We start from the raw sequence: 72,089 nt of genomic DNA, 5'->3' as shown, positions 1-72,089 counted from the left end.
TAAATTCAGGTTGGCAATGTCCATTAGGACTCCTCCCTGGTTTTTATTTTCAGTTCCTTGACACAGAAATAGATGTTTATTAAACTGAGGTACCAAGAGGTTAAGGGACAGGCTGTGGTCATGAGATAATTGCAAGGCAGAGCTGGAAATAGAATTCAGGTCTCCGGACTCCTGGTATGTCTGACCTCTAGAGGAAGCTTCTTACAAGCACCAGAGGATGTACAATAAGAACCAAACCCAGCCATTTGAGTCTTGTGTCTATAATCTCTGTGAGTAGATGATATAGGCATTATCATCCAGAGCCTCAAGTTGTAATATCTATGCCACATCACAAGCAAGTAGACCACATTTGCATTAAACGATTGAGTTAAATGAGAATACTATCTTTAGAAAGGCATTAACAATTGTGTTGTAATCTCTCTCCATCTCTTCTTCAAACAGGGCAGTAGGTTAACTATCTTTCTGATTAATGGATGGAATAGCCAGCACTGAGGCTTCATCCATAGAAATCTGCAAAGACCCATCTGTGTTGATCAATGATCTTGCATTTATCATGGCTACATCCTCCATACTGCAGCTGGGTGCTCTATGCTCTAAGAGAATTCTGCCATCTGGTAAGGTGGCACTATGGCCACAGTCCATCCAGATTTCTGCCAAGAAAGTGACCTTAGATTTGGCCCCAGGATGACAGAAGTCAGGGGAGACACTGTAGGAGCAGAGCATCTGGTGCTGTGCTACCGTCCAATTCCCTCTAGCTCATATACTCCATCTTGGACAAGGCGGATGTATACCTGAGCCACTGCAGGCATATTAGTTCAAAAAGATGAGCAAATGTTTCAAACAGGGATGGGGCATTTAACAATTCCAATTCTTGCCTGTTTGTGAGGAACATGCCCCAGGAGCGTAGCTAGATGTTTAGGGTCCTGGCAAAATTTCACTCAAGGAGTCATAGGGCTAAATACACCAAGGGTATGTCTACACAGCAAAGTTATTTTGAAATAACAGTCGTTATTTTGAAATAACTTTACCTGAGTCTACACAGCCAAACCGCTATTTTGAAATTAAATCAAAATAACGGAGTGCTTATTTCAAAATTGGTAAACCTCATTCCATGAGGAATAGCGCCCATTTCGAAATTGCTATTTCAAAATAAGAGCGGTGTAGACACATTTTGAAATAGGGGGTCTCCAGCCCTTCCCAGGGTGCCCTGGTGGCCACTCTGGGCACAACCAAAACTCCTCTCCCTCCCCACATCCCCGGAGCCCTTAAAGGGGTAGACTCTGGCCACAGTGCCTGTGCCAGCTCCAAGCCTACCAGCCCAGAGTCAGAACTTGCTGCACCTGACCCAGTGGCCCCAACATGAGCCAGGCAGCCAGTGCTAGCCAGCCCTCCACTGCTCCCCAGGACCAGTCTGCCAGCTCCCAGAAGCCTGCCTGGTCCAGTGCAGAGATCAGGGACCTAATTCAGGTTTGGGGGATGCCTCCAATGTCCATGATCTCCACACTAAACAGAGGAACACAACCGTCTACAGGTGGATGGCTGCCAGCCTGGTGACCAAAGGCCACATACGAACCCAGGAGCAGTTTCGCATGAAAATAAAGGAGCTGCAGCAGGCGTATGCCAGAGCCAGAGGGGGCAGCTCCCAACCAGGGGCAGACCCAGACCCCTGCCCCTATTTTGATGCCGTGGACCGTATCCTAGGTGGCAGGACAGTTTGTGCCCCCCAAGTGGTCATCAACCCTGGGGCACAGCTTGCTGCCTCCTGCTGCTCCAGCCCCTGCTGCCTCCCTAGCTACCGCTCCTCCTCCCACTCCTTCTCCCCCTCCCGCTTCTTCCTCCCCACCCTTTCCACACCCCCAAGGATGCCGAGGCCCCTGCACCCGCAGTGCTGGGAGACAGTCCAGCAAGACCCCCAACCCTGATCCCTGAGCTTCTCCTCCCCCTTCCTCCCCTGGCCTCCCCCTGCCAGCTCCCTCCTCCCAGGTTTCTCCCTCCCCTCCCCCACCTTCTTTCCCCAGTCTCACCTCAGTTTCATTCCCTCCACCACCCCAGTTTTGTTCAATAAAGAGGCTTTGTTGTAATGAACACGTGTATTTTATTGTACAGCAGGAAGGGGGGTAAGGGAGGAGTAAGTGGAAGGATGTGAGGGAGGAATGCGGCACAAGCCCCCAGTGGGGCACACCAGGGAGACTGTTATTGCCTGGAGAACGTGCTGCCAGGCTCGCAGCAACATGTCCAGGAGCAGCACCAGAGTGCCCAGGGTTGGCTCCGGCTCCATGCTGCAGAGTGCTGTGATGTTCTGAGTGAGGGCAAGCAGAGAAAAAATGCTTTGCTGTCCCTCAGTAAGGGTATGTCTACACTACCCCGCTAGTTCGAACTAGCGGGGTAATGTATGCATACCGCACTTGCTAATGAAGCCCGGGATTTGAATTTCCCGGGCTTCATTAGCATAAGCGGGGAGCCGCCATTTTTAAATCCCCGCTGCTTCGAACCCCGTGTAGCGCGGCTACACGGGGCTCGAACTAGGTAGTTCGGACTAGGGTCCTATTCCGAACTACTGTTACTCCTCGTGAAACGAGGTGTACCGGTAGTTCGGAATAGGCACCCTAGTCCGAACTACCTAGTTCGAGCCCCGTGTAGCCGCGCTACACGGGGTTCGAAGCAGCGGGGATTTAAAAATGGCGGCTCCCCGCTTATGCTAATGAAGCCCGGGAAATTCAAATCCCGGGCTTCATTAGCAAGTGCGGTATGCATACATTACCCTCCTAGTTCGAACTAGGAGGGTAGTGTAGACATACCCTAAGATAGGCAAGCAAGCCGGGAAACCTTAGAACAGGCTGTCCAGGGGGGTCCCTTTAAGCACAGGTCTCAGATACCTTGTGTGACTTCTGCCTGAGGTTAACTCCTGACCCAATGCCCTGCCAGAACCGGTTCCGGCCGGCCTTAAATGCGATTCAGCATCCTATCAGTGTGGAGGTGCTATTTCAAAATAGAAAAATGCTATTTCGAAATGCATTTTGTGTCTAGATGCGTTATTTCAAAATAAGCTATTTCGAAATAATGCTGTAGTGTAGACATACCCAAAAGGAGCTACAGACCTAACTTATATTATAAAAGCTAAACTACAAAACTACTGAGGTGCCACTGACATTCAGAAAATTCCTGTTCAGATGCTCCCTAAGTCTGTAGATGCTTGGACTCCCAGAATGTCTAGATGTTTGTTGTTAAAGTTACAAGTACAGGCAGTCCCCGACTTACATGGATCCGACTTACGTCGGATCCCTAGATACGAACTTCGCACATGCGCAGCAGCATTCCCGGGCTCGCTCACCTGGGTCCTAGGATCCTCCTCCTCCTCGGGCACACTCAACAGTTTGGGCTTCGCACGGTAGGCATTTCCCTGCCTATTTTACCTTTGCCAATCCAATAGACATGCTCTGAACATGCCTAAACCTATATAACATGGAAGGAGAAGATGGAATGGTGCCAGTTTATAACCTTAAGTCCCATGGTTAGGGCATTCATCTGCAATGTGCGAGACCAGGATTAAAATCCTTCCACCTGATCCAAAGAACGGTTGTGGGATATTCTGGAACAGGTCTCTCTCAATCTCTTGTATTGAAGCTAATTAAATATTCCCTGGGCCAGAGAGAGTGTCAGGATGACCTAGGAGACTCAGGTTCCTGTTCTCCTGCTCCAATGTGGCATGCACAGTATGTCCAGATTCCAGATAGGGGACTTCATAAACTGTTTGAGTCTGCCCTTGTCTTTGGTCTTCAGTGGACAGACTCAACACAACTCCCTAGCCCTGCAAGAAACACACCTAACACTGAAGGCTGAATTCCAACCCCAGTTCCAGCTCCCAACATTTCATTCCAGCAGAAGAGTATTAATGGATAGCCTTGTTTCACTGATTTCATTGTGAAAAGCCAGCTGGAGTTCAGATGGAATGGGACGATTAGTAAAACAATGATTAAATGATTCAGTGATCCACAATGGATTTGGAATTTACGCTTTTCTCAGTTCTGAGCTGTTTCATTTCAAAAGTGGCATTAAAAAGAGATAATTAGTCCACACGATCTCCCAGATTCATGAGGTGAGCTTCAAGCCACATGACTGAAACATAGATACTTTTCCTTCTGCTAGTCTTAGCTTTGACTCTCCTTCATTTTACCAACCTTGGGTTCTTTTATTTCATCATCACCCTGTCCCTTTCATTGCATGGATCAATTAGTTGCTCTCAGTGGGTGGTCTGTTATTTCTCTGTCTCCTTTTAAAGGGTAAGTATTACAACTTCCTAAAAAATCCAGATACAGAATAATTCTCAGGCTTTACTTCATAGCTAGAATCCAGAGCTCTATTACCCCAACTCTCTATGGCTGTTCTTTACCATTAATCAATAGATCATATGTCATGATTTTAGTTTTCAAGTGAGTCTAGCAATGCTGAAAGGTCCTGGATTGACAGTGTCACTCTTGAATACATAAGAAAGGCAAAGGCAGTGTAAACATCCTTCTTCATATTGCATTGGTAGGCTTTAACACAACCTGGAGGGAGTACCCAGGATAAGGCCTTGAGTTTATTATTATTTATTTGTATACTGTTCGTGCCTACAGGCTCCAACTAAGAGAGGGACCCTATTTCACCAGATGCTGGACAAATACACAGTAAGAACTACTATCTGTTCTAAAGAACGTACGCTGAAAATAGACAAGATAGAGAAAGGATGGGAGAGGAAACAGGGAGGTCATCCTCACCTCACCTCACTGCGTCCCCAGGGAGAACTGACCACTTCTCTTCTTTCTCTACAGCCTCACCAGCTGCACGTGCAGGGTGCACTACCCTGCCTGGGACATGCTCCTGCACCCAAGGGCTCCACAGGACGACCGCAACATGTCAGGTGTACCAAAGCAGCACCTGGCGGCCCGGCGAGCCCTCCTCCCCATCCCTCCGGGGATGCCAAGGCCCTCGCACTCATCATGCTGGGAGGCAGTTGGCCCGGCGAGACCTCCACCCCTGAGCCCTGAGCTTCCCCTTCCCCTTGTTCCCCGTGCTTCCCCCTTCCAGCTCCCTCCTCCCAGTTTTCCCCCTTCCCTCTCCCATCCTCTCTTCTCCCCTCTCCCACCTACTTTCTCCAGTCTCCCCAGAGTTTCATCCCCCCCTCCAGTTTTGTTAAATAAAGAGAGTTTATATTTTTGAAAATACGTGTATTTTATTTGACAGCAGGAAGGGGGGTTAGGGAGGGGTAAGTGGAAGCCAGGCAAGCAAGCAGGGACACCTGAGAACTGGCTGCCCGAGGAGGGGGGTGTCCCTTTAAGCACAGGCCTCAGATAGCTTCAGGCAACAGCCACACAAAGACACTCCTTACCTGATGCCTTAACCCTGACCTGGTTTCGGACGGCCTTAATTCCGAATCAGTGTCCATTCAGTGTGGACGTGGTATTTTGAAATAGCAAAATGCTATTTTGAAATACATTTTGTGTGTAGACGCGTTATTTCGAAATAACTTATTTCCAATTAACTATTTCAAAATAATATATTTCGAAATAACACTGTAGTGTAGACATACCCTAATTCATAATGTTAAGAAACATTAGTGACTGCTAATAGGAATACAGCATCTGCTCCAGTTGTTCAAAGGAATCCACCTGATTTTATACACACTGTGCCCAGAATACTAATAACTTGGTATAAATGTGAGTTCTTAACTGCTGTGATGACCCTGTTTGACTTGTTTGCTAATGGATGAGTTGATAATCTGCATTGTGACAGCTTTCCTTAGGATTTAACTGTCTCTATAGAAATAATCACAAAATCGCAGGACCTCCAGCTGAAAGTCTGTAAAGACATTCTATCATAGCAACAAAGGTGTTCTATCTTCTTTATGAAGTCTGAACTTATTTATGATATGTAGGGACCTACCAAATTCACGGTCCATTTTAGTCAATTTCATAATATTAGGATTTTAAAAATCTCAAATGTTATGATTTGAGTGATTTAAATTTGAAATGTCATGTTGTTGTAATTTTAGGGATTCTGACCCAAAAATGAGTTGTGGGGTAATCGCAAGATTATTTTTTGGGAGGCGGGTTTACCGCACTGATACACTTACATCTGTTCTGCTTCTGGCAGCAGCGCTGCCTTCAGAGCTGGGCAGCCGGAGAGCAGTGGCTGCTGGCCAGGAGCCCTGCTCTGAAGGCAGAGACACTGTCAATAGCCACTCTGTAGGATGCCACCCTTAATTCTGTGCTGTTGCTTGCAGAGGAGGGCTCTTACTCGGCAGCCACCACTCTCTGGCCACCCAGCTCTGAAAGCAGTGCAGAGGCAAGCTAGAAATGCTATGTTCCCATCAACACAACCTTGTGACCCTCTGTAACTGCCTTTTGGCTATGTACCCCCAATTTTAAAAATGCTGATCTTCTCGATGAAATCTATATAGCAGAGGATAAAAGTAACTAGTAGGATGGTTACAGCTGTGACTGGGTTTACACCTGACTATTAGGAACAGAACAACACATACAGGGAGTGGCACAAAGCAAGGTGTGGTACAAAATAGGGTGTGGTACACAGCTTTTAGGAGACATTCTGCCTGATGTCATCACAGTGGCTCCTGGCTCTTCCATGGACACAATGGAAATGTATCTGCTGCTATGCCCCTTGAAGAACTGCAGCATACAACTGCCATCTGAGGATGGCCACCTCTTCTGGCTGGTGTGATAGCAAATGTGCCTCACCTCAAAATGTTCCTCTCAGACACTTCACTTGCTTGCATACTCTAAGGGTCATGTGACAGATATCAGAAAATGCCCCACAATTACAGCGTGGGCACAGATTCTACAGGGTATGGATACCCCTCACATTGTGCCCATTTTCACCCAGGCTCCATAACAAGGCTTGTTCTAAGAATACGGGAAAGCCGTCAGAATGAGCACACTTGCCCACACCTTCCTTGCCTGTAGCAAAGAACATTTTGAGGAATGTTTGTGGGAAGGGAATTTCCTCACGTTTTTTTCCAAATCTCATAAGAGATTCTGTGCTGAAATGGTTTTGTAGAGTTTACAATCTGAAGTGACCATCAGGTCTTCTAGTCTAGCCTTCTGTATAACACAAGCCATTAATTTTCACCCAGGTGTATTGATAGTAAACCTAAATTTTGACTAAAGGTTTTAATTGGGTCTTGTAAAAATGCTGCACTTCTACAGGACCCTCATTTAGCAATCTTAACTTGTTTCACAAATATTCCTCATTTAAGCCTTTCAGTCTCTCTGTGGTATGGATCATTATCCCCAGTGTATAGATGGGGAAATGGAGGTACAAGGAAAATCAGGGATTTTCCCTATCACAGAGGGTGATAGAAATGTGAATGGAACAAGGTGTCCTTGTTCCTAGTCTCATTCCTTATCCATTTGACCTACTGCTCTCAGAGTTTGGGAAACATTCCTGCTTTGCTCTGGTGGAAATAGTGATGTTGTCTGATTTCTATTGTTTGGGTTGGAAAAGCAAACTTTTTATTGGCTTCAATTACTTTTGTTTTTTCATTCAAAATGTTCTGAAAACCATTTTATGTAGTTTCTTTTGCCATTTCATTTGTGCTGATTGGTCGCACCACCTTCAGAAATCTAATGGAGTCCAATGCATTTCAATGGGCTAATTTCCCACATGCCACCATTAATTGCTTTCAGATGCTAGCACCTCTGATATTTAAAGGGACATTGACAAACTGCCTGAGTTAGTGTGTCAGATTGCAAACTAAATAGCTCTCCAGTCCATTTGCAGTGGGACATGCAACAGGTTGCTTGTGTTAGCATCCCTTTAGGGTTCCCTCATTTTCTCATTCACCCAAACTCCTAGATAGTCAGAATCTCATTCTTCCCTTTGATGACTGCAAAGGGAGTTGAGGACTTTGTAGGATCAGGTGTTCCCTCCTTTCCCCCTCATATTAAACATTTGTAAAGTATCCTCAAAAACAGAGCTCATAAGGTGTCTTGTTGTGAGTGTGGGTCTGCAAGATCTTGACAAAATATTGTGGGAAGAAATGAATTTCAACCATGCAAAAGTTTTCGTTGAAACACTCCATAGATAGATGGTACTTCTTATCTGAGATGTTTCTCCCAATGAATGCCACATTTTTATACATGGATGCGCTAGTAAAACCAAAGCTGTGAATGCCCAAATTCTGGTCATTATATGCATAGAATGGCAGATACATGCAACATGGTGCCTTTGATCAACAGTTCAGGCCAATGGAGCTACTGTGGCAGAAATAATTCAGAGAAAGCACAGAGTATTTGATAGTAGCAAACAGTTATCAGAAAGAAAAAAAAAGCATGGACCTGATTCTCTTCTCAAGCATCTTAATGTAAATTAGGGGTGATTCCACTGAAGTTATTGGCCCTGATAGGTTTAAAAGCAGCACATAGGATTGATTCTTCAAAGTGCTAAGTGCCTCCTAAGTGATTAGAGATAAGCGTTCTCTACTCCCCTTCATTTTCAGTGGGAGCTGAGCCCACTCTGCACCTTTCAATAGGTGCTCAGTACCTTGTAGGATCAGACCCAAAGGGCAAAGAAGCATCTTTATCATCCAAGCAAAGACAACATCCAAAAGCAGCCTACCAAGCTGCTTGTAGGAGGAATTCCTTCAAGGTCTGTGAGGGTATGTCTACTCTACAGTGTTATTTTGAAATATCCTATTTTGAAATAGTTATTTTGAAATAGCTTATTTCGAAATAACGTGTCTACACAAAAATAGCGTATCCACACTGAGTGGACTCTGAATCACATTTAAGGCTGGATGGAACCAGTTCCGGCAGGGCACCAGGTCAGGACATACTGTGTGGGCCTGCTGCCCGAGGCTATCTGAGGTCTGTACTTAAAGGGACCCCCCCAGAACAGCCAGTTCTCAGGTTTCCCTGCTTGCTTGTCTACCTCGGTGAGGGACAGCAAAGCATTTTGTCTCTGCGTGCTCTGGCTGTCCTCACTTGGGACACCACAGCACTTGGCAACATGGAGCCAGAGCTGCCCCGGGCACTCTGGTGCTTCTCTTGGACGCGTTGCTGGGAGCCTGGCTGCACTTTCTGCAGGCTGCCGTCCATGAGGTCCATCGGGGGGCTGTCAGTATCCAGGAGGCCCTGCGGGAGAGCTTCCATCCTGAGGAGCACTAAGAGCCTTCCTGGTCTGCCCCACTGGGGGCTTGTGCCTCATTCCTCCCTCATGTCCTTCCACTTACCCCTCCCTAGCCCCCCTTCCTGATGTCAAATAAAATATATGTATTTTCATGAACACAAACTCTCTTTATTTAACAAAACTGGGGGTGAGGGAATGAAACTCTGGCGAGACTGGGGAAAGGAGGTGGGAGAGGGGAGAAGAGAGGATGGGAGAGGGGAGGAGGAAACCTGGGAGGAGGGAGCTGGAACGGGGAAGCAAGGGGAAAAAGGGGGAGGGGAAGCGTAGGTCTCAGGTGTGGAGGCCTCGCCGGACCAACTTGATTTTCATGCGAACCTGCTCCTGGGTTCGCATGTGGCCTTTGGTGGCCAGGCTGGCAGCTATCCTGCCATAGACTGCCACATTCCTCCATCTAGTGCAGAGATCATGGACGTTGGGGGCATCTCCTCCAAACCTGAATAAAGTCCATGATCTCCACCCTGGACCAGGAAGGCGCCCACCTTCTCCGTGCCCTGGCAGGCTCCTGGGAGCTGGCAGACTGCTCCTGGGGAGTGGTGGAGGGCTGGCTGCCAGTGGCTTGCTGGCTCATATTTTGGGGCCACTGGGTATGGGGCAGTGACTGCTGGCTCTGGGCTGGCAGGCTTGGAGCTGGCACAAGCACTGTGGCCAGAGTCTACCCCTTTATGGGCTCTGGGGAGGGAGAAGGGATAAGAGTGTTCTTGGTTGAGGCTGGAGTGGCCACCAGGGCTCCCTGGGAAGGCCGGAGGCCCCCTATTTCGAATTAAGTGTCTACACAGCACTTATTTCAATTTAGCTCATTCGAATTTGTCATTATTCCTCGTAGAATGAGGTTTACCAAATTTGAAATAAGCGCACCGCTATTTTGAATTTATTTTGAAATAGAGGTTTGGCTGTGTAGGTGCTAGGAAAGTTATTTCAAACTAAGGGCTGTTATTTCGAAATAACTCTGCTGTGTAGACATATCCTGAGTAATCTAGGAAAGAACAGGGTGACTGATCTAGCCATGAGAGGGGACGAAAGAGTTGATTTAATTTAACTCCTGTGATTCAAAGTCGTTGGGAGGGATATAAGGTGCCGTAGAAAGTATTATTATGCCAAATATCAAAAGACATTTTGAGCAACTGAAGCTCGCACTGAATTCCACATTTTAGCAACTCTCAGGATGTGGCCCATTAGTAATGATCTGATTTGCATACACAAGTGTCCATTTGTGAGCATAGAGGCAGGTTTTTGTTTTTAATGATAGCACAGGTTGTGTGTGACATTTAGCTGTATTAATGGTGTTTCAGGTGAGACTGAAACAGATGAATAACCCAGTGAGGAGAAATGTGGTGAGGGGAGAGTAATTAAATTGTGTAATTCCAGTTAAGAATTTGCCTGAGTTACCAGGCTACACGGCTGCCAAGGATTCTGAAGATATATTTCCTACCACTTATGACCAACTCCTCCCCTCCCCCCAAGAAACCAGCCTAACCATTGAACAGCTGCCAGTTTTGAGGTGTTGGCCCCTGCATTTGGCTTGGAGAAAGGAACAGCTGGAGCAAAGCAAAAGGAAAACCCCCAAAGAACACATATCCTATGTTTGCTCAGGAGCTTTGAGCTTTAATTAACTTCATTATCCTCTTATTAAAATTAACCTCCTCTAAGGGGGCTTTTTTCCTTTCACTCTTTTTGTTCACACTGTATTGAACCCACAGAACATCTTTTTTGGAAAAATCAGTGGAGGCTGAGGTTTCCTGGATACCTCTCAAATTGGTTCCCCTGCCATTCAGCATGAATTAAGCTCTAGAAAAGCCAGAGCAAAGATTCTGCCAGTGGGACAGTGTGGTGTTTGTTTGTTTTTTGGTACACATGGACCAGATGATCATTTAAAGGTAAATACTTTTTCTTCCAGTAAACTTTATCTGGGGACTACATGAGAACACTTCATTAAGATAAACTGGTCTGGCAGCAACCAGTATGAAATGGTTTGGAAGAAGACAAAGGCCTTGAAATGCTTCTCATGAGGAGTTCTGTGATGCTATGCATACAGGAGGAGAATTCCCTCCTCCCTAGGGCAGTGGTGATTTCATTACCGAAAGCTTCATATTTGATCACCTTTCTTGCTATATTCACTCGCATAGCTACATGTTACTGGCCATAATAAAATAACCTTTTATGTATAGTCACAGTATCTCTCTCAGGGTATGTCTACACTACAAAGTTAATTCGAACTAACAGACGTTAGTTCGAATTAACTTTGATAGGCGCTACACATACAAACCGCTAGTTCGAATGAAGTTCGAACTAGCAGAGCGCTTAATTCGAACTAGGTAAACCTCATTCTACGAGGACTAATGCCTAGTTCGAATTAAGTAGTTCGAATTAAGGGCTGTGTGGCCACTTAATTTGAACTAGTGGGAGGCTAGCCCTCCCCAGCTTTCCCTGGTGGCCACTCTGGGCACCACCAGAGAAACTCGTCTGCCCCCCTCCCGGCCCCGGAGCCCTTAAAGGGAGGACTGGGGTGGCTCTGCGGGCTCCTCGGGGTGGAAGCTCTCCTGAAGCCCCTTGATTAATCCCCCCTCCGGATGGCAGCCTGCGGCAAGTGCAGCCGGGCTGATGGCCGAGTGCTGTGATGTGCCGAGTGTGGGCACTCAGAGCACTCCAAGCCAGGATTGCTTTGCAAGCGGGGAACCCCTGAGAACTGTCTGTCCGGGGTGGGGGTCGGGTCCCTTTAAGCACAGCCCTCGGCTAGCATGATACAGCAGCTCCACGCTCTAAGTCCTAACCTGATGCCCTGCCGGCACTGCTTCTGGCCAGCCTTAACCTCGGTTCAGGGTCCACTCAGTGTGGACATGCTAGTTCGAATTAGCAAAACGCTGATTCGAACTAGTTTTAAGTCTAGATGCGCTAATTCGAATTAGCTTAGTTCGAATTAACTAATTCGAACTAAGTTAGTTCGAATTAGTGCTGTAGTGTAGACATACCCTCAGTGATTTCATTAATCCCAGAGGACAATATGTACCATTTATTTGTGCTTCATTGGTTTGGAGTTGAAGGCGCACACAAAACAAGAACACACATTATGCATCTTCACTTACCACAACAGCAAAATCAAGTACCTGCACACATAAGAAGCTTTTTACAGGAACCACTGGTGATTTTCCCATGGAATCTCAGAGACTGCATGAGCAAAAGAGACATGTCATTCCACATGCAACTGTATACTTGGCTTTTACAAAAAACAGTTTTCAGAGTATTTGAACTTCATTGACCTGCGCTGTTATCCATGTATTGGGAGGCAGCATGTAAAAAGAGGACCAGTCAGTTTTCACTATAGCTTTCAGAGTTTTGAAATTCCTGATTCCATTTCCTCTATTTCTTTCTTATGTGGCTGACTATAAGCCTCATCTTTGCAGTCTCTCATTAGATACAGAGTAAACACTGTCTATTCACCCTGCTCTCCTGCAATCCATCATTTAACCTCCTTCTTCAGACAAAAATAATAAACCAGCTTGAAAACAGTCTGGCCTCTTGAATTAGCACAGACTGCTGGTGCTGGGGAGTCTTTGCTTTCTGCCAGCTTTTATCTCCCCCTGTCTGGGAGTGGCTTGCTTTCCAGATGAGATTAATATGGGGTACAAGGGAAAGGGGAAAAAAATGCTTTACCTTTCTTGGGTGACGTTTCCTTTGTAGATGCTTTGTGTCAGACTGTGTCATCATGATGCTAATGTGATATATCATGACCTTTAAAAATGGGAGATTTGCAATAATCCTGAACCTGCTCTGAATTCAAATGACAGACCATTCTGATTTTATAACAGTTGATTTAAAAAGAAATAGCCTGACTAGAGAGAGAGTGTATACTTCAGCTGTTCATATAGAGAAACAAAATCTTATGGGTATGTCTACACTACAACGTTAATTCGAACTAACTTAGTTCAAATTAGTTAATTCGAACTAAGCTAATTCGAATTAGCGCATCTAGACTTAAAAACTAGTTTGAAATTAGCGTTTTGCTAATTCGAACTAGCATGTCCACATTGAGTGGACCCTGAACCGGGGTTAAGGATGGCCGGAAGCAGTGCCGGCAGGGCATCAGATTAGGACTTAGAGCGTGGAGCTGCTGTCTCTGGCTAGCCAAGTGCTGTGCTTAAAGGGACCCGACCCCCATCTCGGACAGACAGTTCTCAGGGGTTCCCCGCTTGCAAAGCAATCCTGGCTTGGAGTGCCCTGAGTGCCCACACTCGGCACATCACAGCACTTGGCCATCAGCCCGGCTGCACTTGCCACAGGCTGCCATCCGGGGGGGGGGGGTCTATCAAGGGGCTTCAGGAGAGCTTCCACCCCGAGGAGCCCGCAGAGCCAGCCCAGTAGTCCCCATCGGGGACTCATACCCCATTCCTCCCTCACCTCCTTCCACTTACCCCTCCCTAGCTCCCCCTTCTTGATGTACAAAATAAAGGACACGTGTGTTCAAAAATAGAAACTCTCTTTATTGAACAAAACTCGGGGAGACCGGGAAAAGGAGCTGGGAGAGGGGAAGACAGAGGGTGGGAGAGAGATGGGCAACTAAAATGATCAGGGGTTTGGAACAGGTCCCATATGAAGAGAGGCTAAAGAGACTGGGACTTTTCAGCTTAGAAAAGAGGAGACTGAGGGGGGATATGATAGAGGTCTATAAAAGCATGAGTGGTGTGGAGAGGGTGCATAAAGAAAAGTTCTCCATTAGTTCCCCTAATAGAAGGACTAGAGGACACCAAATGAAATGAATGGGTAGCAGGCTTCAAACTAACAACAGAAAGTTGTTCTTCACAAAGCAAATAGTCAACCTGTGGAACTCCTTGCTGCAGGAGGCTGTGAAGGCTAGAACTAGAACAGAGTTTAAAGAGAATTTAGATAAATTCATGGAGGTTGGGTCCATGGAGTGGTATTAGCTAGGGGGTAGAAATGGTATCCCTGGCCTCTGTTTGTGAAAGGCTGGAGATGGATGGCACGAGACAAATGCCTTGGTCATTGTCTTCGGTCCATCCCCTCCAGGGTCCCTAGTGTTGGCCACTGTTGGCAGACAGGCTACTGGACTAGATGGACCTTTGGTCTGACCCAGTACGGCCATTCTAAGCTCAGGGCTCAGGGTCGGGGGTCTCAGTGGACCACCTTGATTTTCATGCCAACCTGCTCCTGGGTGGCCAGGCTGGCAGCTCTCCTGCCCTAGACGGCCGCTTTCCTGTGTCTAGTGCAGAGGTCGTGGATGAGGTCCACGATGTCTGCACTAGACCAGGCAGGCACCCACCTCTTGCGGACCCGGGCAGGCTCCCGGGAGCCACCAGCCTGGTCCCGGGAAGAGGGGGAGGGCTGGGTGGCAGCGGGTGGCTGGCTCCAGCCATGCCAGGTGCAGGGTCTGCTGGCTGGGTGCTGGCAGGCTTGAAGCTGGCCTGGGCACCGTAGCCAGCCCGTGCCCCTTTAAGGGCTCCGGGGCCGGGAGGGTGGCAGAAGAGTTTCCCTGATAGTGCCCAGAGTGGCCACCAGGGAAAGCTGGGGAGGGCTAGCCTCCCACTAGTTCGAATTAAGTGGCTACACACCCCTTAATTCGAACTAGTTAATTCAAACTAGGCGTTAGTCCTCGTGGAATGAGGTTTACCTAGTTTGAATTAAGCGCTCCGCTAGTTCGAATTAAGATCGGACTAGCGGATCACTAGTGTAGCGCCTATCAAAGTTAATTCGAACTAACGTCTGTTAGTTCGAATTAACTTTGTAGTGTAGACATACCCATAGAGTTGTTAAGCAGGACACTACAGCTTCCACCAGTACTTCCACGTGGCTAGGTAGGAGGAAAGTTCAGGCACAGGAAGTAGCCAGCTCAGGTAGGAAGCACAGATTCAGAAGGAGCAGAGAAACTGGATGCTAAGAGGATCCCCCCTCCGCACCCTGATCAACTGTTTGCAGGGCACCATGTGGAAGAGGCTGTGGATGGTGGATGCTACAGCTGGGTGCAGGTGTATGTGTGTGTGGCTTACAGGGGAACAGCAGAAGCTGGGTAGGGAGCCAGTGCAGAGGAGCCCCAGTGAGAGACATGAACTGAGCTTGGCCTGGAAACCTGCAAGCTCTTGTTTGCTACAACAGAGACTGGGGAGGGCATCCTAAGCAGTGGACCTGAAGATCTTTGACTCCCAACTTGACTGCCCCAGGATGGAACCCAAACATGAACTGCTATTGCTCACTTTGAATTGTTTCTGTTTTTGCTTCTATCCCTAGGATATCTGCAGCCTTTCCCTCTTCTGCCAGCCTTAGGAAACATCTTTCCCCAGCCTTGTGTCCAAGAGGTTACTGGGACCCCACCCCCAGGGTTACCACACTCTTATGTGTGTGAGATGTAATTGCTGGGGCTGCTCATTGCTAGGGGTGCCAATTTAGCAGAAAACCAAACGCCCTTTCTCCCCCGCACACACTGTCCTTCCCAAGAACCCTGCCTCCGCTCACACCATCCCTTCTCCCTCCATCACTCGCTCTCCCTCAACCTTGCTCATTTTCAGCAGTGGGTTGGGGTGTGGGTGGGGTGCAGGAGGGGCTGAGGGCTCTGGATGGGGATGCAGGCTCTGAGGTGGGGCTCAGGATGAGGGGTTTGGTGTGCAGGAGGGAGATAGGGCAGGAGATTAGGGTGCAGGGGTATTAGGGGTCTGGCTGGGGATGCGGGATCTGATATGGGGCCAGGGATAAGACTTTTGGGGTCCAGGAAGAGGGAGCTGGCTGGGGCTAGGAAGTTCAGTTTATGGGTCAGAACTCAGGTCTTGAGCAGACAGTTGGGGTGCAGGTAGCAGGTACCTCAGGAGGCTCCTAGAAGTGGTTGCCATGTTCTCATGGCCCCTAGGTGGAAGCATGGCCAGGTGCTCCCACAACGGATGTAGTTCCCAGGCAATGGGAGCCATGGAACTGGTGCTCAGGGTGGGGACAATGCACCGAGCTTCTCCTGACCAATCCTTCATCACAGGGCCCGCTGCTGCTCCAGCCCAGCCGGAGCAGCTCCTGTCTGGGGTAGGCCTTGGTGCACCACAGGCAGGGGCTGCTCCAGCCCCCTGCCTGCTCCTCCTTTAATCAGTTAACTGGTTATGTTTAACTTGTTAACCAGTTAAATGGGATTTTACATCCCTAGTTCATTCTCCCCTCATACACATACCTGTCCCTTTTTTTGCAGGAAGGTATATTATTTAGCCATAGAGTATCTGTGTGTTGTGTGGAGTTCTAGTCAGGTGTGGTTCCTGTCAAACAAGAGATACAAGGCAAGAACTCAAACTGTGTGATATTTGCAAATTCACTCAGCTTCTAGAAACATCTCATCTGATTGACAGACCTGCTTCTTCTCCTAATTTCTGTGGCTAGTTCTGCACTACAATCTTGCAGGGTGTGATTCCCCACTCAGACAGACATGGCTGGCATGCTAAAATTTGGAGTGTATCTGTGGTAGTGGGTAGAGCCCTGCAAATCCACGGATATCCGCTTTATACCCACAGGTACCCACATGCATGGATATGATGCTGATATCCATGACTCATTTCTGCAGACAAGGATGTGGATACAAATTCAGTAGAGCCCTGCAAATATGTAGATAACCACCACTCATTTTTGCATATACAAATGCAGATACAAATTTTGTATCTGTGCAGGGCTCTAAGCACGGGCAGCAGCAAGTTGCAAAATGAGTTAGCCACTCTGCGTTGCGTATTCATAGAACCTGGGCAGGTTATACTCCAGGCAGTTATCCCATGCTATTGCACATTGCTGCCTATGATACCAGATTTGAATTTCTCAGGCAGAGTTGCAGAGCACCTACAGCTCCCACTCATGTAAATGAGTAAGAGATGCTCAGCACCATTCCAAATGCAGTACTCTCCCCGTTTCTTCAGCACATGTACATCAAGGTCACCAGTGTTTCAGTGGCTGGATTCTTTGTCTTTGCCCCATGAAGCTGCTCTTTGGTGGCAAGGGAATTTTTCATAAAGGAACACATACCATTTAGAGCACCCTGTTAGGAAATCAGTGGTTGGTTGTATAAGACAAGGCAGTTGTTTCATTAACTTGGAAAGATATTACATGTCCATTTTGCTTGCAATCCTTTCTCTCTCCCTTCCCAGTTTCTTTTGGGGGTGTAGTAAAAGCCATTGAGGCTGTAGAACAGAGCTCCTCTGCCAGTAATAGTGAGAGTATTTGTGTCAATATAGCCAGTATGTACAGATTCACAACAGGCAAAGTACAGAAAAGCTACACAGGCAGAATTGAATGAAGCTCGGAATCCATTAGAAAGGGGTGAGCACAGAATCTGCATTGGAGCTGATTAGAAAATGGAATTTCCATCCTGAGAGAAACTCTGGCATTTCAAATTGTTTTAAAGCTACGTCACAACCACAAATGAGGATGCCAGTCATCTAGTTTTTGACCAGAATGCCTGGTTGAAAATGGATCCTGGCTGTTTCAGTTGACATTGTGGCCTAGGCCATTTAAAGTCTGGATGGTGGCACAGTGGAGTCCCAGGGCTAAGGCAAACTCCCAACATACTCTGCCTCTGTGCGACTCCTGGAAGTAGCCACCAGGTTCCTGCAGTGCTGAGGTGCAGGGAGAATTCGCACTTTGCCAACACCCAGAGTGATGGTCTGTAGCTCCTGTTGTCTGGGAACTGTAACCAATGGGAGCTGTGGGGATGGAGCCTCAGCATATGATGGCAGCACATGGAGCCAACCGAGTCACAAGGAACCTGGCAGCTGCTTCTGGGGACTGTGGTAAGCATCGCCAGGACCCCATACCTCAAATCCTGTCCCGGATGAGAGTCCCCTTCTGCTCCCAAATCTCCTTCCAGAACACACATCCCCCCAATCCCAAGGCTCCTACTGTTTTCCAATCCCTCATCCCCTGCTCCACCACAGACCTGCTACGTTAATTGCTTAGCTTGAGTCAAAGTATCTTAAATCGAATTTAGGCACTGTCCAAAATGTAGGAAGTCGACGGAAGCGCATTCTCTCTTTGACTTCCCTTTCTCCTCATGGCTAGGTCTACACTGGGGATAAGTTTGAATTAAGATACACAACTCTAGCTACATTAATTGCATAGCTTGAGTCAAAGTATCTTAAATTGAATTTTGGAACTGTCCACACTGCTGGAAGTCAACAGAAGCACACTCTCTCTTCGATTTCCCTTACTCCTCATAGGAGAGGACTATCTCTCAGTTCGAATTAGCTGTCTTCACTAGACCCGCTAATTCAACCCCCGTAAGATTGACTAGGGCAGCTTTGCTATTCTCTGTAGTGTAGACATGACCTGTTTCTCTGGGTATGTCTACACTACCACCCTAGTTCGAACTAGGGTGGTAATGTAGACAACCGGAGTTGCAAATGAAGCCCGGGATTTGAATTTCCCGGGCTTCATTTGCATCTCGCCGGGTGCCGCCATTTTTAAATGTCCGCTAGTGCGGACTCCGTGCCACGCGGCTACACGCGGCACAGACTAGGTAGTTCGGACTAGGCTTCCTATTCCGAACTGCCGTTACTCCTCGTTTCCGAACTACCTAGTCCGTGCCGCGTGTAGCCACACGGCACGGAGTCCGCACTAGCGGACATTTAAAAATGGTGGCGCCCGGCGAGATGCAAATCCCGGGCTTCATTTGCAACTCCGGTTGCCTACATTACCACCCTAGTTCGAACTAGGGTGGTAGTGTAGACATACCCTCTGTGCTCAGTTTTCCATCTGTAAAATGGGAATGGTATTTCCCTGGGTTGCAGGGATGTTGTGAGGATGAATGCATTAACGATGGTGAGACACTCAGATTCTATGGAAATAGGATCCACATAAGTAACTTGGACAGATAGATTTATAGTACACAGGGAACACCAAATTCTAAATGCCGTAAAGCTAAAAAGATACAATCTAGCTGGAGAGGTAAATTAGAGCATGAAGGAATTGTTTGTTCCAGTTACGGTAAATTTCCTTGGTGTCATGGGGTATAGAGCTAAGTATTCCTTGTATCTTATCTATCTATCCTGCACTCTTCATCCCAGCACCTGAACACCTTAATTATTAGAAGTATTTATATGTACAGTTTTATGCATCCAGTTTTGTTTTGCTAAAGTACTGAGGGAAAGCTAAGGTGAAGAGCTGGGTCTTGGTCTCTGGCACAGAAGAAGTGAGGTTCAGGATAATTTTGATTTCCTCAGTATGTTCTCTAGCCATAAATCATCAGTTAAGAAAGCTCTGTCTCCAACATTTGTGAGTCTCATTGTTCTTGGACAGCTCTGTTGTCCCAGAGGAGCATATCTGTCATGGGAAATCATCATCAGAGGCCAGCCACATAGCCCCAGACCATCAAGAGTTTTGTAAATTAGCACCAGGACTTTAAAATTGACCTTCTTTTCAATGGGGAGCCAATGTAGTGAACAGAAATTAAGGCCAGTATGGAAAATAAAGCAGAGTCTAGAGAGAGGGCAGATCAAATTGTGCCTGTCATTGAGAATCAGGATATGATGCCTGGTGATTTCAAAGCCATGATTACTGCTTTTGAAAAAATGGCCAGTTATACCTTTCAGTGCACAGATACTTTTCCTTCATTCACAGGCAAGTATAAGAGTAGGAAGTTGGATTTAACTCATGCTTATTTACAAATTGAACTTTGATTCCCATGGATGACTATAAAGGACCATTCTCATTTTGAAGCAGTGAAAGTTCTGCATTATAGAAAAATGTTTCGAGAGAGCCTTGAAATCAGGTGCTTTTTAGAAGAGGTTTTTGTTACAGAGGGACATAGGTCTGGGTGTTAGGAGAACTGGGTTATTTTCCAAGCTCCACAGCTGACTTCCTGTCTGACCTTGGACAAATCACCTTAAGGCACTTGTGCCTCAGGTAATACCTAACTTAACTCGAAATAAGCTACACAAATTGAGCTACGTCAATTGCGTAGCTTATTTCAAAATAGCTTATTTCAAAATTGCAAGTGTCTGCACAGCACTTACTTTGAAATAGAGCACTCTTCCTCTGACTTCCCTTACTCCTCATGCAAGGAGTCCTTCAGCATGACGGTATTTTGACATTATTTTGAAATAACTAACTGCTGTGTAGACACGGACTAAGTTATTTTGAAATAACACTAGTTATTTCAAAATAATGTTGCTGTGTAGATGTACCCTTACTGAGGTATTGTAAGATTGAATTCATTAATATTTTTGAGACAAGATGACTGAAGTAATATCTTTTATTGCACTAACTTCTGTTGGTGAGAGACAAGATTTCCAGCTACACAGAGCTCTCTTTGAAAACAAGCCTTCAGATGGGAAATACTTTAAAAGTGCAAAGTATTAATTTATTTTTTACAATACCTTAGGTAAGTATTGCTGAGGTTAGAGAAAATATGGGTTGATGACAACCTACACCAAAAATGAAATTGTGAAGAGAACATTAGTACTTGTTTTTTAGGCTATTTGGAAGGAGCTGACAAATCTCAGGATAGCATAGCTGTTATAAAGAATTTTATCTATGTGTTTCCAATATTGTACACACTGTTCCTTTTAGGATTACATAATAATACAATTCTTTTCTGCCAGAGGTTTCCTTTTCCCTCTGAACTAATTGTTCCAAAAAGGTAAAAAAATATCAGTGGCCTTGATTCTGTGCAGATGTATTCAAGAAAATGGATAAGTTCAGAGATTAGTATTTATCCCTTCTGGCCTAGGAATTACTCTGCAGTAGGTTTTTATGTCTTGTCTCATGATGGCTGAGTGGTGATGCACAAGTACAGCTTGCTCAGTATGAAGGACCAGTAGTGGTTGCATTTCACTCAGGTTAGCTGAGAAAAAAATGACGCACAGGTAACTGTATGGCATTGAAAAAAACAACAAATAGTTTGGTAGCACTTTATAGACTAACAAAACATACAGATGGTATCATGAGCTTTTGTGGGCACAGCCCACTTCTTCATATGACCGGAGTTATCTTGGCATGGCAAGTTAAGGGGTTTCACCACTACTGGTGACTGAGACCCTCAACTTAGGAGCAGACTTTTAATTTTAGATGTGTATGTTCATCCCAGGAAAAAATATTGTAATAGTCTGGATAAATATATATTTGCCACAGCTGAGAGAAGGGAAGGCAAAATTGGTTCTGTGTCATCTTTAGGCCTCCCCTGATCCTAGGCCAGCCAAGGAGTTAAACCAGCCCCCAGGACAGGGATGATTCAACTTGCACCAGCTAGAACAGTCTCCATATGCACCATTTTGCCAGGTGAGGCTTAACAGAGGCCATTGCATTCTAGTTCCTATCACAGCTCTACCCTCCCCAGATTGCCCCATCCCACACTGGAGGAATCATCATCAACCCTTTTTGGGCTATTTTAAAATCCCTTTATGCTGCTCTAGAGATGTAAAGCTATCTTTCCAGGGACAATGAACAGGATGAGTAACAATATGAAACTGAATGTTAGAAGATGACAAATATTTAAATGCTTACGAATTGTCAAGTGTTGGGGCCAGGTCTTCAACACATGTACTCCTTCTGCTCAGGCTGTTTTGCATGTGTGGTTTCTGAGCACTACTACTGGTATCTAAAGTGAATGAATTGACACATGTCAAAACAGATGTGCTTGTGCACAAAGAATGTAAATGGTTTGGGGTATGTATACTCTACCATCTCTACACACAAGAGGAATTACTTAGAAGTTATGGGATAAAAACAGACCTGAAGTCTTCCTCTGGCACCTTTCATAATTTTAAATATACTTTTAAATGACCTGTTCACATCCACTCCATTGTACTGCATTTCCAATTCACCCACTCCTGACTCAGTAGAAAGCTTTATGCCATCCTGAGAAAACTAGCTTTGAAGCATTTAACTGCTAAGCTACTTAATCACTTCACTTAAAGCTGCATCATCAAAGAGTGTTGTTTTCCTTGACGGTACAGTTCAAGTACCTATATGTGGCTGTCTGCTTCTTAAAAAATAGAATAAACATTCTACATCTTTAAAAGTCACGGGGCCAACAATTTTCTTCTCTCAGTCCACAAGTGTAGGTGCATTACTGAAAGCAATTCATTCTCAGATTTGGCACAAAATGAACTGATTTGATTTGTTTCTATTGCCACTTGCTAGAGGCAAGCTACAAAATTGAGAAAAGCGAACATATTGTGCCCAGAATGGGAGAATATATTTAAATAAGAGAGAGTCCCATAATTTGATCATGGCTGGCATATTTCCAAGCTGGTGTTATCTCAACGACTGGAAGTTATCATGGTTTGTTGCCTGTTATGCTCTTTAGAAAAAAAATTCTCCCCATCTAAATGCAAATTTCAATTTCTTTTTTGTTTTGTTTTTATTCAAGGGCTGCCAAACTACAGTTGCCTAGGAAATGTCAGCACAATTAAAATTTAAATTCTAAAACTGTCAAGCTCTACTAAGGAAGAGTGTTTCTAAACCTCTCTCCCCGCCCCAAAAGGAAAGAGTGACTCTTACCTGATGGATCAGGACTGTAAGTGAAACTTGCAAAGAGACCTGAGTCTGTTTGATAGTGTGTTACAGTCACATAAACCTTATGAAACATCTGCTTTCGGCCTGAACTACGATGCCAAATGCTTTTGAAAGATGGCATGGGTAAACTGGCTTGGAAAATCCAGACAATCCTGCTTGCTTGCCTGAACATCTTTAGAGGTCCAGGTTCAACAGTACCAAATATGGGATTAATTCTACATAAAAGCCCAAACACAAACATACCCATCTCTACTGCCACTTGTCCTTTCCCTTGCTTCTCAGTTTGGAGGCCATGTTCTGTTCCCTGCACCCCCCAAGTGTTGTGGCCTGTGAAGCAACCCATCAGCAGCCATAGGAAGGCTTTCATTAAGTTAGCCTTAGGCTACTCTAACTTAAAATAAGGGCCACTCTTACCCCTGCCCAGAATTTAGCAGGCACAAATGTGCTTTAAAGCCACTTTTGCCCTCAGTCTGTACCCTTCTGAGAAGTACAATATAGAATCTAATTCTGTTTCTTTATTCATCTGTTAATTTTGTGATTACTAGGATTCCTAATCCTGCACCAGTATCCCAGTGTGCTAGGCACTGTTCAAAATCAGAACGAGAAGACGGTCCATACCCCAAGAAGCTCACAATCTAAATATAAGCACACTGTTGTGATCTGTCTGAGGCAGGGGATGGCCTGGGCTGTTTGTATAGGCCCTGGAGAAATGAAAGCTTGATCCCTGTTTGGTTCATGCAGTGGAGCAGCTGCCACACTCCAGCAGGAAAAGGATTAAATGCAGCCTGGAGGGAGCCTGTGCAAACCCAGCCAATCTGGGCACAGCTAGAGATGGCCAATCGGGTCCAGGCTGAGCCCTATGAAAAGGCTGCAAGGCAGAGGAGCACACTCTTGCTGTGGCCAGGAAGGAGGAAGGACTGGCTCTCAGAAGGAGGCCTGCCCCCAGGACAAGGTAGTGCTAGGCAGGGTAGCAGGGCAGTGAGAGCTCTGGCTAGCCACAGGTTGCAGGCCTTGATGCAAGGGCTGAGTAGGAGCAAGAATCATGGGGAAATGGCCTGGGCAAGAGAAGGAAGGCAGGAGAAGGCTGCTGCCAGAGGGTCTTTGAGTTGGGACCCAGAGTAACGGGTGAGTCTGATTAGACTGAGGTGAGGGGCTAGACCTTAGCTGCAGCCAGCCATGGAGGCAAGTGCCAGGACTGAGGACTGCTGATACCCCTGGAAGAGGATGCCGTCGTCTAGAGAACAATGTGGGTCCACAGAAGTATGGAGGAGACAGGAGCATGGAGTGATGATGGGCAAAGCACCACTCGCAGAGGGCTCCCTGCTGACAAATCAAGCTAATTCCCTGACTGACCAGCAGGAGGTGCTGCGGTGGTGAGTCTCCCCCCTGTAACTCTGCTCTTAGGCTGCTGCTGCAATAGAAAGGACAGGCAAATAAATGTTGGAATGAAACATACGTTTTCCAGGTTTTAGAATTGAACCAGAGCCAACTCTTCCCACAATGCATGAATCTGAACTAAACTTCCTCCAGGGTCTAGAACACTCATTACCAGTTCCACAATAGAAATCAACCTGGAAAACTTCATTGTTTTGGAAGAGGACCAATAACTACCATGTTTCCAGAGCTACAGCTGACCAATCCTTTGCACTGGAGCTGGAATAAAAAACCACCCTTTTCACATTCCGAACCCTCCTTGAACTGAGTATTTTGGAAGTTGCTAAAATGCTTTGTTGACTTTCCCTCCTTTTATATTTCCTTTCAGCGTGGATACATCTAGCAGCCTAATGATGCCAAAAGAATTTTCTCAGACCAGCTCAGTTTGGTCTCATTCCCAACTTTAAATTTGCTTATCTATTCTAGACTTTAAATAACATTGCACACCAGTTAGTGAGATACAAGTACCTTGATGAGGCAATAAAAAAATATTTAGTCTTCTGTCTCTTCATTGAGTTCTGTAGCAGCCTTTTTCATCAGATTGGATCTCTTGAGCTGCTCTCCCCTCCTCCCCATTTCTATTCATTTGAAAAATAGGAAGCTCTTACAACTGCTGCATGTTTTTCTATTTAGATTCCAGTTATTGTTTATAATTGTCACTGCTCAGCCAATAAAGTGGCCCATGGGGGCTCTTTAATGCGCTCTCATGTTGGAAATAACTAAATCTCAGGCTCATTTTGAAAATCCATTCTAAATGCATTTACCAAAATGGAAAGTGCACGACAGCTCCGCTCAATCACACACTGTGTTCAGGCTCAAGGGAATGCTCTGAAAGGTGACAACGAATACAGCATTGATCTGGATTGTCATGCATGTGTTGGCTGAATGTAGCACAACTGCCCAGATAGAGCAGTTTCCATCCCCTGAGGTTCTTACTCCCTGCAGAGAGAGGGAACAGATGACCTTTTACTCTGGGACTAAGATTCCATTCTGTGCTCCCAGGGAAGACCAAGTGGGGAAGTGGGGACAAAGGTAGCTTTGGAGCTAATTGTACACCCAATTCGGCAATGTTCCATGAGCCTAAACAGCCTTCAAACATGAGATGCTCCTTTGAGTTATGACAGGCTCTCTCCCCACAATGCAGAATGGATGTGGGGTTGAGTTCAGCGAAAGTGCATTTGCTATGACTTTGTCCAGCCTACATCTTCATTTCAAACAGCAAGTCAGAGGGTAAATGAAATTAGAGACACATTTCACTCAGTAATTGTGTACAGGAAATAAACCTGAAACCTGAGCCTCCAGCTCCATTCCTATTTCATTCCTTTCAATTAGTTGTTTGGCGAATTCTGGAGCGATTCAAGACTTTCATGAGCAAAGAAAATGAGGACAAGATGGAGAGAGGAAGAGACAGAGAGAGAAGAGGGAGACCTATTGCAGAAGCCCACTGGAAAATATTCAGAGTGAATTCCAATGCCACAGAACCTACTCTAGGATTAGACTGTAAGTGGGCACAGCCTTGTTTGAGAGGGGTGTTGTCTGCCTCGGGAATGTTTTATTTTGCTCATCATTGGCAAAATTCCTCTTCATGATGTCTGTTTTGGTTGTCTGTGGTCGCAGTCACTCCGAGGTTTACAGGAGCGGTTGACAAAGGCTTCCCTTGTTGACCGAGCCATGTCTTGACTTGCGCACTGTGCCGACGATCAGCTGAGCCGGCACAGCGTGGTGGCCATTTTTATTTTAACAAAGCCAGGGATATTTAAATCCCCGCTTCATTGACTATGTCGGGTAGCCTACTTTACATGCCTCTGTCAGCAGAGGCATGTAGTGTAGACATACCGTAGGATACGAGCAACAGATTTAGCTGCTGTGACTGTATCTGCAGTTTCTGAATCACACAGAGGAGCAGCCAGAACTAGCTCACTCTAATGAGTATCCAAGGCAGCCATTGCAGGGTACTTGCATGATTTGGGCCAGATATTCTCTGGCATTCTAGTCTCTTTGCACCACCACTGTGCAGGAAAGGCATTGTTGCTCACCTGAGCCCTGCCTGCCTCCTGTGCAAGGCTGGGGTTAGTGTTGGTGCTCACCTAAGGACCCTCTGCTCCCTTTAAAGGGTTGGCATCATTGCTTGTCCCCCTGCATATTCCTCTGCACACCACTTTTTTGACACAAATAGGCATTTGCCCCATTTGCTCTTGCCAAGTGGTCAAGCTGGCAAGAGGAAACAGGAAAACTGCCCACTTTTGAAAAAAAAATTGGGATATTCAGGATAGGACTTAAAAAAGGGGATTGTCCTGGACAAAATGGGACACCCTAAGTCTGGGTGTTTATTGCATACTCCAGTGATATAGGGACAGGTCTCCCTTCTCTTGCCATCCCCTAGGCTGTCTTTCTAATTAATCTACCTCCATCAAATTGATGAGGGGCCTTTCTATCTGCAAAGGTTACGTGAGGTTTGGGAGTTTTGCTTTCTACCTCCCAGGCTGGTGTGATTTGATGCACCATGACAGTGAGACCTAGCTTGGTCTGTCATACCTGCATTATGTCATGTCAGAAATGTCACGTCAGGAACCAAATGGAGATATGGAGGTTAATTGAATTATGAGGACAAATGGTTCACGTTTTGGAGACAGCCAGGGAGTCTGTGTCTCACAACAGTCTCTGATGGATAAAACTCTAAACAACACAAACCAATCAGATGAAGGAAAAACCCGGTCAGGAGTGCACAACAGAGTGGAAAAGACAGAGAAAGATGCAGAAGGGACAAAGGGAGAAGTTACTTATTTCACTGTTCCAGCACCAAATCCAACCTCTCTTTTACCCACAAGCCACCTTCTCTTTCCGATGGCTCCCTGGATGTAATCACTTTCCTTCTATTACTTCCAATAAAATAACCTTCCCCAGACTACCACCAGTCCAATTAAAAAAAAAAAAAAAAAAAAAAAAAAAAAGAGCTAAAGTGACTTTCAAGTAGCAAATTGTCTGAAGAACCAGGATTAGAACACAGACGATCTTAACTCCATCCTCAGCCCAATTGACCGTGTTGCTCACAGCCTTCATGGGGCCAGGAGTCTACAAAGGAACTTCTCTCCTGGAGTCACGCAGAGTATGTCTACATTGCATCCCTCTTTCAAGAGAGGAATGCAAATGCAGCCAAGTGAAATTGCAAATGAAGCGTGAATTTACAAACTTCGTGCTTCATTTGCATAATGGCATCCAGTCACTTTTTTGAAATATCCTATTTCAAACCTCTCCCCCCCCGCCCCGCCATGTAGACAGGGTTATTTCGACCCCCTCTTCTTTTGAAATAACCCTTGCTCCTTAAAAAATGATGTTTAAGGGTTACTTCAAAAGAAGAATTGGACGCAAGACCCTTTCATTTCCAATTTTTTTAATTTATTTAATATCCTGGGAATTTATCAGTGTTCATTTAAAAAAATATGAAATGGGTAAAATCAAACTAACTTCAGTTTTCCAGGTAAATCGCAGGGTTAATACTTGGGGGTTGGGAGGATAGGAAAAAAGCAACAAATAGAGCAAATGAAGACTTTGTTGTTTATTAAATTCTCTCACACTCATGAGACAAAAATAAAACTTCTGTTTAAAAAGTGGACAGTTTACTGTTTGTGGTCTGCACAGTTACATTTGATATATGGTGCTTGTGTGGGAATGCCAAAAATTCAGGACAGCACAATCTTGCAACATTTTTTCCATATGTCTTTTTTTCAAAGGCTTATTCTCCTACAGTCTTTCATATAGTGAGATTTAGAAAATATTCGCTCCACCTCAGGTAATCCAGACTAGTCACTGAGGATGTGAGAAGCAGCACTGCCAAAATCTGGGTAGCTGGTGGAATGGATTTTTCAAAATTCAGTGGGATGCTGCAATGATTATCTGGAGAAGGCATTGCTGTGTACACATGGGGCTCGTCTACACTGGCCCCTTTTCCGGAAGGGGCATGTAAATTTCACCTATCGTAGTAGGGAAATCCGCGGGGGATTTAAATATCCCCCGCGGCATTTAAATAAAAATGTCCGCCGCTTTTTTCCGGCTTTTAAAAAAGCCGGAAAAGAGCGTCTACACTGGCCCCGATCCTCCGGAAAAAGCGCCCTTTTCCGGAGGCTCTTATTCCTACTTCAAAGTATATAGTGTAGACGCTCTTTTCCGGCTTTTTTAAAAGCCGGAAAAAAGCGGCGGACATTTTTATTTAAATGCCGCGGGGGATATTTAAATCCCCCACGGATTTCCCTACTACGATAGGTGAAATTTACATGCCCCTTCCGGAAAAGGGGCCAGTGTAGACGTAGCCATGGAATCGGCTTTCCAGTTTATCGCTTTCTTCCTTGAAAGCCACAGAGGAGGATACGATACGAAAATAATTACAAAGTTTATCAGGGGAGGCCACACTTTTGTGAAGGGGGTCAAACAGGACAATGACTTTCCAGATTGAAGATTGACTCTCAAAAGCTTCAGGGTATGTATTATCAGCGACAATACCTTCCCACTCCTCTAATGTCTCTGCATTAAAAGTTTGGAAAGCTTTTCCAACTGTCTCCTGCTCACTGAGGCTATGTCTAGACTTCAAGCCTCTTTCGAAAGAGGCTCTTTCGAAAGATACTTTTGAAAGAGCCTCTTTCGAAAGAGCGCGTCTAGACTGCACGCGGAATTTCGAAAAAGCAAGCCGCTTTTTCGAAAGAAAGCACCCAGTGAGTCTGGATGCTCTCTTTCTAAAAAGCCTGTTTGCTGTCAAGAACGCCTTCTTTCGAAAGAGCACTTTCGAAAGAAGGCGTTCTTCCTCGTGGAATTAGGTTTACCACCGTCGAAAGAAAAGCCGCATTCTTTCGATTTAATTTCGAAAGAACGCGGCTGCAGTCTAGACGCAGGTGAAGTTTTTTCAAAAAAAGGCTACTTTTTTCGAAAAAACCCCTGAGTCTGGACACAGCCTGAGAGGCATAATAGCATGGAAACTTTTGACTGATGGGTAAAATACACATGAAAAGCTTTGTTTATTCTGGAATATTCCCAGAAGTGTTTTGGGGACAAATTTCCACAGACTTTGTTGACCAAAATGCCATACATCTCTGTGTTAGAGAACATTCTGTTTGTAAAACAGCAGGATCCCAATTCCTTCTGTGCTTCATACAAAAGCTGAAGGGTTTCAGTCAAAAATATGAGATTTGTATGAAGAATTGACTTAAGATTCTTGAGTTTTCAGTTTTTCCACTGCTGATCTAAAGGCTGCATTAGGACACACCATAACTTCTGAACACACTGCAGCTAAATACTAAGCCATGTTGTCAGAACAATGGTAATTGGAAGGCTGTGTTCACATTTGTTCTCTTCGCAGGCATCATAAAATATATTTTTCATTTTACTGGAATGCTTGAAAACTGCAGTATCACCAGTTATGACTTTCCTTAAATTAGCTATTTCTGGAATACCCATTGTATGAGACACGTGCAGGCATGACAAGCAAAGCAATTTAGGTTTTCATTTAGCTTTACTTCTTGTCTGAACTTTATGCAGTAAGAGGCTGAGTCAAACTTCACTGTTGCCACAACCTTGCAGGTAAGTACATATTCATGCAAAGTTTACAGAAGGAGGCAGCAACTGCACGACTATTTGCTGAAGTTACAAACTCCAGATCTGCCAAAGTAAGTGCCAAATGCTTCACAACAAAATCAAACAATGAAAACAAAATTGCCACTACAGATTGATTGACAACATCTGCTGGTTCATCAAAAATCAAAGAACTAGCCACATTTCCAGCCAATCTCTATTTAATTTTGTTTTTCAGGGCAATGTTGTTCTCCTCAAAATATTTCTTGATCAGGGATTAAATTTGGCTGGGATTTTGCTGCTGGGTAGAACTTTCACACAAAATATCCCAAAGGACCATCAATAAGGTCTAAAGCCAAGCCTTGAGAAGCATAGGGCCTGCCTGGACAAATTTACAGAGTACATCATGGTATTTTTGGAAGGTTTTGGTAAAAACTGAAAATGAAGATCCCTAATAATGGCCTAAATCAGTTGTCATGATTGCCACTCCCTGGAGAGTTGAGTGCAGTTGATGATGAGAAAAATCAGATCCATTTTATTTTGGCTTTCTCGTTTTGCTTATTCACATCAGTTTTGCTGTTTTAAATCCAACACCATGTCTCTCTCTTGACACCAATTTTCTCAAAACTTAGCTGGTAGTGAGTCACTGAGGCAGGCTGCAGAGAGCAAAGAAGTAGGTCTGAAACAAATGTATATAGGTGAATCACTTGAAGGGATACTTCAGAGTTTGAATTATCTACTGATGAAAATATTCTTTTCCACTAATCTGACTAATCTGCCATTTTGAGTGGAAGTAAAGGTATCTTTCACTGTCTTCTTTTGACATATTTTGTGCCAAGAGTCAGAGCCCATGTAAACAGATTTCATTACCTAATGCCTGGAATAACATGGGTAGGGTTTGTTCACGTTTCTCATGCACAACCCAGGTCAGCCAATTAAACCCCTTGTCATGGTCATGAGGGATGGCCAGCAGGCTGGGGAGGGAACTAATGGGTTAACTGTACTTAGCCAGGTAGGAGTCAGCCAATAGAAATGCAGATGGGATTTCAAACTGAGACAAAGGAATTTTTGGGTTTTCCCTTCTTTGTCTCTGAGCCAGTTTTCTCCAGATACTGAGGGGGATAGACAACATGTCTCTCTCCAAGAAAAGACTCTTCACCATCTGTAAGTAGGGTAAAGTTTCGATAAATCTGTTTCATTGTTTTATGGTTTGGAACTGTGAATCCAATGTCTGTGCTGTTAGAAATGGGGTTTCCTCTCTTGTAACTAAGTTTTGGCTCATGGGATTCCCCATGGCTACGTCTACACTGGCCCCTAAAAACGGAAAAGCGATGCAAATCAGGTAAGTCAGCATAGGGAAATCCGTGGGGGATTTAAATATCCCCCGCGGATTTAAACAAACATGTCCGCCGCTTTTTTTCTGGCTTGGGGAAAAGCCGGAAAAAAAGCGTCTAGACTGGCGCGATCCTCCGGAATAAAGCCCTTTTCCGGAGGATCTCTTATTCCTACCTCAGGTGCGAATAAGAGATCCTCTGGAAAAGGGCTTTATTCCGGAGGATCGCGCCAGTCTAGACACTTTTTTTCCGGCTTTTCCCCAAGCCGGAAAAAAAGCGGCAGACATGTTTATTTAAATCCGCAGGGGATATTTAAATCCCCCGCGGATTTCCCTATGCTGACTTACCTGATTTGCATCGCTTTTCCGTTTTTAGGGGCCACTGTAGACGTAGCCCATGAGTATATTAATTGGTGTCTCTTACCATCTAGCCAATCCAACTATGCTTGTAATTGGAGTATTGTTTTGATAATAAAAGTTCTTTCTTTTTTATTAACCTGGTATTGGTTCAGTTCTGTGTCCTGGAAAATCTGTCTGTGGGATCTGCATGCCTCTTATTAGGGAATAGCAGCCACAGACTGCAGTTTGTATTTTCCCTTTTCTTTTTCAAGGTCTTTGGGAAAAAGAGCTTGGGGTGCTCTGGGGTTGGTTTCAAGTGTCCACCCCTGTTTGTGGGTTCAAAAGCACTTGATGGTGGCAGTGGATTTTTATCCCCAAAATCTAGGTTTTTAGGATTTTGGGGGAAATTTTTATACCAAAGCCTGGAGAGAAAAGGGTTTGGGGTACTTTTGCAGGCTCTCACTTCTGCATTAATCGTGCCAGATTTTGCCAACCGATCCTGTAAGCCTCGTTTCACGAGGCATAAGGTATCGGTCGGTAAAGGCTTCCCCAACCAACTGATCCGTGTCTAGACTACCATGCTGTGCCGGATCAGCTGATCGTCGGCACAGTGTGGTGGCCATGTTTATTTTAATGAAGCGGGGATTGTTAAAATCCCCGCTTCTTTGCCTATGCTGGGTAGCCTAATCTACAAGCCTCTGTTGCCAGAGGAATGTAGTCTAGACATACCCTTGCTGTCCAGGGAAGGCATGTCATACAGCTCTGCCAGTGCATCTCAGTCCTGACCCCCAGCATTGCTTGCTGTTCCAGTTCTAGGCACTCACACCTATGAGTTAATGCATTTCCATCCTAACCTGGAGGGTTGTCTTGTTCAAGCCCATTCCCCGCCCCAGCACTGATCTTTCAATACATTTGCTCTTTGGTGTACAATTTTGATGATAGTTATAGTAAGGCCTTCATTCTGCATTGGCCAACGTATGAATGTGAAGGCAATGAGGTCCTTTCCTAATGACCACATTCTGTTTTATCTGAGAGGGAGATGACACAAAGTCAAACCTCTAAATGAAAGATAATGTAGTAGTTGGAGGAGCTTGTGAAATCTAGGGTCACTTATTAGATTACATCTTAGCTAGAAACGAGTCTCTCTCTATATATATTTTTTAAATTATTCAGAAATTGGAAATAAGGCCCTTGTTCCTCAGTCCCAAACCTTATTATAACCACTTATTGACCTTTTCTGAGGTAAAGAAATGCCCAGATCCTATCTTTTCCCCTTGGGACACATCCTTGTGGTGTATAACAAAAAAACATGTCAGAGGACTAGCCATGTTAGTCTGTAACAGAAAAAACTTAAAATAGTCCTGTAGCACCTTAGGGTATGTCTACACTAGCCCCCTAATTCGAACTACAGAGGCTAATGTAGGCATTCGAAGTTGCAAATCAAGCCCGGGATTTAAATATCCCGTGCTTGATTTGCATCTTCCCGGCCAATCACCATTTTTGAAATTTACAAGTCCAGACTAACTGTCCGCATCTACATGTGGCAGGGACCCGTTATTTCGAATTAAAGCCCCTAAATTGAACTACCTGTTAAACTTCCTTGTAGGAGGAATAACAGGTAGTTCGATTTAGGGCGTTAATTCAAAATACCGGGTCCCTGCCGCGTGTAGACGCGGGCAGTTAGTCCGGACTTGTAAATTTCAAAAAATGGCAACCAGCCGGGAAGATGCAGATCAAGCGCAGGATATTTAAATCCCGGGCTTGATTTGCAACTTCGAATGCCTACATTAGCCTCCGTAGTTTGAACTAGGGGGCTAGTGTAGACATACCCTTAGAGACTAACAAAAAATGTAGATGATATAATGAGCTTTTGTGGGCAAAATCTACTTCTTCAGATGAATGGAGTTAAGGAGTCCAGGGTTCAAATAAATAGCAGAGAAAGACAGGGTATAGAGAGGGAAAGAGAAGGGGGAAAAATGGGAAAAATATTGCCTGTTAGGCTACGTCTAGATTGCAGGCTTCTTTCATAAGAAGGTTTTCAGAAAGAACTCATCCACACTACCAAAGTACATCAAAAAAGAGATCTGCTTTTTCAAAAGATAGCATCCATTCAGTGTGGACGCTATCTTGCATTTAACCTGTGATTACTATGGATGGAGTGGCCACCAGGGCACCTATGCTTCTTCCTCTCTCCTCTTCTTCTGAAAGAACTCCCTCTTCCCTGTCCAATTAACGATTAGCGTAGCTCAGATTGCACAGCTTATTTTGATGTTAGCCCTGCGGTGTAGACATGCCATTAGCTACCTTCAAGACACCACTGACTTCCTGAGGAAACTACAGAACATCAGTAAACTTCCTGAAAACACCACACTGGCCACCATGGATGTAGAAACTCTTTACACCAACATTCTATGCAATGATGGATTACTGGCTGTCAGGAACACTGTCCCTGATGATACCACTGCACACCTACTTACAGAGCTCTGTGAGTTTGTCCTCACCCACAACTATTTCCAATTTGGGGGCAATGTATATCTTCAAGTCAGCGGCACAGCTAAGGGCACCCACATGGCCCCACAATATGCCAACATCTTTATGGCTGACCTCAGCTCTCACCCCTAGCACACTTACATTGATTACATCTTCATCATATGGACCCATGGGAAGGAGATGCTTGAAGAATTCCACTGGGTTTTCAACAACTTCCACCCCATCATCAAAAAAGTGTGTTATTCATATGGTACTTTCTTTTATGGTGTCACCTGATGTCTATGCATGGTAACCAGGCTGTGATGTCATGAAATTACCTCAGCACATTAGCAAATTAATACAATTAGATGTTAGGTTCCAAAATCTCAGTAACTGCTCTCTGGGTAGCTGATTGAGTACACTTCATCACCTGTTTCTCCGGCTAGACGTCATAAACACCTATTGCCCAGATAGACAGGGCTGTAACTTGGGTTATGGAATACAGCCCAAATTCAAATGAGATTTTTGTACAATCCCTAGCTTTAATGATGGTTATATATTTTTTTTATTGCACCTAATAGACGGAGTGAAATATCTCCAATCTGCTATTGATTTCCGACGAGGAGCAGTCAGCCGAATCAGATGAGAACAATTTGCCAGCTGTTGTCAAGCGATAAATATTAGTCCCCAAATGTCATGTTTCTTTGTAGGCTCCCCTGGAAGAGCTGTCAATATTTTCACCTGGTGGCTGGTTGTATATTCCATAACTGTGGGAGCTCTCTCTCAGGGGAATCAGTGCCTGTGAACAACAATTAATAGCCCATCCAGAGAGCCTGCACAGAAGAATAGGGGACAGGTTATCAAAACAAGCCACTGAATCGTATCAATCACTACTTTCTGGCTTGTAACTGACTAGTCCACTTGGCTTGTTAGCCTGTGTGGAAGCGACTGAGGAAAAACAGAGGAGAAAAAGAAAACCCTGAACTGTATGAGAAATGAGCCTCTTATTTATTTGTCTTGTCATGAGAAAATGATTTATACAGACCATCCAGTAGACAGAATGAAATACAACTTCAGGGGTGTGATAGCAGTTTCATAACTGTTTATCAATCATTTTCAGAAACAGCATTCAGGGTCTGATGAAGGTCTTTTTAAAGTTTGTTGTTCAATTTAATGTGGGTTTCAGCTTGTTTCTGTAGGAGAGGAGTAATACACTTTTTCTTCTCTCTCACACTTTATTCTGTTCTAATTTTTATAATGCACCCTCCAAAGTATCTGCCTTACAAAATTAAATAATCTAAATTTTAAGTGAATTGTCAACACAGACATCCCTCTTTCAGCATGTGCTCTCTCTCTTTCACACAGGAGCTCAAACCCCCACATTGGGCCCATCACAGCTGATTTAACAAACACCCCTTTCCCAATGGTTCCCTCCATGCACAACCACTATACCACCCTTTTTGCAGGATCCTAGCACTTGGGAGATAGTCAGGAGAAAGAGATGGTGGCTTCTGTGTTATTGAGTTCTAGCAGTCCTCTGCTGTGCTCCCCCTCACACTATTTTATGGCACTAAGAAATAATATTAATGAATTAAAACAAATTATTTTAAAAATGTTTTATTTTCAAGATTTTGTTGTAACTTTAAATGTCTCCCTTACCACAAAAGTAGCAACAGATCAGCCAATTGACTCGCACTTTGGCACACCATTCAACCAATTGTCTCCTTTTACAAAGACCAATTGTTCAAGTGTCCAGCCAGTTTTCATGACAGGATTGGCTGACTATTCTCAGATGCTGTAGAATAGTTTAGTGTGCAACCTGCAAAATATCTGCAAAAAAGAATGGGTCAAAAAAGAGAAGAGAGACTGGAATGCTAAATAAAGACAGCTGATGAGTCAAGAAACTGTTCTTTCCACACTTCATTGGACCCAGCTGTGGCCTAATTAAATACAAGAGTTCTACTAGTTCCTGCTTATACCCTGGAGGAAGATTGAGTCACAGTTTACCCCCAACACTTCCAGTTTCTTAACAAATTCATAGAGTTTTGCACATAAAAGCATAGATCTCCCAAGAGATCCTTGCAAAGATCTGTCCTCGGGTTCATCTGACAGGGAAGAAACAGACACGGCACAAAAGAGGAGAATATTCATTTCAGAGGGATGCATTCACCATTCCCTATCCCATTATTAACTCCTCAGTGATCCAAAAAAAAAAAAGGGATTGTTATGTTAGAGTTAAGGCTGGATTTTTAAAGGTATGTGGGCACTTACCGATGGAGATAGGTTCCTACTGGGATTTTCAAAAGCAGGTAGGCTCCTAATTCCCATTGATCTCAATGGGAATTAGGTACCTGACACTTTTGAAAATCCCAGTAGGCATCCAATTTGCATATTTAGCCACCTAAATGTCTTTGAAAATCTGGCTTTTAGGCTATGTCTACATTACAGAGGGGGCTACGATACACTGGCATGATCTTGTGCAAAAACTCTTTAGTGCAAATGTTCTTGCGTTAAAGTAGTTGTGCAAGAGAGCGTCTATACTGGCACGTGCTTTTGCGCAAGAGCATCCATACCAGTGTAGACACTATCTTGCACAAGAAAGCTCTGATGGCCATTTTAACCATAGGGCTTTCTTGCACAAGAAATTCATGTTGCCTGTCTACACTGGCCTTTTGCACAAGAACAGTTGCGCAAAAGGGCTTATTCCTGAATGGGAGCATCATAGTTCTTGCACAAGAAGCCCTGTTTTCGTACAGTAGAATGTCAGTTTACTTGCGCAAGAACTCGTGGCCAGTGTAGACAGGCAGCAAGTTTTTGTGCAAGAGCGGCCACTTTGGTAGACACAGCCCCTATGTTTACAAAGCCCCAGGAGTCCCGTGAGCAGAGAAAAATTCCTCCCTTCCCCCTCCAAAGGACATTAGCTATACTGACCGAAGCTCTCTTCTGGTGGCATTGCTGCGTCTCCACTGGGAGCTTTTTCTGCTCAGCCACTCATTAAGGTGATGTTTTATTCATGTTCCTGAGCAACAAATGTATGCTGGTATAAGTTTTAAGTTTAGACTAGGCCTTAGTGTCCTAGGATTTGTCTATGTGTCAAGTTGAGATAGAGTAAGCTAGGCTGTGAATTAAAATGTGCTAGCTGTTTCACACTAATTCCCAGTGCAGACAGTTTCTTGCACACTGTAGCACACCAAGCCACTTGAGGGCACTTTTTCTAAGCAATAAGAATGTCCACACAGGGAATTAGTGTGGAATAACAAATGCATCCATCTTACTCTGCATTAACTTTCCATGCAAATGGGCCATTAGAATTCTCTGGGCTTTGCCTCTCACTACATATTAGTACAGGAGGAGCCATCTTGTGGAAGCATTACAGCATTTTGATCAGGAACTCGGCCCATGGAGATTAAAATAAAAGTTTTCTGCATTGTTCACTGAACTCCAGCCTGGCCTGGGAACATCTGAAGGCTATAGCTGGTACTATATAGCTGGATGGAAAGAAAGGGCTGGATTAAGGTTTTTACATCATACAGTATATGGGAAATATTCTGGTTGAAGCCAGACAGCAAAGAATTCCCCCATCAAGAGAAACTCTGTGGTGATGTAAAGCCAGCAAAGCTAGCTCCTATGCCTGTCAGCCTTTCCCCAGATGAGTGTGGATTGGGGCAGGAAGGTATGGCAAAACTCCAATTAGCCTTTTTCTCTCTTATTGTTGGGTCTTCAGGAGCAGCCCTTTAGTTGCTCTTACTGGGGCAAGCGTTGCACCATTAGAGAATATAATCTGCTCCTTAGCGCCTTCCTTTCTTCCCCAGCATTGAGCTGGGGTTCACCACAAGGGAGAATCTAGCTCAGAGAACACATAGATAGATATCTGTTATTTTTTCCTTTAGAATGCATTGTCTTTTTAAATGGTTCATACTACAACCACACCTGGGCTTCAGCCTCCTCTAGCCTCCTAAGAGAAATCTTATGTAGGTGGCTGGATTAAATTTATATGGTTACCGATGCAGTGCTTTTACATCTGGGATCAGAGTCCGGCAAACCTGGTCAGTATTCTTACTGACCTAATCATTTCAAGTCAGTGGTAAGGCCCAGTCCTGTGAAGGGACAAGTACTGTCAATAATGATTAAACTAAATGGGAACTGAAGGTGCTCAGTACCTTACAGTTCTGAGACTTTCATGTTGTCCCCCCAATCTCTTCCTCTGACCTACAGAAAAGAATTCTGCCACTGGTCTTCCAAAGTATCTACTGTCTGATACAAAGCATGCATAGCTATCCCTTTTTCTGAATGAAGTCCTTGTACAGCAAAGCCTAACTCTGCAGAACTTTAGGATGTTTCTTTAAAACTTTGTGAGTCTCACGTACTGCTAACTGGAACTTCTAGAGGGCTCTTTCTACTAGATGCAAATTCTCAGGTCTACTTTTGACATCTGAGTTTTGTTGGTTTGGGTTTATGTTAAGTAGAACTGTAACGGAATCAGGGGAATGTGCCATGGAGAATTTAATATTAAAAGTGGTAGGAACAGAAAAGTTCTAACAGTTTCTGAAGCTAATATGTTCACCAAGTCTGGGCTCTGAAGAGTAACCTTTTTCTTATTAAATATATCAAATTAATGAAATAGATTTATAAAGTGCACCTGCTTGGCCCTCACTGGCAATAAATTGTTAAAGAGAGTCAGACCTTCCAGCTAAGGGAATCACATTTTGTAGGTAATTAAGAAGCATTAATGATACTTTTATTAAAAGAAGGTGATAGTATCTAGTAGCTTCTTCCTTAATATTCCTATCACATGATTTCACTGAACAGTTAATCAGCCTTTGATGTAAGTATAACCTAAGATAATACTATTAACCCTGATGCATATTAATATAGGCATGTTAACACCTTTCCTTTAACAGTCACACATTGCCAGAATTTATGATGAGGGGAAAGTTAGGAGGGAAATGTTTGACCCAAAGGGGAAGAGCGTATTCAAAGGCTCTAATGATTTGGAGAATATTAATCAATAGTTTGTGATGTTTGTCCAAGTCAATCCTCTACTCCTGTTAGCTTGTCCCTGGTTTGCCTACAACGTAGAGGATACATATTGCAAATAATGAAAACCTTCATCCTGCATTTACCAAGTGCATAAGGCAACAAACATGAGAGTGGGGAGGGAACAGATCATCATTTAGTAAGATAGCTTGGAGTGCATGAACCTGTTTACTTAGTTTCAGTCCCAGTCTCCCAGTTTATATTATATTAAACACAGTGAGATAGATGGAGAGAAAAGTGGGCAGAACACAATGTGGCTATTCCTCCTGTCCACTCCCATTTGTTCCCCACACTTTTTTTTTGGACAGGAATACACAACAAAGCAAACAGGAGTGGGTTTGTACCTCCAAGCTCTGGACTTACAACAGTTGAGTAGTGGGGTTGATCATGACTTCCCTTCCTCATCTTCCTGAAGACAGCAGTATCCATGGGCCAAGAGGCCCCAAGAATGCCTACAACCCACTCCCTCCTACCTAAAGGCCCCAGGCTGGCAAGGTTGTGAGCATCCTCAACTCCTACCAAAGGCAGTATATGGAAACAATAGCCAGGGAAGGCACTCACTCATTATAGGATCCAGTTCAAAGTAGAGCTATGACTATTTGGAGACAAGATGGATTTCAGACAGGTAACTGTGCTCGTGATGTCTGACAACCAGGACACCATATGAGGCTTTGGCTGAGAAAGTCTCACACAACAAGATATTGTTCCATATTCAATTCTGAAAGTTCACTTATTCAGAATATTGTCTTAGGCTAGGTCTAGACTGCAGGCTTCTTTTGGAAAAAGCTTTTCTGGAAGAGATCTTCCAGAAAAAATTCTTCCGAAAGAGCGCACGGACACTGCCAAAGCACATTGAAAAAGCGATCTATTTTTTTGAAAGATAGTATCCACACTGAATGGACACAGTCTCACATTTCAGCTGTGATTACTGTGGATGGAGTGGCCACCAGGGCACCTGTGCTTTTTCCTCCTTCCTGTACTTCCAAAAGAACTCCCTCTTCCCCATCCATACAGGCCTTTTTCTGAAAGCTCTTTTGGAAAAAGGCTTCTTCCTCATAGAATAATGAATACCAATGTCAGAAAAAACTCTCTGTTCTTTCAATTTTCTTTTGGAAGAACATGATTGCAGTGTGGACGTAATTGAAGGTTTTTTTTGGAAAAACGGGCCGTTTTCCGAAAAAAACTCTTTAATTTAGACATACCCTTAGATTCCTCTAGAGTGAAGTTACTTTTGAAGAAAAGCTTCAAACATGCTACAAGCCCCTGGTATTGATACTTCTATGATTTTTTCAGCTTCTTTCTTTGCTCTCAAATCTATCGTCTCTACTGAAGACTATAGAGGCAGAAGCACACTCTTTTTTTCAAAGAACTTCACAATCAGAGGCAGTTTTAGAAAAGGAAGTCTGCCCTATTTCCCACTCAAGTTCTTGAAGGATACAGCTCTCTGAATCTTCTTCCTACTTTATCCTCAACTGTAACCTGCACTTTTTGAAGAACAAATTCAACCACAGTCCTATATGCTCCCATTGTGTCTCCAAAGGGTTCCTCAGCAGTTGCTATGTAGTTGAAATAACAGGTAAATAATGAATTCTCCAGTTATTAATTCTCAGAGGGCCAATTCCTAAATGTACTGGATTCAATGAACGATTTGACCCTGAATTCAATAGGCTCAGATTTTGTCCCATAAAAATAGGTATAAAAAACAGAAAATAGACAGGCCCTACCTAATATATCCTACAGCCAATGCAGCATTATTTCCTGTTCAATATATATGTTTTCTAATTCTATGTCAAGTTCAGTTTTAATTGACTCCAGAAATGAAGTTTCCATTGGGAGAAAGTAGCATAGTCAATTTATCACATGCTGGTGTCCATTTGCCCACTTGTCTTGGTTTTCCCTGCTTTGGATTGTTAGTTCTCGGCTTTGCATCATTATTTCTCTTCAGGTCTATCATTCTTCTAGTGGTTGATGAATTTGGTGTGATTTGTCCCTCCAGCTTAGCCATCAATCCCCACTTCCAAGATAAACAGAAGAGTCCAAACAAAACACATGGCCTAGTCTTGTCATCGTCTGTCAGAGGCTACAATGGCCTTTCCAGCCCTCTCTAAGCACACACTGTTTTCCCTTTGGCAGTAGCAGTTTAGTCCTTGGTCTCTCAATTAAAGAGTTCCCCTTGCCTCCAGAGTTGAAATTCTGTCTCCTTCAGCATCCTCCTAAGGCTTACAGCAGTTCTCAGACCTTTCTCCAAGTTTGAGCAATCCCTCAGCCCTTGATACAGGTCTCTGCTGATACTGTCTCCTCTTAGTGCAGAGATTCCTCACAAGTCACTCTCAAGGGTACAGCCAATACATTGCCCTTGTTCAGAGTAGCGATATATGGAATTTTATTAAAGCTTCTGGAGAGTCAAGTGATTACACCAAATCTCAGCTCTTTTGTTTGTTTGCTTTGTTGTACAGTAAAGTAAGTTTCTAGCCCTCATGGTTATGGAGAACAGCTAAAAAACTTGATGTTTAAAGACTCAATATAAAAATCAGAAATGGTTCTGTAAAATGTTTTAATTATTATTTAAGACTTTTAAGGCAGTATTATGGTTTCTGGGTTCCTGTATCACTGATTTTGAACACTTGGGGTTGGCAATACTGTATAATTGGGGTATATTAGAGCCTGGTCTCTTCTGTTACCCTAGGCTCCACTCCTGAGGCCTGAAATAATGAAAAATACATTTTCTCCAGGCTCAATATTCTCTATGGGTTACTTCCTTTATGGGTTGGTCAACCCTTCTCTCAAGTCCTTACCCAGGCTTTCCCCAGTTTACTCCTAGCTAAGACCCTTATAGGCAGGGGTGGATGAGAGTTTTGTGGGGCCCAGGGCAGCACAATTTCTCCAGGCCCCACTTCGGAGAAAAAAATAGAAAGAGGCGTAAAATGCACAAATTGAAGGCTATTTTCATATTAAATGTGAATTGGGTAAATTTGATAGAAAATTTAGTTGGATAATTTTTATTCTAATTATATTGTAATTAATTTTTAAACAAAATTCTGCATTAATAAACAAAAGGGGGGGATGTCCAAATGTTGAGCAAAAAAAGTGCCTTCCACCCCCCAAAAAATAATCCTGGCACCTTTAAATCTCACACTCCCCATCCTCATTCATGGCAGGGCAAGAATGTCCCAACTGGCTTTCCAGCTGAGAAAAACTGAAAATACCAGACATTTTACTGGTCTGGTATTTTCTGGGGGTTTACCACCTGACAGAAGCCACAAATACTGGACTGTCAGGGCCAATACCAGACACCTGGCAACCCTAGTCATAACTTGAGCCTGCATTTACAACAGGCCAACGAGGTAAGTTGGGGGATTTTGGCCTCTTCCCCGCTTTGGAAAAAGGTCATAATGGTGGTGGCGGGGGAAGGATCGTAAAGCGGGCTGTTATAAAGCAGGGGCTTCCTGTATTTGTGACAGGAGTGGGAAACCTCTCTTGGGTTAGGGGACACTGACCCTACAGAAAAATCAGCTGGGGACCACACAAGTGGGCTGGGAACCAGCAGGCCTGGAGCGGATCTGGCCAGGGGTTTGGACTGTGAATTTGGGTGCAGGGTCTGGGAAGAGGGTTATGTAGGTGAAGATATCGGAGTAGGAGTGGCTGGGGGGTCGGACACTTACCTAAAAGTGCTGCTTGCCTGTTTCTCCCACAGGAGCTATCTGGCCATGTGCTCGGGGATTAAAAGCCTGAGGGGAGCAGTGATTGGTGGGTTGCTGCAGCTGCCATTGTCCAGGTCCGGCCAATGGGCTTGTGCGGGGCGGGGGGAAGCGGCCATGGGGGACCCTCCCCTGCCGGCTTGCAGCTCCTGCACCACAAAGGGCCCCGTCATGCTGTTCTGTTCTGCGTGGGGGTGGGGCTGTTGCTGCCTCGCGGCCAGACCCGACCAGTGCGGGGTTTGCTCCGGCCGCTGCTGCGCCTGCGCGGGCTGCCTGCTGCGGTGGGGGTGGGGCTCAAGCTTCCAAAGCGCCACGTCGCGGGCCCCAGGCTGCCGACCCCGCTCTAAGCAGGGCGGATGAGAGGTTAAAAACACCGGCGCCGGCGCGGGGCCTATTAAAGCGCGGGGCCTGGGGCAGCCGCCCAGCTCGCCCTGCCCTATATCCGCCGCTGCTTATAGGGGTGTGTTCCTAAGCCTCAGGCCTGATCACTGTGGCAACCCTCAACCCAACTGTCATCTCTCAGACTGAGAGACAGACCACTTTCTTATCACCACTCCTACTAGCTGTTACCTGACCGATTGCCACTCCTGCTAGCCATCACCTGACTGAGTTATGTGTGATTCTTCCTGCTTACAAGCTCCTTCTGCTGTTATACTTCACTGGGGTGTCCCAGACTCAGGCCCATGATTCAAGCGAAACCAAGATACGAAGCTGGGCCCAGACTCCTTTCAAGGGGCATCTCATTCTGCGATAGAGACTATTTCACTGTCTGATAATTCTCGCTATTAGAAATACTCCTTAGCAAATACTTTACAATGTTTAGCTGATTTGGTGAATTTTACCTCATGAAAGAATATTCATGAAAACATCAGTTTCCTCAAATCAATCATGAATTCATTTTAACTATTTTACCATATTTTTACTCATTTTGTCTATTCTAAGGCTTGCTAGCTAAAATTCAAACTAGGAGTTATGTTGCTTCACTATGATCACGTCACATTATATTGTTTCTATTCATACGGGTGGAATGTAACTCACCATTTGCCTTTGAAAATGCTCATTGAAAGCAATTTTTTTTTTTAATAATTGTTTCCCACAAACATTTGAATGTACAAGATAAAAAACATGCTTTGCAGGAAATATTTATGTTAGTGAAACTCAGCCGATGGTAAATGATCACAAAAGGTCCCAGAACACAAATGAAGAGTATTTGTAGGAACATTGAAATTTTCTTTTTTTTCTCTCTTTTTCTTTTTGAAGTATATGCCTGGCAATAAATAGTTTTCCCCTCATTTTTCTTTCTTTAGTTTTATTCCATCACTCCTACACTTGGGCAGAATTAAATAATTCATTCAATATGTCCTTGATGTTATGCCTTTCAGATGTTTTTCTTATCTGCACCATTCTCTGAGATTGTACTTATTGATGTGGAAAATGGGATCATGTACACGGATTAGTATGGAAATACTTGATAGGTGTGTGTTCCCATACGCTTTCTCTATGAAAGTACATCATTTCAAGTGTACAGGGCTAAATTTCAGCCATGACAAATCCTATTATGGTCCTCTTACAAAAGCTTGACCTCAGTGGTTTGAGAAACTGAGGCACAAAGCAACTAAGTGATTTTTCCCAGCTCACACAGGCTCTCTCTAGAAGAGCTAGGAAATGAATTTGAACTTCCTGTGTCTTAACACAGTATTGCAACAAAAAGGATCATTTCCCCAGGCTAGCCCAAAGTGAGTTGCAATGTATGTTTTCAGGCCTGCAGGGACTTAGATTGTTGCTGAGAAGGAAGTTCAGCCTTCATAGTTCTTACTGTCTATGGCTGCCAACTAAAGGTTAGTGCTGGTGGGGAGTTTTTCAGAGTAGATTCTCGACCACTAGGAACTAGGCCAATGGTGAGCAATAACCGGCCCACAGGCCAGATGCGCTTTGCCAGCATTAGCCACTGGCAGGCTGCCACCACTTTATTGTGCCTCCATAGGTGCGGGTGCTTGTAGCCCCCACTGGGCACGGATCACTGTTCCCAGCCAATGGCAGCTGGGAGAAGTGATGTCCTGGTCTGTGCTGCTTCCCGCACCTCCCATTGGCCAGGAGCAGCAATCCACGGTCAACAGGAGCGGCAATCTCCCATACCTGTGGAGGCGCAGGTGAACAAAGTGGTGGTTGTCTGCCAGGGGCTAATCTTGGAGAATCGCCTCCATCATATTGCCCACCTCTGGAGTAGACTGATCACATGAATGGACTTGTTTTTCTAATGCATTTCCAGGTTTCTTACAGACATTGAAATATTATATATTTCAGAACGACAGTTCTCCAGAGATGTTCAGGATGCTTTTTCAACCAAGGATATTCAGAGAAACATCTAGGCCCTTGTGATTCTCTTACCACATATTATAACCTCACAACCTATGCCCCTGGGAGCTTCTTTTGACCTGGCCCTGGCATTGTTTTTATGTACAGTAGCATGGACAGATTCAATGACAAATGTACGAGGTAATGTTGCATCACCTCCCATCTTTCCCAATTGTTTTACAATAAAAAACAAAGCATTACAATGCGTCACACCATTACATTGTCATGTTTTCACTGGTGCTATCATTGCACGGTCCATAAATTCCTGCCATAAAAAAGAATTTACTAAACTGTCTACACAGAGAATGTTAAATTCAATGTGTTGCCTTCCATTTCATCTCAATTAGCAGCAGCTAAATGGTTGGCACCAATTCTGCTTCGTTATTTGCACTGCCTGTCGAATAGCCTGATTTACATCAATGGCACCCGCACAGAATCTTAGTTAATTGAGCCTTCAATAGTGAAACAGCACCTCATTGTCCCAGCAAAACAAACACATGGTTATGGGATTTTAAGTAAAACTTTCAAAGCTACAAATGATGCCTGGTGTATCAAGCTGTGAAGCTGTTTCCTATTCCAAACCACCTTCAATAATACACACACAGAGCTCATCCTTTTGCGAGGGGAACACCTGCATTTCCCAAGGTGACGGCAAAGAAATGAATGCCACATGTGGTTTAGCTTTTATTGGCTGCTGATTGGGCAATAAGAAACCTGTTCCACAGACAGCCTTGCTGTACCGCTGAATAGGAAACATTCACTCCTGAGAAGTGGTGCTTTTTCTTTTTTAGGAAGTGTAGTCCCCTTACTAAAGGGGCCTCTGTTTATTCTGAAAAGACCCTGTGTGCTACAATCTAGACTACAATTCCCATGAGCCCTTGGGAAAAAACAGGAAGGGAGGACTCTGGGGGGAGAGAGGTCTGCTCTCTCCATGTGCTTGAAGAAGAGGCCTAGCAGTCTGGGACTCTGCCTTGGAGTTTGGAACCAGAGGGGGAGCCAGGCTGCTGCCAAGGACATTGACCCAATGCAGGGGTTGTTGGAGTGCAGCTACTGGATGCCTGTTGGAACTGGGAGTTAGCAGGCTGCTTCCTATAGGCACAGCATGAGGCAGTAAGTTTGAGCCTTGTTGGAAAAGTGCTGCCTGGGTCAGAGCTGCTGTTTAGCCTGGACCAAATCCTCACTACAGCTGCAACATCAGTGCGCCAACGCAAGCGTCTGGGACTGAGTCTAAGGGTGTGCACACTCTGGGGTGGGGTCACTGTTGTCTAGCTATATAAGCTTCAATTATTGATATGTTTTGTAAATGCTATTCACTCCAAATTCTGTTAATCCCTGTTTATTTAAGTTAAGTAAAGATTGTTTATTTTAAAGTGTTCCATTAGATGTATATGATTTGTAGTTGTTCTGGAATTAGATCTAGCTTTATGTTGGAATGAGTATATTCCTGGAGGCTCTCAAGGCACACCAGTGTGTGTACAAGGCCAGCCAGGTGGAGGCACCGCCATTTTACATTCATTGCCAGCAAGGGACTGCAGCAAGGGGATGGATAGGGCTTTTCCCAACTAAACACCATCACCACTGGGGTGCTCAGGATCTCTTTTGGGTTAAAACACCAGGTGCCCAGGCACACCTGTGAGTGTGACCTGCTCCCCAGTAACCCAGGGAGGAAAAAGGGGGTTACAGAAGGTTTAAGCATATGGAGAAATTCACTCCTTTATAGGTTCCACTTTAGTCCCACTTATACCCAGAGGGACTGAGGAACAGCTTCCCAGTTTGACACCAGGGGTGAAATTCTGTCCCCAATGAAGTCAATGGCAAAACTCTCAGCACATTAAGTGGAGCTAGGATTTCACCCTAACTGCCAGAAAGCTTAGATGGGATTTAAATATTCTTTCCTAGTCTTTGCAGAAGGGTGAATTATTCCCAAGGTGCACAAAATACAGCCTCACGTAAATATCATATGCATATATCAACATGGTTATTTGTTACTACATGGCTGTGTCTAGACTGCATCCCTTTTCCGTAAAAGGGATGCAAATTAGACACATCACAATTGCAAATGAAGCGGGGATTGAAATCCCCCCCACTTCATTTGCATAAAAATGGCTGCCACTTTTTTCCGGCTCAGAGCTTTGCCGGAAAAAAGCGCCAGTCTAGACGCGGATCTTTCGGAAAATAAAGCCTTTTCTGAAAGATCCTTTATTCCTCTTAAAATAAGGAATAAGGGATCTTTCGGAAAAGGTTTTATTTTCCAAAAGATCCGCATCTAGACTGGCACTTTTTTCCGGCAAAGCTCCGAGCCGGAAAAAAGTGGCAGCCATTTTTATGCAAATGAAGTGGGGGGATTTAAATCCCCGCTTCATTTGCAATTGTGATGTGTCTAATTTGCATCCCTTTTACGGAAAAGGGATGCAGTCTAGACACAGCCCATGTGTGTCTAGAACCTCAGCCATGCTGGAGCCCCATTGTGGGAGGCAATCAGCATTGCCAACCCCAAGCTTTCAACAATCCTGGGACTCACTTAAAATAATGAGATTTCAACAAACAGATTTTGGAGTTTTATTATTTGCCTTCTGGTTTTGTCTTCTTAGGCTGCATTTAGGTCACACTGGGATGGTTTATTCTGCAGCCATGAGAGCTAGAAACTTGCTTTTAGAAATTGAAGGTATGTCTCTCACATATTCTGATGACTCCAGAAGCTAGGGCGAGGGAGGCTTTAAGGCAAATATCTAATATTTGGAGACTCCCAATAAAGTCACAACACTGTACACAGAATAAACATGGACCAAATACCTGACTGTGCCTCAAAGAACTTCCCATCTGAAAAAGAAGACTGAACAGGTGGTTGAGACCCACAAGCGAGCCACATGGGAGAGAGAGGACAAGATATCAAAATGAGTTGAGGGTATAAATTGGCATAGTTGGTTTATACCAGCTGAGGATTTGGCCTGCTCTGCGCACAGATCCTAATCAGCCAATCAGTAGCAGCAACCAGGGCAACTCTCCACTTGTCTAACCTTTATCAGTTCTTCTTGTTTGCTACCACTCTTCAGATCATTCTTTTCAATGGAGTCTACCACTTCTACCATACAAAGTTCCCTATTCTGTCTTCATCCCATCATTTTTGAGTCACTGCATCTCAGCCAGATGGATCAAAACTGACAGACTTCAAGTCAGTCCAGCTTTTCCCATGATCAAAGAAACAGCAGTCTGAAAGACATACTCTGAGGTCTCACCTCAGGGCTGTGTAGCATTTAGAGCAGAGTGGGTGAAGATAAACACACATCTCTGGTCTCCATTGTAATTGCAATTGTGATGGATATCAATATAATACATTTTATTTTGTGTTTATGTAGAATAACCCAAACCATAACCATTAAAATACACTGTAGAATACTTTACAAAATATTTTACAGACAGAACTGATCGCAAGCCAAAGGAAAAGGGAGTAAGTTTAAAGTGAGGCACATGAATAAGGGGTCAGGAAGGACTGACTCATGAGCAAAAGGGAATTGTGGATTGTGCAAAATGGTCATAGCCATGAACATGGAACAGAATATGCCTCAGGAAGTCTGCATCTGTAGATGGCTTCACTTTTCTGCCCTCTTCAGGACAATGCGTTCTCCTGTTGGGGTAGGAAGTGTTACAAAGTGAGCAATTCTTGGGTTTTCTTGAGTACAAGGAGGAATTCAGTCCCAGAGGAACTAAATATATATAGCTTGGTTATAGGAATTATAAACAAGGAGATGATAACAGTTTACAAATACCTGGAATATCTGGTAGGTGTGAAGACAAAGGAGATGAAGGAATTGTTTGGGATAAGCTCAAGGTTGACTAACTATGAGTAATCGAAAGAAATTAAAAACAAGCACATTTTAGGATGAATACCAGGAAAATGGATTTGCAGTAAGATCTAGGGGACTGTAGTATTGTTACCCTATGGGAGTGTTGGAAGTACAATAGATCTTTGAAACAAGACTAGCTAAAACAGTAATAAGTGTACTGTAGGGATCAGTCCTGCATTGCTCCCTGGAGATGAGTGAAATGACATAGCAGGTCTGTTCCCTCTCGAATTTCTATGAGTCTATAAAATGATCTAGAAGGAGGGAGGAAGCAGCAGAAAAAAAAAAGAGTTCCAAACATATGGGGTGCAGGATTTGTGAAAGAGGAACCTTCAAATAGGGACTCAAAAAGAGGACATATTGTAAGGTTGTGTGCAGTGAGTACAGAGAGTGAGCAGGAAAAATAGGTGGCTGTAAAGCTGGAAATGCATAGAAGAATGAAATTAAAGGGAATAAAATAAATTAGAAACCTGCTCAGAATTCATCACCAACTCATACTTCCTGAGAGGGACAGTTGGCATATACAGTATGCAGCATCTTCAGGGAATAATTCAGACAGAGTCGACTGATGACTATAATAATGACCATTTTTTCAGTCTTGGAGACAGCATTTGGAACTGAAAAGCCAGATTGTGCTTAGAGTCATAGAGGAAAGTTAATGAAAATGAAAGAGCCGAAGTCAAGAATCTCTATTTACCCTTACTGAAAGGCAGTTCAATGCTGTTCCCGTTTCAGAGGCTAAAAATGAGAAAAATGTTGACAAAAAATAATGAAAATGTGTACAGTTATGATACTTTCAGTGAAAGTCAAAGAAACCAGATGAATTTTTGCATACCCACCCCCAAATAACCCACAAAATATTTCAGTGTCAAAGCAAAACTGTGTTGAGTGCTTTGTGTATCTCCAGGGAGTACTTAATCAAACGGGTGCCCATCTGCCTTACATGAGCATTAATGGAAATTGAAAAGTAAAATCCATTGTATTTGTTTTTAAATTGTTTAGGTCAGTTCTAGGTCAGGGAATAACGATCATATGAAGTTGATAAATAGTATTCTCAGAACCACAATGTTTCTCTAATTAGGTGTTGTCCACATTTGTTACTTTTTTGGCTTACAAGTAATCTCTATAAAAGTTAGAAATGAATGGAAGTTATTAAAATTTGTGGTTTAACATTGCAATTTAGGGCTGGTAAGGATTGGATTCCCATACCTAGAAACTAGATTCCTGAATTAATCTATACAACGGGTAGGTAAGGATTCAAGATGCCTTCCACTTCATCCCATTAAGATGCCTCAACTTAAACTTGGAAAGATAAGATGTTGTGTCTCTTATTATTGGAACACCACCCCCTTAAATCAAGGCATTGAGCTTCAATAGTGAGACACATAACTATTGTATTAGGTTCATTATCACATCTGTCCTGTATAGCTGTTCACACACAGCCCACCATGAACGTATCACACAGGAGCTTAAATACTGCACAAGACTTGAAGTGGGCCAGTATGGAAAATAATAATTAAAAAAGAGGAGCTGTTGTAAATTTTCCCTCCAAATGTATTATTGATTGAAAATATTTCTGCAAAATCTAAATTTTCCTCAGAAATGGTTGATTTTTATTAATTTTATTTTCTTTTGGGAAAATTGAAAAACAGTATTTTGTGTTGAATTGGCACAACCTGAATTCAAACATTTATTTGTGTTGAAATTAATTAAAATATTTAGTTTTTGGTCAAGGCCACATTAATCTACGTCTTCCTGAGAGGCTGAGGTGCCCCTTAGGAATTGTCCCCATTCTCCTCTTTTGGCTTAGTTCGCTGAATGGAAACCTCTTTCACGACACATCATTGTTTCCCTATGGTTGAAGCACCACACTACATCAGGGGAGTCATGTGATCGCAGTGTCAATGGAAGATGAATTTGCTGTCTCCCCAGTTACCCTTGAGGAACAAGTTTTATTCAGAGAAAAGAGAATAAAAATGTAAATGAAAACTGAAGAGAGACAGCATAAAAATGATGAGGCTTCTCTGAGACTTTATGTCTTCATAACTCAAAAGAAAAACCAAACAAAAAACAAAGCAATAGTGACTCCAATAATAATAATAATAATAAAAAAGAAACAGAGAATTTCTGAAACTCAGGACACAGGAATCCTAACCCATTGGTCTGGATTCTTTTTTTACATTCCATTGAAACCAACAGAAGAATAAGTTTATTGACTTTTTCCTTCTGAATATCTTTATTTTTTGTGTGAAGTTGCACTCCACTTCATAGGCTTGATGGCCACTGTACAGCAGTCCCCGGGTTACGTACAAGATAGGGACTGTAGGTTTGTTCTTAAGTTGAATTTGTATGTAAGTTGGAACTGGTACATATTGTAAGGGAAACTCTAGCTAAACATTTCTCCAGAGCTCAGTTTTATTCTCCCACACCTCACTTCCCTCAGTCCTTTATTCTCAAGCTGAGGTGTCTGCTGAGAAAAGCCGCTCCGCGTCTCCCTGGGCTGCTGGGGGGGGGGGAGCCTAGCTTCACGTCTCCCTGGTCTGCTGGGGGGAAGCAGCTAGTGCGGGGTTGCCTCACCCCGTTTGTAAGTAGGGATACGATGTAAGTCGGATCCATGTAACCCCTGTACTCTCAAAGGAATAATAACAACAATAATTAACCCCCCCCACACACCAATAACCACATTTGCTAAATTAATCAATATTTATGTCAAAGAGAAAACATGTATTTCCCTTTTCCTGTGTCTTTCCTGAATGACAGTAGTATCACAATTAAATTCCCTATGGAACATCTCTCACCTCTCTCCTCCCTCCCCTTTCTGTAGGCGAAATTGACAAGATTCCCCAGAACTCTTAATGGGCAAACTGAGGGCATTTTGATTAAACTTTTTCCCAGACATCACTTATTCAACTTTAACAACACTGCATTTCTGCTCTGTCTCCTCTAATGTCCTGTCAAAGAAAACGTTAAGCCAGAGGAAGAAACACATCATTGAGAGGCTGCCACCATGGGCAAATTGCTGCCTCGCTGCATTGGAATCATATAAATTAATGATGGAGATATGATAAATTCCTTTGTCTTGTCCATCCCCACCATCATGCAAAGTGCTCAGAGTCTATGCTGATGATTGCTTTATAAAGGTTTAGATAGATAAGACTTGAAATGCTCAGTACATGCTTTGCTTTAAAATTAAAGCTATGTGAAGTGTGAAAAATATTTCCATGAACATTCCTACTAATATTAAATTGATTTCAAGTCAGTTGTAGTCTGCCCCGTCTAACTCATTTTCTATGAACATTTGTTCATGTGAGGTGTTCTTCATACAAATGTTCAAAGGGAAGTTTATATTCATGCAAATAGATATATTGGTATAGCATGGCATAGTTGCCCAGATGAGCTCTCTCTGCCATCTTGAACTTACAATGAGGTAAGTGAAAGAAAGATATATGACCATACTTTTCACAAATAGGATTTAACTGGGATAAAAATGAAGCATAGTCTTTGTGCTAACCTCTGTATTTCACTCTTGTAGAACAAATCTGTTTGTGGCCTATCTTCAATCACAAACAAATCTATATATGATAAATATATTGCTTGCTACAAATAGTTCATCCTAACTTATTTCAAAATGGTTTTGTTTTTGCATCAGGAGATAGGATGTTTAGAACACACTCCACATCCAATTATCTATTGTCACATCCTTATACAATGGTTAGAGCCTTGCCAAATTCACAGCCACGCAAAACACAGCACAGACCATGAAATCTGGTGTCTTCCCGTGAAATCAGGCCTGTTGGGTGCTTTTACCCTGTACTATACAGTTTTCATGGGAGAGATCAGAGTTTTTCAAATTTGAGGTTCTGATCCAAAAGGGAGTTGCAGGAGGGCAAGGGGCAGGGGGAGTTCAAAAGATTATTTTAGGAGAGTCACAGTTTTGCCTTCAGAGTTGGGAAGGTGTAATGTTGGCCAGGTGCCCAGCTCTAAAGGTAGTGCCTCACAAGCCGCAGTGCAGAAGTAAGGATGGTAATAAGTTATTCATGTTGCCCTTATTCTGTATTGTGTTTTCAGAGCTGAGTGGCCAGAGAATAGTGGCTGCTGATTAAGGGCCCAGCTCTGCAGACAGCAATGTAGGAAGGCTGACAATGCCATCCTTACTTTTGCATTGCTGCTGGTGGTATCCTTGGTCAGCAGGAATGCTCTCCAGCTGCCCAGCTTTGAAGGCAATGCTGCTGCTAGCAACTGTGCAGAAGTAATGGTAGCAATACCACAACCCCCATACAATAACCTTGTGACTCCCCCACACAACTCCTTTTTGGGTCAGAACTCATCCAATTCCAACACTATGGAATTTCAGATTTAAATATCTGAAATAATGAAATTTAGCCTTTTTAAAACCCCATGACCATGAAATTGACCAAACACGGACTATGAATTTGGTAGGATTGTGACAGATTTCGGTTACCAATCTGCCTGAGGCGTCAGGTGATCAGGTTGAAGCAACAGGATCGTTAAGGGAGGAGATGACAGAACACACCAAGGGTATGTCTACACTACCCCGCTAGTTCGAACTAGCGGGGTAATGTAGGCATACCGCACTTGCAAATGAAGCCTGGGATTTGAATTTCCCGGGCTTCATTTGCATAAGCCGGCCGGCGCCATTTTTAAATGCCGGCTTGTTCGAGGCGTACAGATAGTGCGGGGCGTACAGATAGTGCGGAATGGCTTGCTAGTTCGAACTATCTAGCCCGTGCCGCGTGTAGCCGCGCGTCACGTGGTTCGAACAAGCCGGCATTTAAAAATGGCGCCGGCCGGCATATGCAAATGAAGCCCGGGAAATTCAAATCCCGGGCTTCATTTGCAAGTGCGGTATGCCTACATTACCACCCTAGTTCGAACTAGGGTGGTAGTGTAGACATACCCCAAGTGTCTAAGTTTTAAAGCTTTATTGATAAAAGAATAAAATAACAGCGGAGAGTGATGGGTGCTTCCCATGTCACTCAGAGGAAGGAAGAAAATGTTAGTGCCCCAAGCCCTAACCCACTTTCATACTCACACACTCACTACCCGAGGCTGGCCAGGCCTGGGTGTAACGTAAGAAGAGGGGTAAGGGTGGACAGGAGTTCAGTCCTGTGCGCATAGGTCGTCCAGGGTCCGCTGTGATCTCCAAATTGCTTTAGCTCTCAGGAGGGTTTTAAGTTCTGGGCTCCCTTGGGGGTGTTCTATCTGCGACCTCTGTTCCTGGTGCTCTTTGTGCCAGTCCAAACCGGCTTTCTGTGGTCTCCTTGACTTTCCCAAAACACACTGGCTAGACTCTGTTCTCTCTGTTTTTCTCCCAGCTGGCCTTCGCTTGCCTCATGTGTTATGGGCTGGCTCTGCAGGTCTGTTCAGTTGAATCTGTCTTTTGGCCAGCAGCTGAGAGTCAGATGTGTGCTGTGGCCTTGAGCTGGCTAGAGTCAGGGTCTTATCTTCAGGCCTAGCAGGAGCATGGAGTTAACCCGTTCTCTTCTCTCTTCGTCTCCCCTTGGCCTCTTGTGACCTGCAAAGGAATCCTTCATTCATTTCACACTCACACCTTTGACCCTTCTCAAAAGGCCCTGAGATGCTTACAACAGCATTAGCAATATACAATGCTGACCTGCCTCCCCAGGGGGAACCCATTGAGGGAGGGGGCCAGTGGGGTGTGACAGGGTCCTAGCAATGGTGTATTTGGACTGGTGGAGTGCTAACATCTGTCTCTCAGGTCAGTATGATGCACAGTGACAGCATGAGCAATGGAGACTGTCACAGGCTGTCTAAAGCTAATGGAGGGAAACATCCCAGGTCAGGACTAACTCATTCCATGTACACTAGGTCTTAGCCAACAGGCCATCCCACCTCCAAACCACTATGCAGAGACAGAGCTGCATATTGAACCCTTTCTCTTCTAGTGCAGAAACACCAAGGCTGAAGCAATTAAGGGTATGTCTACACTACAGCACTAATTCAAACTAACTTAGTTCGAATTAGTTAATTCGAACTACGCTAATTCGAACTAGCGCATCTAGAACTAAAAACTAGTTCGAATTAGCGTTTTGCTAATTCGAACTAGCATGTCCACATTAAGTGGACCCTGAACCGGGGTTAAGGATGGCCGGAAGCAGTGCCGGCAGGACATCAGAGGAGGACTTAGAGCATGGAGATGCTGTCTCAGGCTAGCCGAGGGCTGTGCTTAAAGGGACCCGACCCCCACCCCGGACAGACAGTTCTCAGGGGTGCCCCACTTGCAAAGCAGTCCTGGCTTGGAGTGCCCTGAGTGCCCACACTGGGCACATCACAGCACTCGGCCATCAGACCGGCTGCACTTGCCGCAGGCTGCCATCGGGGGAGAGGGGGCAATTGGGGGGCTGCAGGAGAGCTTCCACCCCCAGAAGCCCGCAGAGCCAGCCCAGTCCTCCTCATCGGGGGCTCGTGCCCCATTCCTCCCTCACCTCCTTCCACTTACCCTTCCCTAGCCCCCCTTCCTGATGTACAAAATAAAGAAAACGTGTGGTCAAAAATAGAATCTCTCTTTATTGAACAAAACTCGGGGAGACTGGGAAAAGGAGGTGGGAGAGGGGAAGAGAGAGGGTCGGAGAGGGGAGGGCAACTAAAATGATCAGAGGTTTGGAACAGGTCCCATATGAAGAGAGGCTAAAGAGACTGGGACTTTTCAGTTTAGAAAAGAGGAGACTGAGGGGGGATAGAATAGAGGTCTATAAAAGCATGAGTGGGGTGGAGAGGGTGCATAAAGAAAAGTTCTTCTTTAGTTCCCATAAAAGAAAGGACTAGAGGACACCACAGGAAAGGAATGAGTAGCAGGCTTTAAACTAGTAACAGAAAGTTGTTCTTCACAAAGCAAAGAGTCAACCTGTGGAACTCCTTGCTGCAGGAGGCTGTGAAGGCTAGAACTAGAACAGAGTTTAAAGAGAAGTGAGATAAAGTGATGGAGGTTGGGTCCATGGAGTGGTATTAGCCAGGGGGTAGGAGTGGCTAAGTAGGAATAAGATCCTCCGGAAAAGGGCGCTTTTTCCGGAGGATCGGGGCCAGTGTAGACGCTCTTTTCCAGCTTTTCTAAAAGCCGGAAAAAAGAGGCGGACATTTTTATTTAAATGCCGCGGGGGATATTTAAATCCCCCGTGGATTTCCCTATTACGACTCGTAAAATTAACATGCCCCTTCCGGAAAAGGGGCCAATGTAGATGTAGCCATAATGTTTATGGGCTCATGAACACATGAAAGTTCTGTGCAGCTGATCTCTCAGACTTTTCCTTGTAGAAGGCGTGTTCCCACTTACCTAGTTGGAAACTCTTGGGATACTCTGGCAAAGGTGGTGCCCCATCTCCTAGCTAATGGCCAGTTCACTAGAGGACTACACCCTATTACTTGTACTAGCAGAGTTACTCAAGGACTAGAGGTCTGTGCTGAAAGTCCTGGGTTCAAACCCTGCTGATGACACCATACTTGGGATGGCAGTTGTGCCATTTGTAAAGAAAGTGTGGCCTTGTTTACATAGCATGAGTTAGTTCACTGGTATCAGGGTGCTCTCATTTAAATTCAGCTCACACTAGGTGTTGCAAGGAGTTTGGCATAGTGTTAAATCACACTACTGCTGACACTGGATCATTGCTCTGCACAAAATTGCTTAAAGTTTTTCTTGCTTTGTTTTTACAACATAAGTAGGGGTCTACTTAAAATCATGTGAAAATTACACATTTTTCATGGGAAAATGTGTGATTTCTCTGCAGTATTTCTTCAATGGGGGCCCCTGACCCAAAAGGGGGCCACAAGCCTGTGCTAGGAGAATCATGGTATTGTCACCATTACTTCCGCATTGCTGCTGGTAGCAGTGCTACCTTCAGAGCTGGACAGCTTGAGACCTGATACCATGTGGGACACCAGATTTCTTGGTCTGTGATATGATTTTCATGAACTTGGTAGACACTTAAGTATAAGCAGTCCTGCAGACATAGGCTGAAATGCATGGATAAATATCCTGATCTATGTAAAACAAAAAACGAAAGAAAAACAAACAGAAACTTAACAGAAAAGGCAAAACTAACAGTCTTGAAACAGATCCTCTAACAAGTGTTATTTATATTTTCTGGTGACAAAGCATCAAGAAGGGATGAATGTCACTGTGGAAAGGGAAGAGGCAAAAGCTTTTGTCTGAAGCAATAAACATGACTTTCATTTCTTATTCTCTTTCAACACCATTGCTGCTGTTTTGAAATAACCCTGGCATTCTGCAGGCCTTAGGAAAGGGGGGAGGAGGGAGAAGATGAAAAAGAAAATGAGAAAATCCAGCTAAGCATTCTTTTCTGCCAACTCTGAAACTTTCTCATAGTGAATGAATTTCTCCCATGTGCAGAGGGCCATCTTGAGGCCTATGCATCAGTTCAGGATTATGGCACAAGGTGAAATTCACCTCTATGAAGAAGGCCAACACAGAATTTAAGAGCTTGTAGCTCTGCTCCTGTAGTGCTGTACAGGGCCAGATTAAGCTCTTTGTAGGCCCTACGCACTCTCATAATTGTAGGATCTTTAAATGAGACTATATAGAAATATATAAGGAATAAATGACTGTGACGGGGCGGCGTCCGGCGCGGCAGCACCCCGCACTCCGACCAACCCCGGAGCCCACTGGGGGAGCCCGGAGATGCGGACGGGCGGGAGCAACGCCGGCATGGCCGGCACGAGCGGGGAAGGACGGGGAGAACAAACCCTGGTGCCGGCTGATGACGTCACCGACGTCTACGCGCCGGGGGCGGGGCCACCGGATGCCGAGGACACTGCGCGGGGGCGGAGCCAGAGGCGGACGGCAGGTAATTTAAAAGAGGGCTGGGGAGGCCCTCAGGGGGAGGTATGGAGGGAGACGGAGGTGGCCAACGGAGGCCGAGCTGGGTAAGGGACTCCAACGGGCAGGGACCAGGAGGCCAAAGTCGCTGCCCACAGGAGGGGAAGAAGTGGCCCAGGCCGGGGCCGCGAAACCCGTGAACGGAGGGTTTGGGGTTAGATACCCCCTCCGTTGTGTGAGGATGCTGACCTCACCTTAGGGCCCTGGGTCAGGGTCCGGAGCGAGGGTGGGCCCGGACCCCCTTCCCCTCTCTCCTGCCGCAAGTGGAGGAGGAATAAAAGGATCACTCACGGCCGGCGGCTCAGTCTGGGTCAGACTAACCGGGGGCCGTGTAAAGACACTCGAAATCCCGGTTCAGTCAGGGCGCCCGACCCCACAACGGGTGGGGGAACTTGTGACATGTGGTGGAGAATGTGGGTAGAGAACCCGAACCCCGTAAGTAAAAGGGGTTAGTGAGAGAGAGAGACTTTAATTCCCCTTATTAACGCGAACTTAATCCTCAAAGGAAAATGGAAGTCACCAAAGTGTTGGAATGGCTGGTAGAAAACCAGAAACAGCAGCAACAGCAACAGACACAGGTCCTGGAGGAGATACTGACAAAGTTCCAGGAACAACAAATGCAGATGGTGCAAGAACTCCGAGAGACGGTCCCGGTCATCGGAGGAAATGCCTACTCCGGCGCGGGGGAGGAAGGAGCGGTTGTGGGAACCCAGCTCCCGATTCGCCTCACAAAGCTGGGACCTGAGGACGACCCCGAAGCATTTCTAGTAACTTTCGAGCGGGTGGCCGCTGCCGCCCGGTGGCCTCAAGACCACTGGGCCACCCTCCTCGCCCCTTACCTGTCTGGACCGGCGCAAATAGCTTACCGGAGGATGTCCGCCAGGGATGCACCATGCTACTACAAAGTGAAGGAGGCCATCCTGGACCAGATCGGGGTCTCCCCTGAAATGCACCGCTGGTGGTTCTGGGAATCGCGATACGATCCGCAGGAGCGTCCCCGCGCCATGGCCCAGAGGGTGAGGGAAGCCGGTATGCGGTGGCTGGAGCCCGAGGGAAAGTGGGGAGCCCAGGTGGCGGAAGCCGTCATCCTGGAGCAATACCTTCGGATATTACCCGCGGAAGGACAACAGTGGGTACGGCGCCACTTGCCCGAGTCATTGGAGGAGGCAGTGACCCTTTTAGAGCGCTTCTTCGCGGCCAAAGAAGAAGCTGGTAAAAAGCCAACGTCGGCCCCGAAAGAAAGTAAGAAAAGTGGGGGGGAGACCCCTCCACCGATTGGGACAATGGTACGGCTAGGCTATGGGAGGAGGGCCCTGCCAAGCTCAGCCCCGGAGAGGAGATTAGCCCCCAGTTGGAACTGGCCGGAGGAGACCGGGGGAACTGGCTGAGGGCCGGGAACGAACCCCAAAGTAGAGGAAGGAGTCCGAGGTGCTTGCTACCAATGCGGCCAAGAAGGCCACTTCAAAAAGGACTGCCCCATGATGGACTGCACGTTTGGCCAGGGCAGACCTGGGAAGGTAACCCCATCGAGGGGGAGCGGCGGGCAGATCGTGCGGGAGGTACAGGTCAATGGCCGACGGGTGGCGGCGGTACTAGACTCAGGGTGCGGACAAACTATTATACGAGCGAACCTAATCCGCCCAGCAGGGCCAAGGGGTCCCCCGGTTTACATGCGGTGCGTTCATGGGGACGTACACGCCTACCCCACAACTTGGGTTACAATTCAGGATGAGGAACAAAAAGGGAGGTGTAAGGTGGCGATCTCCCCCCAACTAGCCTACCCTGTCCTGCTTGGCCGGAATTGGGTAGGCCTGGCCCGGCTATAACGGGGCTGGGGAGAGGCGCAGGAGGAAGCACGGAAGCAAGCATTAAAACAGCCCAGTCTAGCGGCCCACGGAGAGCAGGTGGGGAGCTGGGGAGCCCGACAAACCCGGACCGGGCCAACCCAATGGACACCCTGCGCCTGGACATGGACGAGGGGGACTTCCTCACCCTGCAGCGGGAAGATCCCACGCTCCAACACACGTGGGCACAGGTACAGGACAGAAGCGAAGCACAGCCGGGGGGAACTAGGGTCCTGGCACAGGGGCCCCGGTTCGAAGTGCACGCAGACTGGATATACCGAGTGGTGCCAAGGGCGGAGGGGATTGAGGAACTATGCCAATTGTTGGTGTCCATACCGGTGGAAGGTGTTGGAGTTGGCACATGACCACACTTGGTCGGGCCACTTGGGGGTAGAGAAAACCCAACAGCGGATTTTGCAGAGGTTTTTCTGGCCCGGTATTTACCGCGAGATCAAAGATTTCTGTGACTCCTGTGCCCAATGTCAAAAGACGTCGTCCAACCGAGTCCCACCCACGCCCCTCGTCCCCTTCCCGGTCGTGGGAACCCCGTTTGAAAGAGTGGCTCTTGATCTGGTAGGGCCCCTAGAGAAGTCCGGCCGGGGACACACACACATTTTAGTCCTCGTAGACTACGCAACTAGGTACCCAGAGGCTATCCCGCTATGGAAGACCACCGCCCAAGCGATCGCCGAAGAACTAGTGAAGATATTCTCGTGAGTGGGCCTGCCGAAGGAGTTACTAACAGACCAGGGAACGAACCTAACCTCTAAAGTGATGATGGAACTATGTAAGATGCTCCAAATAAGAAAGATCCGGACCTCCGTGTACCACCCCCAGACCGATGGACTCGTGGAACGGTTCAACCGAACATTGTAAGGTATGTTACGCTGGTTCGTAGACGAGGACCCCCGAGGGTGGGACAATTTACTACCGGCCCTGATGTTCGCCATCCAGGAAGTGCCACAAGCATCCTTAGGATACTCCCCCTTCGAACTGATGTATGGGAGACGACACCGGGGTATCTTGGATCTAGTGAAGGAAGGATGGGAGGCGCAAACTTCCCCAGCCTTGGGGACAGCCCGATATGTGGAGAATCTGTGACGAAACCGAGGGGCCCTAGCAGGGTGGGCGAAGGACAATGTCCTACGAGCCCAAGAAGGGCAACGAGCCCGGCATGACCAAGGGGCCCGAGTACGAACTTTCACCCCCGGGGACCAGTATTGCTGCTACTCCCCGAGGGGGACTCCAAGCTGATGGCCCGGTGGCAAGGACCCTTTAGGGTAACCCGGAGGGTAGGGTCTGTGGACTATGAAGTCCTGATAAATAAGGCTCGCAAGGAGACACAGATATACCATATAAACCTCCTGAAAAAGTGGAAACCCCGGGATGCCCTCTTAATCGAACCACGGACTACGGACATAGAGTTTGGGCCGTGGGGGGACCCCGAGGTAGGGCCGGAGGGAGCACGCGTAGGAGAGGAATTATCTGATGAGCAGAAAAGACAGTTAAACCGGGTATTACAACAGTTTCAGCGAGTGTTGATGAGTTGACCAGGGCGGACAACAGTGACGTACCACGATATCACAACTGAACCGGGGAAGGTAATACGGGACAATTTATGCCCACTCCCCCGTAAACTCTGGGACACGGTAAAGCAGGAGTTGAGGGCGATGCAGGAATGGGGGGTGATAGAGGAGTCCCATAGCGATTGGAGGAGCCCGATTGTGCTGGTCCCAAAAACCGACGGGTTGACCCGGTTTTGTATAGATTTTCAGAAAGTCAATGCTATATTCCGCTTTGATGCATATCCGATGCCCAGGATAGACGAACTATTAGATCGGGTGGGGCGAGCCAGATACCTGTCCACTATAGACCTAACCAAAGGGTACTGGCAGATCTCGCTAGCTCCCGAAGCCCAAGCCAAGACAGCCTTTGCAACCCCGTTCGGCCTATATCAGTTTACTAAAATGCCCTTTGGCCTGCATGGAGCAGCTGCGACCTTTCAGAGACTGATGAACCAAGTACTGAGAGAACACCAAGAGTACGCCGCAGCTTACATAGATGACATCATCGTCTTTAGCGAAACTTGGGACCAACACCTACGGCACATAGCGGCGGTACTCGGGGCACTACGAGAAGCTGGATTAACGGCGAACCCCAAGAAATGCCAGTTCAGAAAATCTGAAGTGTCGTACCTAGGGTACACGGTAGGACGGGGGCAGCTTAAACCACTGGTGGATAAGGTACGGGCCGTGCGGGATTATCCCGCCCCCACAACAAAAAAACAAGTGCAACAGTTCTTAGGGTTGGCGGGATATTATAGAAGGTTCGTGGCGAATTTTTCATCACTAGCTGCACCCCTCACGGACCTCATGCGCAAAGAGCAACCCCAGAGGGTAAAATGGACACAACCCTGTGAGGAAGCCTTTAGACAGCTCAAGCAGGGACTCATAACCGCCCCAGTACTGTCACAACCTGATTTCAAAAAACCTTTTATTTTGCAAACAGACGCCTCGGAGACAGGGCTGGGGGCCGTGTTGGCCCAGGAGGAAGGGGGGGATGAACACCCTATCTTGTACTTGAGTCGGAAACTCTTCCCCAGGGAGAAAGGGTATGCGACTATTGAAAAGGAAGCCCTAGCGTTGAAATGGGCCATTGATGCTCTCCAGTACTTTCTCCTAGGGGACAGGTTCACGCTGGTGACGGACCACGCGCCACTCCAGTGGATCCGCACGGTGAAGGAAACGAATCCCAGGATACTTCGCTTGTACCTGAGCCTTCAGCCATATCAGTTTGAAATAAAGCATTGGCCTGGCACCGCCAATGTGAACGCTGACAGTTTGTCCCGAATACCAGACCGAGTGGGCGAAGGGGTGGCAAGTATAGGGAGGAGTCTAGGAGGGGAGGTGTGTGACGGGGCGGCGTCCGGCGTGGCAGCGCCCCACACTCCAACCAACCCCGGAGCTCACTGGGGGAGCCCGGAGACGTGGACGGGCGGGAGCAACGCCAGCACGGCTGGCACGGGCGGGGAAGGACGGGGAGAACAAACCCCAGCGCCGACTGATGACATCACTGATGTCTCCGCGCCGGCGGCGGGGCCACCGGATGCCGAGGACGCTGCGCGGGGGCGGAGCCAGAGGCGGACGGTGGGTAATTTAAAAGAGGGCTGGGGAGGCCCTCAGGGGGAGGTACAGAGAGAGACGGAGGTGGCCAACGGAGGCCGAGCCAGGTAAGGAACTCCAACGGACAGGGACCAGGAGGCCAAAGTCGCTGCCCACAGGAGGGGAAGAAGTGGCCTAGGGCGGGGCCGCGAAACCCGTGAACGGAGGGTTTGGGGTTAGATACCCCTCCATTGTGTGAGGATGCTGACCTCACCTTAGGGCCCTGGGTCGGGGTCCGGAGTGAGGGTGGGCCCGGACCCCCTACCCCTCTCTCCTGCCGCAAGTAGAGGAGGAATAAAAGTATCACTCACGGCCGGCCCAGTCTGGGTCAGACTAACTGGGGGCCGTGTAAAGACACTCGAAATCCCGGTTCAGTCGGGGCGCCCGACCCCACAACGGGTGAGGGAACTCGTGACAATGACCTATCATCTATAGATCTTATATCTCCCACTTTAATTTTTGCTCTTGAAAGTGATATACTGTGTGAGAAATTCATAGTGCTTCATTCTAAAATAACAGCCATTTTGTTGCATACTACAGTTATACTTAGGATTCACCTGATAGTTAATTAGCTGATAAGGAGAAAAGTAAGGTGATGATGCTGCTGCTACAGCTGTAAAATACACAGAGCAATGCATTGTGCTGCGAAGCTGATAACTTGGCAACATTGTGTCTCAAGATCGTTCAACATAATTTATGAAATAACAGTACATTGGCTGATGCTGGCCATACATTTCCACCAGAAACTGTTTTTAGTAGCAGCCTAGGGTTTCTGAAACACAACTGTGAAATGCAAACACTGTAGTAAAAAGAAGTGTTCCCTCTAACATTTTCTATCCTTGGGTGGATTGAATTGTCTTATGTGCATCACCAGTACAAACAAAAAACCTAGATATAAATATATATTTTAAACAACTTGTAGGTATGGAAGACACACATTTTAAAACAAGGGATAAATAACAAAGAGCAATGGATACAATGTTTATTTAATATCAAATAAAAAAATTAACACTACCCGGGGACTACATGCATTTTATCATCCTTTCTAGCAACTCTAGCTAGTAAACACACCAAAATGCGTATTAGACACACTTAGCTCAGCTTTAAGATGCTAACGCAATCTATGAGTCAACGGGAAATAGTCATGCTCTCCTTGCAAATATTAATACAATATTTACTTACACTAGAAAGGAGAGAAAAAGGCATGCACTCAGGCTTATGCAGTTGCTTTGGGATGTCAATTCTTAATTTGATTAATAGTGCACAAACATAGAACGGTAAAAATAAGTAATTAAGCTCAACACAGAAAACAAATAAAGCCACAATCGTGAAAATAGGAAGGGAAATAAAACATCAGGTGGTTGGTGATGGGTATTTTAAATGACTGTTTAAGATCACTATGCAAATGAAACAGAGAGCTGTAAACACAGATAAAAGTGATCCTTGTTTGGAATTTTCACATTGCATGTGTCACCAACTCGAAGAGTAGAAGCTTCAGAGCAGCAATTTAACACATGACTTCATAGTTTATAGACATTTCCATTTTTTAAAGAGCTTACAAATACAGTCTTCATCCCACAAGACACCTAGCATCACACCTAGTATACCCATTGACTCAGAAGAGCCAGAACTTGTGTGGGGGAGAGGTCTTAATGCCTCTCCCCACACAAATTCTAAAATTTAATGCAAATCACTTGTGTGGAATCCAATTCCAATTGAAAGGTCAAACAAATAAACAGGTTCCATCGCAAAATTCTTCAAGTTTTAACAATTTACTATGTATTAATCAGTAATGCAGGTATTTAAAAAAAATGAAAATCAGAGTCTTCAGATATCTACAAACCTCAAAAAAAAATCTGTTAAAAGAATCCTTTTCTTTCCGTAACTTAAGCCATTAACACCTAAGTAAACTTTCTTTGAAAGAAAACAAATAGTGTAGTAGCACCTTAAAGACTAACAAAAAATGTAGATGGTATCATGAGCTTTTATGGGCACAACCTACTGAAGAAGTGGGTTGTGCCCACAAAAGCTCATGATACTATCTACATGTTTTGTTAGTCTTTAAGGTGCTACTAGACTATTTGTTGTTTTTAAAATTTTTCCTGTTACAGACTAAGTCGGCTACCCCTCTGAAGCTTTCTTTGAAATGTAATCATGCAAATATCATGAGCTAGGCCTATCCATATAATTCTTATCTACAAAAGCAACCTAACTGCTTTACAATAGAAAAACATCAATACAAGTGAAATCAGATCCTGCATTAAGATCTGCTAATGTAGAATCTCTCCACCCCCTTTTGTCTATTCTGGATCTGTCTTCCTCCAAACAAACTAATTTTTAGCTCAGGCTAACATCTCCACGAAGGTGTCCAACTGCAGAAAACTTCACACCATCCAACTACAATGAGACCACACAACGCAAACAACTGAGAAAGCAATTTTTTTGATGAGGTTTGTATGAATAATACTGTCTCATATTTGAGCGCCAGAGAGAAATTTCACGCACTGTGCTTCTGTCCTATCACGGATAAACTTATTGTTGAGATGGTCAGACGATGAGCAGCATATACAACATTGGTTCACAAAGGTTCAGTTTTCTTGGGGATAGATCAATGTCCAGTGCTGAAGTCACCTCTAGAGCAAGGGCATTAGTAGATATCTATCCATCAGCTCTCAAACATGCATTTACAGATGAATTTCTATTGTTCTCACATATGTATACAGAGAAGAAATCTGTGGCAGCAACGATCAATGCACAAACAGCAGACAAGTTGGTGACAAGTTTTCCAAATGTCAACATTGCTTTCAGAATGTCTCATCATCTTGGATACAAATTGTGAAGGGGAACGCTCTTTTTCAAAGTTAAAATGTATAAAGAGCTGTTTTTGGTTTACCATGGGACAGAAGTGACTATCTTTCTATGTACTACTTTCAATTGAGAGTGAGCTTTAGAGAAAAATGACATCTGATGATGTAATCTGAGATTTTGCTAACAAAAAGAGTCACAAAGTAAATATTTAATTGTATGTTGTACCTGTATATTGTTTGTTGACAAAAGGTTTAATACACCTTGTGATTGGTAGAGCATATCCCACACTGAAGGGGGAAGGGTTAACAGTCTGTGGGTGGAGGAAGTCCTGCCCCTTGGAGACTGGGAATGCTCCAAGTGCTGGAACAGTATAAGAGGCAGCAGAGCAGCTCAGTCTGGGCTGACCAGCGAAGGAGAAGGACCTCCTGCTAGAGCTCCAGAACTGCTGCAGCCAGCCACCCCAGTGACAAGAACCAGAGACCCAGGAGACAGCCACAACGCAAACCCCGTGGAATCCCAGGGAGAAGCAGCTGCTGGAGAGCTGGAAGACCCAACTATTATGTGGGACATTGATTTAACCAACGTGGTAGGAAGTGACTCAGGGAGGGCGTAGGAGCAGCCTCTTCCGCCCCGGTGTCCTCAGCACATTTTGGCCAGATTCCCCGCCAAGGGAATGGCAGACTGTACTGCAGCTCACAGGGCCCTGGGTTGGAACCCGGTGGAGCAGGGACAGCCCGGGTCCCCCTACCAGGGCATTAGCCCTCAACTGCACTAACTGGCTAGTGGGCCATACTGCCCTGAACTAGCGGCTATTTACTGATGATGGCTAATAAGCCGTATTGCCTTGGACTGTAGGCTGCCATTTTCTGACTCTGGCTAGTGGGCCATGCTGCCCTGGACTAGCAGCCATTTACTGACTGTGGCTAGGAAGCCGTACCTTCCTGGATTGAGGGCTATTCATTGATGCTGGCCAGTAGGCCATATTGCCCTGGACTGGGGGCTACCATTTATTGACTCTAACCAGTAAGGAATACTAGCCTGAATTGAGGGATATATATATATATAGACTCTGGCCATTGGGCCACTCCATGTACTTGGGTTGCCCAGAAACTGGCAAAGTGTTACATACTATAGTGACAGACAATCCCTTTTGGCTGAGGAGGTGGTGTCCACACCTCGAAATTAGGTCACCCTGCTGACGAGGAGCGCATACGCCACCACACACCTCCATTTAATTAATCTTCAACAATACACATGTATTCTAATAAAAAATAGCAAATTATTGAGTGCGATTTAGCAGTTTTCTTTTCTTATTTTTTAGTCAATTATTCATTTTTTTAACCCACCCCTTCAAGACATGGTAGTTAAGTTGATGGAGGAATTCTTCCATCAACCTAATGGTATTTATATTGTGTCTTAGGTCTACTTGACTCTCTCACAGGAGTGAATTTTTCCACATTTGTGTGTGATGTGACTAGGTCAATCTAACTTTTAGGTGTAGGACCGGGCCTAAGCATAATTTCAAACATGGAGGACATAAATAGGACTTAATACATTGCCCTTATTTTGGCCTCCTGCATATTTCACCCATATTTTAGTGTCTATACTGGCTTCCAGTTGATTTTTTCCTCCTGGAAAAAACAGGCACAACACATGGGTCATGTCTACCACTCAGACTTAGCACACTTATACCAGCTTCAGAGTAGTTAGGCATTGTGTGTAATTGCCTCTCTGGTCACAGACTGATGACAGTATTGTAAAGCCAAGTCTTGGCTGGCTAAGCCAGACACTTATAAGACAGTAGGAAAAAAAGAGAGGGAGGAGAAAGAGAAGAAATTAGATGGGGAAGGAAAGGAATACACAGGCAGGGAGAGAAAGAAGAGAGAGAAAAGGGCCCAAAGTCTCTCATCCCATTGTTATTTAAGTCCCTCTTGCTGGCTTGGTCTGGTCAGGTTCTCTCTCTCTCTCTCTCTCAAAATCAGGATGACAAAGGCCCACGGGTATTGTGGTAGACCCTGGGCCTCAGGGAAAAAGTGAGGATGGCAGCTATAATGGCACACCACTCCTTCTCTTTACCCCACTCTCCAGGTCTCTGCTTTTTAAGAATCCCAGAAGGGAGCAATGGGCCGCACAACCCATCCCTCATTATTTTGTCCACAAATGAAGCCTAATTTCTGACAAACCAATTTCAGTCCATTTATGTCCACTTTTCTTGTTTACCCAGCATGATCTGAACACACTTATTGAATTATATCCAGAGGTCTTTTTATTTGTACTAATTCTTTCCATCTTCATTTTGCACCATTTCTCATCAGCATTTGTTATGATAAGTGAAAGTTTATACAATGTCACAATAACCTACTTTCCACAGTTGGATTTTTAACTAGGGGAAATTTGTAGGACCAATTATTACAACAGTTCCTCATCCTGTAAGTATTTTTCTTTGATGACATGACAGTTTTCGTTAATAAAGGGAATAATGTTGATGTAGTAGGTTTCTGTAAGCTTTCTTACTTGGTACTAATTAAGAAATCAGAACAATTTGTTCTTTGTTCCTAGATGTAGGATCTTGCATTTAGCAATACTGAAATGCATAATATTTGATGGCTTCCACCTTACCAAAGGTATGTCTACACTACCCCGCTAATTCGAACTAGCGGGGTAATGTAGGCATACCGCACTTGCAAATGAAGCCCGGGATTTGAATTTCCCGGGCTTCATTTGCATAAGCCGGGCGCCGCCATTTTAAAATCCCGGCTAGTTCGAACCCCGTGCCGTGTGTAGCCGCGCGGCACGGGGTTCGAACTAGCCAGGATTTAAAAATGGCGGCGCCCGGCTTATGCAAATGAAACCCGGGAAATTCAAATCCCGGGCTTCATTTGCAAGTGCGGTATGCCTACATTACCCCGCTAGTTCGAATTAGGAGGGTAGTGTAGACATACCCCAAGAGATTCACATTGCTCTGGTTCAATAGCCCATCCTCTCCATTATTTATGACTCCCATAGTTTGAGTAACCTATAAAATTTCTCAGTGAAGATTTTATATTTTTGTTTGGGTCGTTAATAAAAAGTGTTAAATAGTGTAGGGCTAACAACCAAACCTTATAGGCCAGCACTAGAAATACGCCTACTAAACAATGATTTCCCACTTACAATTATTGAGACATATCAGTTACTCAGTTTTAAAATCTATGTAATATGTACCATCTTCATAGTGTGTTGCTTTAGTTTCTTCATTGACAGATCATACAGTATCAAGTAAAATTCTTTATAGAAGTATATTACATCAACACAATTTCCTTTATGAACTAAACTTTTAGTTTAATAAAATTACCAAGTTAATTCAACAGGATCTTGGCATAAAACCATATTTTGATAAATTCTGTATTAAGTCTTGTATCAGCTGTTTCATTATTTTGCCTGGAATCAAAGTCAGAGTGATGTATCTAAAATACTCAGGCATCCCACTTACCCTTTAAAAATATTTCATATTATCTTTACTGTTCCAAGGCTTATTCAGAATGAACATTAATGGTGCAGAAAACACCTGTGTCAGCATTTTTAAATCACTGCATGCAAGTTATCCTGACCTACAGATTTGAAGATGTCTTATTTTAGTAGCTGCAGTTTAACATTCTCCTGAGTTGCTATTGGAATGGAAAGTATTTCATCATTATTACCCAATTTGACTATATCTTCTGCCTTTTTCCCAAATAAAGAACAGAAATATTTATTTCTTCTGCCTTATTAATAATTCTATCATGACTATCTAGTAATGGATCAATACCATTGTTAAAATTCCCTTTTATTTCTAATATAGTTTAAAACTGCCTTGTTTCCTTAACTCTGCAAGTCACAGATTTCTTCTTATGACCTTTGCCTGCCTTTATCAATTTTCTACAATTTCTAGCTTCCAATTTATATTCATTGCTATCAACTTTCCCTTTTTTCTATTTGAGAGATATAGATTTTAATATGTATCTCTATTTTGTTTTTCTGCTTTCATGTCCTCTCTAAGAAAGCTTTTTTTCTTAAACCAGTTTAGCCTTCTTTTTTGATTTGTGGCATTTCAGGCATCTACTAAAATAGTCTTAAACAGTTCCCAGTTATTATTCCCAGTTTTCTGTTTAAATTTCTTCCCAATAGCTCACTTGTATTGTAATTATTTTATATGTGTGAAACACGCTCTTTTAAAGAAACAAGGCCCAGATCTTTATTTGTGTACCCCCCTCTTTCCTCCCTGGGTTCCTTGGGAGCAGGCCATTCTCACCTGTGTGCTTGGGTGCCTGATGTTTTTAATATAAAAGGAGACTGAGTACCCCAGAGGTGATGTTGGATAGATGGGGATCCCCTATCCACTCCCTTGCTGCAGTCCTTTGCTTCTAAAGGAATATACAATGGCGGTGCCTCTACTTGGCTGGCCCCTGTACACACTTAATGGTGTGCCGTGGCAGCCTCCAGGAATAATCTTATTCCAGTAATAACCTGGATCTAACATCAAAATAACAATTGTAAATAATATACGTCTAAATTGATTAAATTAGACTTAACTTAAACAGGGTTTAAAGAACTAAAAGTGAATAAAATCAATTAAAGTATGCAGAAATAAAGGAAACTTATCTTTAATTTACACTGACACCATTTATCCCACCCCAGAGTGTGCACTTCTCTGAATCTCAGAGTCCCAGACACTTGTGTAGGTGTGCTTGAAGATCTGCAGCTGGAGTAGAGACAGCCCTGTGCAGGTTCTGAAAGTGTCAGTCCAGGCAGCAACAACTGCCAAATCCCTGCCACTGGAGCAGGCCCCACCAAATGCCAGCAGCTCTGGTTCACTATGCAGATCACTCTGCCTTTCTTTGGACCCAGAGTCAGTTTGTCTTCTGTGCAGGCAGCCCTTTCCCAAACAGCCACAGTTACTTCTATCCAGGTCCTTATCAGTCACAGGCACAGCCAGGATCTCTCCTCTCCAGGGACAATCACCAACAGCCTCAGAAGCAGCCTGCTAGATTCAAGTCCCCACAGGCTCTAGTTTCTAGAAGTAGCTCCTGGACTGGAAAAGGTTCCACACCAGCAATCTGGCTCCTCTCTCCAGATTTGAGCCCACCAACTCTCTTTCTGCACTATTTAAAAGAGAGCAACAGTTTCCCTCCTTGTCCCAAGGCATCATGGAAGTTGTAGTCTCTAGGTTGCAGCACAAAGGATTCTCCCAATAAAAGCCAGAGGCTTCTGTATTAAAGGGAGCCTATATTTGAATGCCTAACTTTCCATGGGAGGATCTAAGTTAGTTTTCATGCTGTCACTTGGACAGCAAGGAGAACACTGAAAAAGTTATCCATCTCCATCTACAAGATGTTCAGTCCTCAGCTACATCTGGCACATTAGAGGAAGGGAAGTCTGAGAGGGGCAAGGGTCTGTTGATGCTATCTAATCATTATGTTTTAGGTGTTTAAGAAATTGGTCATCAGTTTCCATCCTCCTGTCACTGTGCCAAAATAAAAAAACTATTCTTGCAGAGAAGTTGGTAGGCATTTGGAGCAGATGACCATACTTGCTTTGAAAGCATTGGGTGAGCATTTCAGAGAGTGGGACCTGTTTTGTTAGGAAGTGGATTTCTTCATTTGACTTGACTTCATGTCATTTGATGTTTTTGATCATTTGGAGATGCTATCTCCGAATTGTTTCCAGGTTCCTTTTTGTCTTCACAGTAAGGGTTCTGTTGCATACATGAGAAAATGGACTACCAACACATTGTATAGCCTCAACTTAATCTCTGTGCTTATCAGAGTGGCCAGTTTTAAAAGACATTTTTGATGAGACATCCTATTATAGATGATGCTTCTGCAGTGCAGGCTTCAAGTTTTTTCCTCAATGCTGCCCATGTTACTGACAGAGCCAAGGTGGATAAAATCATTGACAATCTTAGCAAGAATCATCATCATCCACTAAGATGCTGAAGCCTTCCGGCCTGTTTGAAATCTCTGATCAGAAAAGCTGTGGTTTTACTCCAATTAATTTTCAGGCTGACTTTTGATGCTAAGTTGTCCAGGACTTAAGTGACACAGCTAGCTTTGATTAAACAACTAATACCATGTCATTAACTAAACTGATGGTTGGTAATGTTCTTATTATCAAGGACTATTCCTAAAATACATTTATATGGTGTCTGATCACACATGTAGTCTGACAGCATTGAGGAGTTCTGAGAAGGCAATGCCTACTTGGCAAACACCTGGATTATTCCAGAAAAAGAAGCTCCTTTCCCCACGTATAAGAATATAGCTTGAGAAGGCATCATAATAGACACTGAACATACTGAAAACCTTCTTCAGAAGGTCTCTGTGGTTTAAGATCACCCAAAAGTGATTCCTAGTCAGTCAAATATGGGCTTGATGTCCAAAAATGAACTGTGAAAGAGGATATTTGAAATCTTGTGCCTTCTCCCTAAGCTGGTGCACCGGGAAAATTTGCACTATTGTGGAACGGATAGGAGTTAAGTCAGCTTGCTGTGGTCTTCTCTTGCTCCTTAAGAATCAGCCAAGAAGACTGAAGCAAAATCTTCCCCAGGATGGATAGAAAAGTAATGCTGTGATAGTTACAACAGCTTTATTCTGTGCCATTACATTTCCGTAGTGGTAAAATAATGCATTTTTGCCAGTTGGACAAGACTGACTGTGTTCTGCAG

This window comes from Pelodiscus sinensis, chromosome 3 (assembly GCF_052426305.1).
Source record: "Pelodiscus sinensis isolate ZL-2025 chromosome 3, ASM5242630v1, whole genome shotgun sequence".
NCBI classification, from domain to species: Eukaryota; Metazoa; Chordata; order Testudines; family Trionychidae; genus Pelodiscus; species Pelodiscus sinensis.
The sequence above is the reverse complement of the archived record's forward strand: the minus strand, read 5'-3'. Positions refer to the sequence as shown.